Genomic DNA, 72,089 nt, shown 5'->3' on the forward strand with positions numbered 1-72,089 from the left:
TATAAAACAGATCTCTGGAATAGCCCCACCTTTACCTAAAAGCTTTCCTTACTCCTATCTGCTGTCCTGAGCAATGTTCATCCATCATCATATGTCACTGCAGAAATTAACTATTCATCCACAACTGACTTTCTCAATGCCCACCTCAACCTCTTGTGGACACCCCTTTTCCATAATGCAGCTTCTCTCATTTTGCCAGATGCCTTTCCTGCCTGCACCTGAAACAAATAATACATCAGGTGTTCCCTTCCAAGGTATGAAACCAAACTACATTTTTCTAACTTTTACTTGACATCCAATTAAGTTCTGTAGCACTCTATCAACCACCTTCATTAACTGTTTCAAAGACTTGATTCATTGATTTATCTCCCACTCGAATCCTTTGTATACTGGAATAAGCATACTCCTTTGCAAATTTCCAAGAAGTTTCCCTTCACACACAATAATATGGTACATGTCAGAGAACTGTTAATCTTAATTTCAGGACTTTCTTCTGTCTTCAACATTTCTGACACCACTCCATTTGGGCCTGCTGCTTTATGTATCATCATCTTTTTCAGTGCTTTTGCAATGTTCTGTTTTGGAAACTTATAGCAATCCTCCTAGTTTCTCAAAATGCACAACATTTTCCCATTTGTTCTCCTTATTCAAAAACTTCTCTGTCTACTTCTTCCAGGTATCATTAATCCCATTACTATTAATCACAATACTCTCTTTAGCATTTTTCAAGCAATTCATGCCTACTGTCTTTGTTTTGCCATCTGCATTGTGATTCTGAAGACATTATATTTTTAACTCCGTCATTCTGCAGCTCACCTACAAACAAACTCCCATCGCTGATCTTCTTATGTCCTCCTAACGGCTTTTCCAGCAACTTGCTTTGCTTCCTTACGGATCACCCTATTATGCTTTGCCTTTGTTTTCTGTCCCTCCTTATTGAAATTATTATTTTCAAAGACTACCATTTCTACCTCAGCATTCTGCCACCATGTTTCTTTCTATCTCAGTGGTTCGTTTGTCCAACCACAGACATCTTTCATTGTTTCCAACCATACATTATTTATTGCTTACTACTTGCTATTCACATCCGATGACACGGAACCTTCTTTCACTCTTGCTACCAATGTTCCACCACATTTACTCTTCTTTTTCTCCTTCTTCAACTTCCATACTTACAGTTCAGTATATACTTCATCTTACTATTCTTCATGCCTTGGACTAAAAGATCTACAGCTAAGTGATCTTGTGGTCCACAATCTTCTCAATGGATTAAATTCACATTTTCCATTATGTCACAATCAAATTTCCTTATTAATAAATTGTCTATTGTGTTCATTACAACATCAGATTCATACAGTATGTCACCAGCCATTTCTAACACATCACTAAACTCCAGAATTCTCTCACCCTAAACATTCATGGTACACTAACGCTCCCATGGACTCCCTAACAACCATCAATACTGTCTCCAACATGTCTATTTCAAAACCCCACCCATTACAGTCACCCTCTTCTGAAGCACATCAGATGTCACTTTTCTCAACTTGTCCCAAAACTCATCTTTTTCTTCATCGCTTCTGCCAATCATGTCATGATACCTGTTGGACAATAGTATTCACAAATTGATGTTGACTACATTGGTCAGCAACTATGCAGCCTTATACATTATGTATTTATAAAAACATTGCACTGCAAAATTATGTCTAATTAGGCAATTAAACTAAAGAGGAATGTTTGTTCACATCATGTTCTCATAATAACATGGAAAGTCGCATAATTAGTTCAGGGGGAAAGTGCAAGTGTGTTAGTAACAATATCTGTAGAAGAACAAATTTACATCTATGGAGTAGAAATATTTGATATTAACTTCTTCAAAGTAGATGTTGTCGCAGGTGGCTGGGGGAGCGACATGGCTGTGACGCTCTGGAGGACCTGAAGAGGGCTTACACCTTCCCCAGCCCTGGCGGCTATGGGGACCACGGGTACAGAGCTTGGAAGATCAACCCTTAGGGGCTCGTGGTCACCGCCAGTGGGCACTCCAATGCCTTGGGAGCCCTGGACCTCAGCACTTCCGCCACACACGGAAGTGCTGGGGGGAAGAGGATCGGGGACACCTGGAGTGCTTCCGGGTGCAGAGCCAGTACTTCCGGCACACTGGGGAGTGCCGGTGGAAGCTCATTGGAAGACACCTGCATCACATCTGGGTGTGGATAAAAGGGGTTGCCTCCCTCCATTCAGGGGCTTGAGTTGGATGGAAGAAGGACAAGGTCTGGGAGGAGGCTAGGAGGCAGCCTGAAGAAGGAAAGGCATTTGTGTTGTGGCCAGGACTTTTGGGGACTTAGGGGTTTGTGTGCACAATTGTAAATATGGAGTACCTGAATAAACGTGTGTTGGGTGAGTTTAATGTGTCCGCCTGTCTGTGTCCAATGTCTTCCACAATGTCTACAAAACTCGACATACAGGGTAGAAGCCAAGTGATGAGAAAATCAAGGAGCAGAAGGCTAAGCATCAAGAAAAGCAGTGTAGAAATTGTTCAGTTTTATCCACTATAAGGCAGCAAAGACTACAAGATAAAGTGAGTTGTGCGCACTTACAGCACCACCTCATATACCAGCAGTTGCTCTTGTCAAAAAGATACTTTGCTGAAGATGTATTGCATATTGCTAATGAATCGGATTCTGCACTGTTTGAGGAAGATATTTGAGCTGACAAAAAAAAAACAATTGGAGTTCTGCTAAAAACCAGCATAAGAAGTGTAACATGTATTGCAAACAGTTTCACTTAGCAATGCATTCAATTGCTTGTTTTGAATGACATCATAAGCTTCAAAATTGTCCTATACTGAAAGCTGATATACTAATTAGTTGAACTAGATGGAGAACAGAGTGAAGTTGTGAATGATTTCATTTACTTGGATCCACAATCAATGTCCATGGAAGCAGCAGTCAGGAAATCAGAAAAAAATATCCCCATTGCACTGGGATAATCTGCTCTGAACGACCTCTCCAAAAAATTAAAGCTAAAGCTTTTAAAGCTAAGATGTGTCATTAAGGACTAAAATGCATCTGATCCAAGCAATGGTATTTTCGTTTGCCTCGTATGGGTGCAAAAGCTGGATGATGAATAAGGAAGTTTGACAAAGAATTGGCGCTTTAGAGTTATGGTGTTAGTGAAGAATGTTGAACATACCATGGACCGCCAAAAGAACAAACAGATCTGTGCTGGAGGAACTTCAACCCAGAATGCTCATTAGAGGTGAGGTTGGTGAAACTACAGCTCGCATTCTTTTGTTAGGAAGTAGCAATTGCAGGAAAAGGACATCATGTTCAGTAAAGTAGAAAGAAAGCAGAAGAGAGGAAGGCTCTGCACAAGGTGGATTGACACAGCGGTTGGAACAATGGGTTCAAACGTAGAAGAAATGGCAAGGATGGCTCAGGATGGGACAGTGCTTTGCTCTGTTGTACACAGGGTCGCTAGGAGTCAGAACCAGCTCGACAGCACCTAACAACAACATATATATAAAATACTAACACAAGCACAAACAACGACAAAGAGTTAGCAACACCACTCAGTGACCCCATATAATTAATATGAAAAAAACAAAACAATTTTCAGGAACAGTGAAAGAACACATTTTCAGTTGCAAGTCTAGAATAGAACAAATTTAAGATGGCAGTGTCTGTGGTTTTAAATTATCTCGACAGAAAGGGGTGGATCTTGGAGGGAAGACAACAAAAGTGACAGTAGTGGTTGTCTGTTCTGCGGAAGGAGGAAGAGAGATGGCATTAAACAACAGCGCCACACACTGGTTCGGCAGATTCTTACTGTCATCAGAGTGACTCTGCCTACTATGTGCATATATATAATCCAACATCTGTCTGTATGTCTGTCCGCTTTTCACGAGAGAATTACTTAACGGATTTAGATCGGGTTTTTTTCTATAATTTGCTTGAACATTCTGGTTGATTTTGCGACTCCTCTCATCATGCTAAGTATCATAGTTTGCTTGCGGTACTGATTTATTTGTGCGCCAGCCTCCATTCAAGTCAGTCTACCAGTACCTTGCCTCCACTTAGCTAGCGATACCTGTTTGTTCAACAGACATTATCATCTACAGATTGTTAAGGATTAAAGTTTGCCATTGTTGAGAGAGCGATCCGAACTACAATACGTGTGTTTTAGAGGGTAGCTGCTGATTGCCAGAGATATCACAACTACATGCTTGTCTTCCCACGTGGGGGACGCTCTCCCGTCAGAGCTAAACACGATCAGATACAGTACCGATGTTTGACGTTGAAGTGTACCTACCTTCTGCTTGGCCAGAATTACATTTTTTAAATTTTTTTTACTGCTTTTAAAGTTAGTCCTGATTCACTACTACATGGCTGGAGCCGCGGGGGACAGCTAGTATAATATATTCATGTAAGTATTCAGTCGCTTTGCTGTGGTCAGGTGCATTCTGTTTGCTTTAATTATCTTTGAAATGGGTCTAGAACCTGATTGAAGTCCACTTGGCAAATTCAATCTATTGGACACAGTTTAAAAATGCACACAAATGTGTAAGCAAGGTCCCATAATTCACACTACATGTCAGAATAACAACCAAACCATGAAGTCCAAGGAACATTCTATTAAACTCTGTGATAAAATAGTGGTGAGGCATAGATCTGGGCAAGGTCCATTTCTAAAGTTTTGATTGCCCCCGGAACACAGTGGCCACAATAATTATGAAATGGAAGAAGTTTGGAATCACCTAGAGTTGGCCGTCCAGCCAAACTGAGTAATAGGGCAAAAAGGGCCTTGGACAGGGAGGTGAGGTGAGCAGGAATCCAAAAGTCACACAAATAGAGTCCCTTGTGGAGATGGGAGAACCTGTTGGAATGGTGGTCATCTCAGCAGCACTAAATCAATGGGTCATGTAAGGTAGCGTGGCTAGACAGAAGCTATTCTTGAATAAAAGGCCTATGACTGCTGCTTGGTTTTTGCCAAACTACATTTAAAGAACCTTGTGAATAAAAAGATTATTTGGTCTGATGAGACAAAAATTCTCTTGGACTCTTTGGACAGAACTCCAAACAATATGTCTAGCGAAGACCAGACAGTGCTCTTAACCTGCCTAATACCATCCTTATGGTAAAGCGTTGTGGTGGCAGCATTATGAGGTGCTTTTCAATGCCAGGAATGGTAAAACTGAGGGAAGGATGAGTGCAACCAAATACAGATGCGTGCTTGAAGAAAACCATCTTCGGAGAGCCTGCAACCTCAGACTGGAACAATGGTTCACAATGACCCAAAGCATACAGCCAAGTGGCTTTGGGACAAGTCTCTGACTCTCCTTGAATGACCCAGCAAAGGCTTAGACTTACTTCCCATATAGCATTTGTGGAGAGACCAGAAGATGTCAGTTTACAGATTCTTCCCACCAAATATAACGGAGGTAGAGTGGATCTGCCAGGAAGAAATGGATAAACTGACAAAATCTGGGTGTGCAGAGATTGTAGAAATCTACCCTAGAAAACCCAAAGGTGTAATTGTTTCCAGAGGGGCTTCTACAAAGTACTGATTTCAGGGTCTGAATAACAATGACAGATTTCAGTTTTTGATTTCTAATAAACTTGCAAACCTTTCTGAAAACATGTTTTCACTTTGTCATTGTGGGCTATTCAGTGTATATAGATGGGCAAAAATGTCACATTTATCCATACAAATTAAATCTACCTCACAATAAATTGTGCAGAAAGTGAAGTGGTTTGAACACTTTTTGAATCCACTGTATGTAAAACATTTTGGTTGAACTGACAGGAAAACAAAAGGGTTGAGTCTGCGTACCTCTGGAGGCTTGACGTCATACTGGGTGGTGAATGAAATGGTGACATGGAAGCCAGTGCTTTTGGTAATGATGGAGCTGAATGGGTGTTTCGACCTTGGAACAATGAATGTTTAGTATACGAATATATAGAATTTAAATATGCAGCTATAATGATTGTGTGCAACAATCTGTACATAGAAAAGAAAAGGTCAGGCTCTGTATTTCATCTGAAGTTTAATTTTTTAAAAGGAAGGTTGTTGGTTTTGTTATTTGTTTTCAGCAGTTATGGTCCTCTCCAAAAGGCCCTTAATGTCCCACCTAGGTGGTCATCACTCTGAGACATATGACACAGACATACAAGGCTGGAGGGAAGTGTCTAATTCTGTAATACTTAAAGAAAATTAGAAAGTCAGCAGAAAAGAAATGGTAGGCAACCATCTGAAAAGCAGCTATAATATCAAAGTCTATGGCTTGTATTATAAAAAAGGAATAATCTTCAAAAATATTTCAGTGGTGCATTAAATCCCATTTATGTGTCTATGAATAAAAAGAAATCTCTTGACTATTTTTAAGGCAACATATATAATTCATTGCTTTCCTAGGTACAGAGCTGTACCCAGAGGCAGAATCAGATGTGCTGTGAACAAACCGTGTGGCATTCTGCTCTAATTCAACATGTTAAGTCAGTGCAACAAGGCATTAAGCGATATATATATATATATATATATATATATATATATATATATATATATATATATATATATATATATATATATAAATAAAAGTCCCATTCTTTCTTGCTAAAGAAAGGCTAGAGGTGCTCTGTTCTAAATATCTCCATTTTTGTTGGCCAGCAAACCTCAAAGCATGCCTGAAAGGTACTGGAAACTATTTTAAGGTTGCACACAGGGGGCTTTTTATGAATCTATGTTTAGCATATCATGTATCATGTTTAAAATTTTTACTCACATACCTGACAAATTATATTTTTTGCATTTTTCTAACAGACCAAGAGCAAAAACAGTAAGATACTCAAATTAAGTTACATGTAATACGTTTTTAATTCTTCTGCAGTCTGTAGTTCCAATCTAACAGCAAAAACATTATTTTTCCTACAAAATACTACGTGCACGGTTTAATAAGTAACCTTGAATATTCCCAAAAGGTTTGTGGTGGAGACCCAGATATCTGAATCTTAATTCCGCTCTTTTTCTAGACATTTTAACTTAAGAAGAGCTAATGCTGGAGCTGGGCAGGGGAATCTAAGCACTAAGTATACAGTAACTACAGGAGATGATACAAAAAGAAGATAAAATATGAAATCTTAATTACATTTTGTTGGAAGATATAAGGGATTATGGTACAGGAAAGGTAAATGGTAAAAAATGTGCTTGCTGTCTTTGGTAAGATCTGCACTGTCCTAGAACACATTTCTACATAAATATATGGATCTTTCATTTCTTTAAGCCCATTGCATTTACTGCTAAAATAGTTAAGTGTTGAATCTGCTTTTTAAATCAATTAAAATATTGTAGTATATAGAAAGTTTATGACATATTTTGAAGATAACCAGTTACAGAGGCCAGGTTTTGCTCTTGGGTATAGTTTGATTAGTACTTCACTCAAATGTATAGCCTCCTGAAATATGACCAGTGTGACCATGTCACCGAGTCACAAGCCTAGACCTCTGGTAGCAAAAACGAATCAAGGGGCTTGTAAGTGCTTCCAGGGTAATGTTTTGCTTAATAATATCCCAAGGCAAAGTCACTGCATAATTTCTTCTCTTAAAAAGCTGCTAATTAACCTTGTGTGAGGTCTAAACTAATAATAAAACAACAAGTACTGTTTCTACATGCCTTTCAGAAGAAAAGCTACAGACGATTTATCTTTAACTCAGTTAATCTTCTTCAAAACGCACATTTAATTTGACATATCATTTCACTTAAAGCTAAATTGAAAGTTAATTGCCAACTTTTAATTGGCCCAGGAAGATACAGCATATGTGCGTGTGCGTGAGTGTGCTGAGCAATAGTTTGGCACCCATTACAGAGTACACTCTGGACTCTTTTTATAATTATATTTATGCAAAATGGCCGCCAAATTGTTAATATAAAATTGCTCCAGTCACTAACTCAACTAAGCAGCAATTCACAACAATTGAGATATACCTCTTGTTAAATCACTTATTCATCCCTGCTCTCTGCAGCCCTGAGCCGGAAAAATGAGCTGGAAAGCAGATAGATTTTCTAGATACAATTTCAGCCTCCTTCAAATTGCAATTGACAATTGTTAAAGTAATTTGGAAATAAAGATTTCAGACTTTTGAAGCTGTTAAAGCCCAGTGACTAATGAATCTAGTAAAATTCTAGTGTATATAAAAATTATGAACAAGCAAGTTTTCTTTGCTAAACAACAAAACTTTTTGAAATGTCTAACCACTCATCCTCCCATTCCCTACTACTCTTAGTGTGACCTTGGACTCAGTGTGTGTCTCATTGCCAGTTAATATACCAGTCGAAAAACATACATAAATCAAGAATATGTATTTTGTAACTTTACTTAAGTAAAGGTGTCTGAAAAAAAACTAACAATAATCCTTGACTTTTTTGTAATCAATTATTTATTGAAGCTGAATTTAAAATTGAGATACATAACAATATGATGAATACAAAAAACACAGTGAACATTTATATATGAGTAAGAGAAAAGTGAAAAAATAATATTCAAGATGTGAGAAATTAGAGATAATAGAGGGATCATAAATGCCCCAATTCTTTAAAACCCTCCATTGTTTCCCTCCAGACAAGGTCAGAATTCTGGGATATCCACTCACTAGGGAAAATGAAAGCACCAATTAATTCATATAAAAAATAAAAAGACAAAAAAACACACAACTTGCCTTTAATTTCCTTCATAATAGTTTCTCACTTTTTAATGCTTTTATACAATATCACATTTATTCTTGAAGGCTCGTTAGAACATTAGAACAATCTGGACAAGAGCAGGCCCAACAAAGCCTGCCAGTCCTATTCACTTAATTCTTCTAAAAAAACATCAAGTTGAGTTTTTGAAAGTCCCTAAAGTCCTACGGTGTACCACATTACATGTTAGCGTATTCCAAGTGTCTCTGTGTAAAGAAAAACTTCCTAATGTTTGTGCAAAATTTACTCTTCCGTTTCCAATTGTGTCCGCATTTTCTTGATGAACTCATTTTAAAATTTAGTTTTGGTCCACTGTAATAATTCCCTTCATACTTTTAAACAATCATGTCTCCTCCAAATCTTCTTTTGCTTATTCTGAAAAGGCTCAACTCTTTTAATCTTTCTTCATTACTCATCCCCTGCAGCCCTGGAATCAGCCTAGTTGCTCTTCTCTGGACCTTTTCTAGCACTGCTATGTCCTTTTTGAGACCAAAACTGCACACAGTACTCCAGATGAGGCATCACCAGTGCATTATAAAGCTTGAGCATAACATCCTTGGACTTGTACTTCATACATCGTGCTATATAACTTAACATTCTGTTAGCCTCCTTAATGGCTTCTGAATACAGTCTGGCAGATGAAAGTGTTGAGTCCACTACGACTCCTTAAATCCTTCCTGTAAGGTGTACTTTTGATTTTCAGATCTCCCATTGTGAGTTCAAACCTAACAAGTCTCCAAAAGCATTAAATTATAAACTGAAAATATCCAGTGCCAAAAACATAAATTTGGGGTTTTTCCATCAACAAACTAGCAAAAGCTTTAAAGCAAAAGAAGCAACGGAAATAACTTGTTTGTGTAGCTGAGATATCAAACAAATGCAAATTTAAAAATCTAATAAAATCAGTAACTGTGGTGACACTGGTATTTGAATAATAAGAATAGAGGCTAGAGCAATGGCAACAAGATTCCACAATTCCAACCCACTTTGAGTCTCCCAGAAATCAGACAGAAAGGTATGTGGCATCCTAGATGGACACAGATTGCATTCCAGGGAGCTGATTCATTGTTGTGGAATACAAGTATGATGAACAAAGGGTAATTGCATGTATTGATAATTTAGGTTTCTAAAGGAGGCTTTTATACTGTCAAAAATGAAATTCCAACAAATCTCTACATCAGACAAAAAAATCACATTTCCAGACTCTTTGAATAGCTAATGAATTTAATACATGACTTGATATGGTGGTGCTGTAGTAGTGCTGCTGCCTTCCAGTAAGGAGAGCTGAGTTCGCATCTCGTGTCTGTGATGATGCGGGTTTTGCTCCATGCTCCCATCTGTTGTCCAGGAGCCCTTGAACCTGTCACCGTCGGTAATGTTACCGATGAGCTAGACAGTGAGGCAATAACAATGGAGCAAGGGGTAAAGTGCTTTTATTAAAAACAATTAACAAAACAAGTGTTCAAATTAAAGTGCAGTGTCTTCAAAATAGTCTTCATTAAATAAATAATCCATTAAAAGCAAGTGAAAAGTGGAGGTTAAAAACAAATAGAAAAATCTTCTAAAAACAACGAGGTTAAAATATCACAGGAAGCAATCCTTTAAAACAGTTACACAAAAAGCCCAGTGTCTTCTTTTACCATGGCGGCTCCCCTGCTACTCCCATTTGGGCTGCTGAACAAGGGAGTCGCCTACCTGCAGGAACAGCTGCCCTTCACTCTTGTCCGGTAGCCCTCCGATCCTTGGCTATGTCGGGCTCCAAACTGGACTGAGACTTTGGTTATTTCCCCAGTGGCCAAGGCGCTCACACTGGGGCTAAACCAGCCTAAAGCCTCCTCGCCTTCCGCTCCTTTCGATGGTCAAGTCGACGCCTCTACTGGTCACTCCAGCTAATTAATCTCTCAGCTGGAGCGACTGCTTCCTTCAGCCGCACTGAGTGTTGGCCAAACACTCCCCTCGTGGGCTCTCCTCCCAGCTGCCTGCTTTCTCCCACTTGAGCCTGCTCTTGCTCGCTCACTCTCCCACACCGGCGCTCCCTGCTTTCTCCAGCAACCTCCATCTTTCTTTCTCTCTCTTTCTTTTTCATTTCTCTCCCTCTTAGCCGACTCACGCTTCTATATATTGAGAGGGCATAGCAGCTGCGGCAAATTAGCCAGTCCCAGGAACAATCACGGATACGGGCAGTCTCTCACCTGTGCACTTAGGTGAGAAACACCCACATCGCAAATCGCCCTGAGAACTGCTGCAGCCACAACCACCACGACCCCTCGCTAAGCTGCAAGCGCAATTATTTATTCTAAAACGGGCCTATTGAACGGGAGCTGTGGACCCGCTATACCACAGGGTCCTCCCAGGGTGGAGTTTGCAGGATGGGTTTCGTCATGAGAACTCCGGTTTCCTCCCACAGCTCCGCCATGCAGGTTAAGTGCTTTGGTGATACTATATTGGCCCTAGTGTGTGGTGTGTGTGTGTGCATTTTCCCTGCAATGGAATGGCACCCTGTTCAGGGGATTGTCCCTGCCTTGTGCCCTATTCTTGCTGGGACAGGCTCTTCAGATTTAAGTGGATTAGAAAATGACTGACTGACCACATGACATGACATAAAATTCAGAAATCAGTCTTTAGAGAAAGAGCAAACTTAATTGAGGGGTGTGAGGGAAAGAGGACATGACAGACCAGTTCCTATTTTTCAGGTAAAAATAGCAGATTTTACCTGAAGAAAGAAGGAAAAAAGAATTCAGAGTCGAAAATTCTTCATATAACGATTGAAATGATTTTTGACTACTGGAATCAATAATGTCACTTAATGTACCTGCACTGGACCACACAAAAAAAGAGAGGTTGAACCGTAATTGTTAAAAATAGGCAAATATGAGTGCTATTTCAGAGTGAAGTTAAATTTACACTCTACTTGAACCCAAATCTGCAAACCAGATTTTAAGTAAGGGTCTTAGATTTAATGTCAGAAAAGGGAGGGAGTTCATACCTTAACTGTGCAAGTCCATACTTTTTTTAATACACGTTTCACCACATAAGCATGGGAAGCCAAAATTTTTTTAGGGCACCACTGTATTTAAAGTAAGACCAACCTTGGATGGGATGACAGATCATTGCGGGACACAGTTACTTACAGCTGGTTGATGTGAAACTGAAGGAGGAAACTGGAATACACAGAGAATGTGGAAATTCCATACAGAGAGTGAACCAAGTGGGAATCGAACACTCCCTGGAGCAGTTAGGCGCCACGTCTATGCACTGCAGAAGCATATGGCTCTTTCAGTGTAACCAAATACAGCAATATACTGCGACTTCTACAAACATGACAGAGCTAATTTCAGTATCAGCAATGCAAAAAAGAAAAAGCAGAATAAAACATTATTTTAAAAAGAAATACTGAACATATAGTATGAAGTCTTGGAATGCTTTGAACACAGACCTTACTAGAAATAATCATTTTTTAATATACATTTAATGCAGCAGATCAGTTTTCTTGTACAAAGAATGTAACAAATTAAGACTCTGAGAGCAGAAAAGAGATCAGAAACTGACAATCTTTCTTGGACTATTCAACCTGCAGCACATATAATATCATCATTAGAATGCCTGCTTTTGAGAATCTTCAACAATAATCCAAACTTCATGTGCATATCAAGATTCAGGATTACATCTTACCTGAAGAAGGGGACTTAGTTTCCACGAAAGTCTGCATATTGCAATCTTTTAAGTTAGCCAATGAAAGGTGTCATTTCGCTTGACTTCTCATTACATCCATATGGCTAACATGGTACAACACCCTAGTATTAAAAGATGAATATATAAAGAACACAGAATTTACTTGGACATCCCTTTACAGTATCTTAGGTCCAATGCATGTTTGCCAGAACCACGTCATGGGCACATTCAATATTGTCAGTAGTAGTGGAGTATGGAGTATGCTATCTGGTGTTTTATCTCTTTATATTTTCTATTTTCATGGGTGCTGCCATTTTGCTTAAAATTATCAGGCTAGTTACTATGATACAATTGGGGTGCATTGCATTTAATGACACAGCTTTTACACTATTTAAAGATGGTGACACACAGCATTCAGTATCTAAGTTCAGCGATAAAAATAACAAACACATCTCACTTCACGTTTCTTAAAAGGTAGCTCCGGAATTTCTAGTTATTTTAAATGACTTTATGGCCTCTTGTTTTTGGTTCAGGTTATTTTTGCTGTTGTTAATGACCTCTGGTCCATTTTATTTCTATTTTATTCTTATCTAAATTTAATTTATTTTTCTTTGCATACAACTGCTTCATTCACACATATTAAGAACATTCAGCTATACCCTAAGCATCAAAATATGCTATTAAAATAAATGTTGATATTGTTTTAGTGTTTAGAACTTCTGCTTTGGCATATTGACTTAACCTAATTGACTTTAGTTTCCCACTTTGATAATTAATTATATAGCATTTAAGTTTATATCAGAAACGAGTAAACTGCAGTTTAAAAAGAGCTTGTTAACTTTTTACAAGTTCAGCATATCTGCTTGTTAATAACTTATTATGTATTATTATTATGTGCTCCTCTTTTCAAAAGGTGATTATTAGTTTTGACTATAAAATTGATTTAAATATCATCAAATAACATATTGTCAGATTGTTGGACAGGCATGAAATCCTGTTTGGGGCTACCATAGAGTTTTTCTGTCTCCCAGCAAGAATTTAAAGGACACAGCAGATATATAAAAGAGAATATAAAAACAAAATATAACAATATTCCAATGGTTGGGCATTTACTTAATACCGTGTTTCCCCGAAAATAAGACCTACTCCGAAAATAAGCCCTAGCATGATTTTCAGGCTGCTCTGTAATATAAGCCCTACCCCAAAAATAAGCCCTAGTCAAGATCGTCGGCTGAAACGTAAGGAGCCTAAGGCCAGGTTTATACTTCACGTGATGTGATGCGTGTGTCCCCGAAACAGCCATTAAATTCCGAGGACACCTTGCCACAATATCTCTGAAAAGGATGTTTAATGATTACATCCATCAATTTGGGGATGCGCCCTTTCCAACAGTATCGGCGCAAGACAGAAACAAAATCTCTGGATGGGGCATCAGCTCATCGCAAGGTGAACACAAGCACACACATGCACTGGCGTCATTGTAGCTTCACCAAATCCCCAAACCTTCATGTCTTTGGATGGAAAACTGAGCACACTGTGGAAACCCACCAGGAAAACATGCAAACTCCAGGCAGGGATAACAAAGGACGTGACTCCCTGCGAGACAGCAGCGCTACCACTCTGTCACTGTGCCACCCCATATATGTAACTATTAACAGTATTCATTATTTAAACAAAGTTAACGATTTATCTGTAAAATGTAACATACATATTTTTAATGCATTTCATCATGAAAGTGATATCAAGTATAAATCTAATAATTCTAAATGTGCAGAGAGCTGGAATATCATAAATGTAATGTGTTCTGTGTGGCGATGCTGCTTGCCACTGCTGTTAGGTCAGGAGGAAGCCCCAGAGTCCCAAAATGGGTCAGTTTTAAGATGACGTTTATGACGGTCTGCTTTAATGATAAAGTAAACTACGAGGTTAAAGTGGACATTTCAAGGTTAAAGCCAAAATTTCCACTTTAATCCCAAAATAGACATTTTCATTATGTCCTTATTTTTTTTTACTCTCTGGCTCAAATACGCCGCCGTACGTTCTGACGGTATTGTAAAGGTGCAAAAAAAAAAAAAAAGACAGCACAGAAGATGGTATGTGAGACTTTTAAAATGTATCATGCCATTACTTTGGGGAATATGCGATGCTTGAATATCAAAGTACCACAAATGCATTTGTATGTCGGCATTTTGCTTCACCACATCAAACCATTCATCAAACATCGAAGCGCGCACCTCATCCCTGGAGGATCCTAAAAACGGCTGGAGTAGCAAGAAATTCAGGCTGAAATTCAGGGTTTGAATGTGAAGAGTTATGACTATATTCCAGAAGAAGATGACATGACTGTATTTGGATAAATGTATATTGTTGTACATGAATAAATATAAGATAGCCCCTGAAAATAAGCCCTAGTGCATCTTTTGGAGCAAAAATTTATATAAGACCCTGTCTTATTTTTGGGGAAACACGGTAGTTATAAAATGGAAAAAGAACCTACTGCTGTTGCCATGTCTGTCTGTGTGTCTATATGAAACAACTCTGCTTCCAGTGGACCGATTGCAACATGTGCAAACCTCTGTCACAGTAGCTTACTTCTTCTACTCCTTTAAAGAAATTGTATTGGGTAAGTGACATCATGTTTGTGAACATAAAAGTAAAAATGCAAGTCTCCATCAATGTGACCCGATGACACTTGTAAGAAAGGCGCTATATTGGCACCTGACCCGACACAGATGGACACGGAGACACATATAAAAACCAAGAAACATTTATTGTTCTTCACCTGTGGGGTAACATCTTCCCCGTAATCCCCACAGGCACAACACAGTCCTAAGTATACAAACAAGCACTTCAAACACAGCACACTCCTCTCTTCCAGCACCATCACTTCTCCTTCAAGCTTCTTCCTCACCTACCCGACTCTGGCCAATGAGTGGTGGTTACTGGCTCCTTTTATTAGGCACCCGGAAGTGCTCCAGGTGCTTGATTGCCGACATCCAGCTGCACTTCCGGGTGTGGTGAAACTAGTGTCCAAAAGGGGCTAGCAGCTCCTGCTCCAGCACCCCCTGGCGGCGCCTGCAGAACTCAACAGGGCTGCACCAAACTCCAACTCCCATGAAGCCCTGGGAAGTCCGAGACACCGCTGCAACCCAGGGAGGCTGCCATCTGGCATCCAGGGGGAGATATTGTGTTTCCCATGCTTGCTCCCCCGGAACATATGCTGCAGGGGTGTCCCGACCGGGCATGGGCCCCGGCCATACGTCACACACTTCATGCATACAGTGAATAAACATGTACTCAGATGTTACATTACACTAAAAACCACCTAAAGGCTGCAGTGTCTGCTGATTTCAATGATTTAGTATTTCTCTGACACTATAATTTATCATCAAGGTGCCACAATGATCTTTGTAGGAGGCAGTAAAAATTTTAGCTTGAGACTCCAGCAGAGATTTTAAATTTAGATTGGGTACTTCTTTGATTTTGTTTCTGATTAAGAAATCTGAACTACAATTACCCATCAACCCTTCACAACAAACAACTAACAATAGGACATCAATCGATGCAATTGTTTATGACTTGAGCTGGAATCTGCTGTCTTCAAAAGCCATTTCAACCATCACATGAATATTTGGGCTCCATTTTTACCTACATGATATTGCAAAATGGTATTAAAAAGCATATTTTTACCTATCCAACTAATACATGTAAATAGATTCTATTGTCATTGTTATCCACCTTAATAAAAAGATAGGTGTCTGTGTATCTGTGTGTCCATATGGTTGCTGTCAGTCAGTCAGTCAGTCATTTTTCAACCCGCTATATCCTAACACAGGATCACAGGGCTGGAGCCAATCCCAGCCAGCACAGGGCACAAGGCAGGAACAAATCCCAGGCAGGGTGCCAGCCCACCACAGGACACACACACACCAAGCACACAGAGGGACAATTTAGGATCTTCAATGCACCTAACCTGCATGTCTTTGGACTGTGGGGGGAAACCGGACCCAGGGAGACACAGGGAGAACATGCAAACTCCACACAGGGAGGACCCAGGAAGTGAACTCAGGTCTCCTTACTGCGAGGCAGCAGCGCTACCACTCCGCCATTGTGCCACCCATGGTTGCTGTGTATTAGTCATTACAAATAATTGCACATCACAGGCATTTTTAGCAATAAAATGGATTGTATTTGTCATTCCAACAGATGACACATCTCAGACATTAACACTGCTTTTATGAATCCCATACTAAATGGCATATAACAGAGATATATACACAAAAACTTTTTGTAATGCATTTTATTAATGTGTTTGGGATGCACCATCTGTTGGAATGACAGACATGTGCATTTTATTACTACATGCATCACAAAATACATTCTAATACATGACACACTGCAAACGTTTAAGCTGAGGTCTACTTTGATTACTTACATTTCAACCACAGCTACCAACCAACCAAACTGTGAAAACTAACTCTTTGAAGAAGTGACTAGAAAATGTAAAAATGCTCCAGCTTTCAAACAAATTGCTAGATCTGGACTGCTTTTTGTCCAAAAGTCTCTGAATGCTCCTGAATGTTATGTCATGGGTAGATTTTCTTGTTCAAATTTGCTTTTGCATAAGGAGGCCAAATTAATTTCCTTTTTTGGTTCAAGAAAATGGATTGCATTTTTTCTCTGTTCATTGCAAATAAATGCTTGTTTTAGTTTAAATGTTTAGTTTAAATAGTTTTAAATGTTATTTTTACATGCTTTTTTCAGGCTGTTTTATTTTTATGTTTTCACAGAACTGCATGATGTGTGGAAAAATGTTTATTCACATTTCCAACATAAGGGAAACATAAAATGCAGCATGATTTTTTTGTGTTGCTTGTGAAAATTCTCTTTTTGATGGATGTTTCCAGATGTTCTTTTGAACTCAGGCACTCACTCTGCAAAATAAGTTTTTTTTCTTTCACATTATTGAAGCAATCACATTGCATTAGTGAAATATCTTATTGAATTTGTGAGGGAGTAAAATACAGTATTGTCCCTGAGATTCACTAGGTTTAAAATCACAGAACTGCTTAAGTAATCATAAATAGATAAAAGATTCTTTTGATGACCTCTTTTAGGTAATCAAATTAAATTCAATGAACACTGTAAGATCATTTTAATTTCCCTTTCTCCTTATGGCCGTTCACCTGGGAGGCTAATTTACTGTCCATATGAAGATAACGCAATTAGAAACAAGCTGGATGTTCTGGTGATTAAACACCTAATCAGAATTATTATTCAGTCATCAATCTTTATGACCCTTTTTTACTTGATCGGTGTGATAAAGGACTGGTGTTTATGGCAGGATATGGCAGAATTCAACACAAGTTAGAAACTAACTCTGGACTGCTGCTGGACTTTTATCCATCAGAAGGGAAACCTAGCCACATTTATCACCTTACTGTACGTGATCCAGATATACAATTTTTAAATGACAAGTAAAACCAGCAGACATCAAATGAATATTAGGGAAGCATTTGTGAGCAATGGAATATCTCATTTTCTCTAATTATTTGCTCCTTGGATCCTGACTTATCAATTAAAGGGTTGGAGGCAGTGTCTGTCATGTCATAATGGCATCAGGCTCACTACAGGACCTAACCTTGGAAAGGCTGAAAGGCTCATGCATATTCCCACTGCACACAGGACAATTCTGCAACTACTACAACACACAATCAATTTAGAGTGACCAATGAACATACAGATGGGAATGAATGAGGAAACTGGGCTACCTGGTGAAAGTCCACACAGACCCAGCAGAACATGTAGATTCTGTATGGACAGTGACCGGCCAAGGAATCAATCCTTTGCACCATCACATCATGGGTGTTGTTTAATTTTTAAACATGTTTATTCCAATAGCTGCTCAGAGGTGTGGCCTTTAACCACTTAATCACTTACTATTATTTAATAAACGTATACAGTAATGTACATTTTAAACTTAAAAGGCTTTTAGCAAAAATACATATTTTAGTAGTACTTATCGTTAATAGTAAAGCATTTTGTGATGAGAATAAAAATGGTTCCCGACTGGAAAGTCTATTTATATAGATAGATAGATAGATAGATAGATAGATAGATAGATAGATAGATAGATAGATAGATAGATAGATAGATACTTTATTAATCCCAAGAGGAAATTCACATTCTCCAGCAGCAGCATACTGATACAGTAAACAATATTAAATTAAAGATTGATAATAATGCAGGTAAAAAACAGACAATAACTTTGTATAATGTTAAATGTTAACGTTTAAGGGGGGTGGAATTGAAGAGTCGCATAGTTTGGGGGAGGAACGATCTCCTCAATCTGTCAGCGGAGCAGGTCGCTGAAGCTGCTCTTCTGTCTGGAGATACTATTTAGTGGATGCAGTGGATTCTCCATAATATTTAATCTTAAAGTTGTGATGACAAGACCTCTCATGTATTTCTTGGAACAGTCCTATATGTCAGTAGGTGTTTCTCACATACAGCATTTCATTTAATTTAAGTCAGTGATGCAGATGGTACATTGTGTACATTGATGCACATACAGTAGATTCTTGGAAAATCGACACCAATGCTTTATCTTTATATATAATACGCTACCGTGGCTGTTCATTTGTCTGTCCAGGATTTTAAATCACCTGTAGCTCGCAAACCGTTTCACCAATTGACCTGAAATTTGGTACACATATACTATGTGGCGTCTACTATCCGCTTTTGGGGTGATGATTTTTATTACTCTTTTTATTTTTATTTTATTTTATCTTTATATATAATGCACTACCGTGGCTGTTCGTTTGTCTGTCCAGGATTTTAAATCACCTGTAGCTCGCAAACTGTTTCACCAATTGACCTGAAATTTGGTACACGTATACTACGTGATGTCTACTATCTGTTTTCGGGGTGATGATTTTTATTACTCTTTTTATTTTTATTTTATTTTTTTGTATAATCAACTCTTGGCAGCGCAAAGTAAGGGTGGCCGTGCGGCACATGCGTACGTGCATTGTTCTCAATCCCTACCACCTTCACCGTCACTTCCCCTACCTCTTCATATCTTTAATCATTCTTGAGGAAGATTGAATACTTAAGTGCCAGCTTAACTGAAAAATTAAGAAAAACGTATTAAGTAATTGCAACACAAAAACTAACTTAATCAGTTTTAACGCGAAAAAAGCCGAAGAAAGAAGAGAAGCAGCGAGCCGCTAGGGTGGAGAAAAGAAGAGCTGCTCAGGAAGCAGCAAGTGCATCAACCTCTGAGCAAACGAATGCTAAACGTAGAGAGAAAGAGGATGAAAACTAGGAGTGCTCAAGTCAAGTGTATTCACTGCACGTTATCATGCAGTGCACCGTTATTGGTATTTAATAATCAATCACATCACTTGAACTTGAAACAGACACACAATCTGGTATCAGAAATCCAGTCATGTCTACACTTTGCAAAGTGAAAAACGTAATCTCCAGGAAGATAACAACCATGCTCCATGTGTAAAGTATGACCTTCTTCCAGTGAAGAAGAAACATTTTTTTAACTCTGATTTTAAAATTTATATTACAGCTGTCTACAACGCTGTCAATATAATTTCTGCCTGGTTTTAATGTTGAGTTTGTAGTCACTAATTTGTTTATATAAAGCATTTAACTACAAGGCATCAATAAAAAAAAAAACAAAGTACAACCTTGTCCTACTTCTGTAAAATGTGTGAGTGTGGGTGAAAGGTATAGGAGTGCAATCGAAGAGTGACATTACAGTATTTGAAAGTGAGAAAAAAGCACACGATTGCGTCATAATCCAACCAACACATCTCCACGTTCAACATCCAAATGATCCCCCTTTTAGGTTCTAGAAAAATCTGATCACCGTTTTAAAGTAAAACATTATTTCATATTTGTATATGGCACTGTTATTATTATGAGGTCTCTTCCTGAAGCAAAAACAAAAAAATAATACAGTACGTTCAGTTTACACTTTATTCAAGAATCCTGAAATAAAAGATACTGTTTTTATCTGTTTATCCATCCATCCATCCAGTTTCCAACCCGCTGAATCCGAACACAGGGTCACGGGGGTCTGCTGGAGCCAATCCCAGCCAACACAGGGCACAAGGCAGGAAACAATCCCGGGCAGGGTGCCAACCCACCGCAGGACACACACAAACACACCCACACACCAAGCACACACTAGGGCCAATTTAGAATCGCCAATCCACCTAACCTGCATGTCTTTGGACTGTGGGAGGAAACCGGAGCGCCCGGAGGAAACCCACGCAGACACGGGAAGAACATGTAAACTCCACGCAGGGAGGACCCGGGAAGCAAACCCAGGCCCCCAGGTCTCCCAACTGCGAGGCAGCAGCGCTACCCACTGCGCCACCTTTATCTGTTTATTCTGTAATAATTTAAAATAAATTTGTATTTTATTTTTCAACTAGCTGTGTTGCCCGACTTCACCTGGAAGACAACATCAATGCTCCCAACTGCTCCTCCTCTCCTCGCCTCAGTTATAGTTAGAAGGGTTGTTCCGATGTATCAGATATAAATACTATGTAAGTAACTGAGTACTGAGTACATTTTTTTTACCAGGGAGCTAATATTATTAGTTCATTGCTGCTCTGAACTCTTGAACATGCTTAAAACAATTTCCCATGAGTCAAACATTCTTGCTGTAGATCAATTCAATTCCTATTTTTCCTAGGGACTGACTTTGGCTTGTGTTGAAGGTCATTGAAAAACATAATTTTAGGAGAAATTGTATTATTTTTAATTCAAACAGCCAATTGGAAGGAATAATGAAAATTTTGGTTTTAAATATAATTTCAGCCTGTAGTTGATCCTGAAAAAAATGGAAGCTTCAGTCAAATTTGAATGTAATGCTTTGATCTGTGATCTTCTACTTTTACAAAGTTTTGGATGGTTTAGATCGAAAGCAGTATTGAATCATGGTTTCCTTTAACTTATTCCATACAGCTTTGATGTTAATAGGGTGCACATTTATGTGGACCATGTAATGAACTGAATGTGTTAAGAACAGAAAAGAACAGGTTAAATGAAATAATATCATAAGCTATACAATGTCCACCTCCCCTTTGTTCTGTCCATGTAGGATACCTTTACTGAACTTGTGTTGTACACAGGGTTTGAAGTGGACAGGTATACTATACCAGCAATGAATAACAGCATAGAGGTACAATCGCAGTCTGACCTCCAATGGGACACCTTTGGCACCAAGCCGCCTCAGCCTATTAGAGGAAAACAGGCATCCTTGCTGGATTACCCAGATGGGAGGCAGGGCAAGGAAATAAATTTGTACCCAGCCAGTTTGATTTAGTGGATGGACGGTGAAAAGCTGAGGATCGGAAGTGGTTACATCCACCATAGACTAGGTGGCAGTGGTCCTTGTATGGTAACCCAATTGGGACACCCGCAGGGGTGCTTAGGACTTGGAGTCCAGAAGTGCAGCCCTGTCAGGGTCCCTGGGGATCTATAGATGGTGCTGTCAGGGGAGGACCTCTGTACTTTTTCTATGGTCTGGAAGTGGTTCAGAGAGGACACAGCGTGACACCAGAAACATTCATTGGACCAACTTATAAGGTGTCCGCAGTCAGAGTTAGGAGGCACCAGGCAACACTCAGCAGAGGTAGAGAGGAGGAAGAATTGTTTGTTTTTTTGTAAAATTGTCAAATTTATCGTGGATGATTCTGGATAGGAAATTGTGAAGAAGTGCTTTGGGAGAATAAAAATCCTTTATTTTATTCCAGTAATGTGTGGTGTATTACTGTGTGTTGGCTTTGGGGCTCAGAAATGCCCCCTTGTGGTCACAATCTATATTTAGTTTGCTTCTGTGTTTTTTGAGACATGTTTTCAATTAATAAATTAACTTTTACTTTTACATTTACTTTTCCTAAATTATTTATTGCACAATAGGTTAATGTAGCCTCTTTTGAACTATTTTCTTTGTAAGACAATTAGCACTAGCCAGGCACGTAAATAATATTTATTTTATGAAGTTTCTTAACACAAAGTCATTGTGACATTTACTTATACGTAGTGGGTAATTCAGTGAATCTTACACTGCTGAAAACAAAACCCCTTTGAACTAAACTTATTCACTTCCAATGTAACCATTTCATTGCTTCATATTTTTTTTCAACAGTCTTTTTTGTTCTATCTCATTGACTGTATTTTGTTTAGAATTTAAAACACACTGAATGCAGATTTACTATATGTAACTAGCCAAACAAACAATATTTGAAATGTTTGGTTACAGTCTCAACTCTGATTTCGCAGCAGAGAGGGGACATATCTGCATTGCTGAATTTACTGTGTCGGTAAATAAAGTAATAGTAATAAAGCAATAAAGACATTTTTACATGAAACTCTATTGGTTAATCTTCATTTCCATCTTTACCTATGGTTGTGAAAAGTGAGGTAGAGACTAAAAGGATAATATTTTGAACAAAACACTGTACCATCAAGTTTCTCTGTTTAGAACAAAAGGCATTATTCTCTTGGACAAAGTGAGGAGCTTGACAATCTGTATGAACTGTGAATTAAAGTTGGCACCCTTCTGGATCAAAAGGTGGTCTAATCTTCTGTCGCAGTGTTCTTTGGAGCTGTAATGGACACAAAAAACTCAGTTAAAACTTTGGGGAAGACAAAGTTCAGGGAATACATTTCATAAATGGCCTTGGACTGCAGTAAAAACTCTGTTGTGCATAAAAAGTGCACGTTAAAAATTGGTAGCCAGTCCATGACAAGAGAACCTAACTCTTTCATTTCAAGCTTTGTTCTATGATTATTCACACTATAGTTTATCCATCTTTACACAAAAAATAACCCAAATGTAATTAAAATGGATGATAGCTGAGTATCTGGAATCAGCATCGGTATAGAGCTGTTCCCATTTCACTGGTTATTCAGTTATTCTCGGACTTTATTCAAAAGATGCACGAGAGTCACTTTGTTAAAAGTGACAATCCATTCAGCGTGAGGGTGGGGGGGGGGGGAGGTGGACTCTCTGCATGTAGGTTTTCAGAGACATCAAATGACTATTGATCGTATGGCATAACATCTTTGGTTCTGTCTTTTTAGTAAAATTCACCATAAAAAAGGAATTCTGCCTGCCTTGAGTTTCAGCTTTTTCAGGCTTTTGTACAAGTTTAGTTCAAATGTATTTTTCACTCTTAGCAATGACACATTTAAAGAGTTAGACATGTCAGCAAGGTAAGCCATAAGCTGAAGCCAGCAGGGGTTTTGCAGTGCTTCTGCATTGCTGTACTATACACAATTCTCTGAACTTAGATCTCAATTTTTAAAGTCATTGTTGCCTTTCCCCTTTGGCATAAACCTGTGTGGTTTAAAAATGCAACGTGTTTGACTTCTGTATCATCTGTGCTTTATATTTGCAGATTATACTTCTAAACAGATAACGTTTTTTTTAAAGCCGCTGTAAAAAAACTAGCCAGGACTCAAGACCATTAAGTTCTCTTTCTATTGCCCTAGTGTACAAAGCAGGACGTTTGGGCTAGAGGTTGCCCTGTTATATTCTGAAGCAAGTTCTTTTTGCAAACACTTATTATTCTTTTTTTAAAAAAAGAGTGTATTTTACAGCAAACAGCTCAACAATTTTATATAACTCTAAATATTTGAAAGGCAATAAGTTCTTTTGATTGAGAGTCTAATGTGTTGTGATGGACGGCCAGCAGCTTACCCGGCCGGGACGCCCAAAGGATGGAAGGATGGGGGAAGGCAGCTTTTCAAGGACACTGCCTCTGCTAGATTGCAGCTTCCCTGGAGTGTAGCGGTGCCCTGGATTACCACATGGCATCCTGGGACTTGCAGTCTGGTTTCACAGCTCTGTTGGGTGCCATGGGTGCCATCAGGGGGAGTTGTGAAAGGACCTGGGGAGCCATGCTTCACGTGCAGCCCGGCAGTCATGAGGACGGAAGCCCCAAAATACTTCCGGGCTGATTAAAGTATTGGAATTCTCCATCTGTCCCGGAAGTGCTGGCAAGTCACATGGACGAAAGAGTAGGAGCACTTCCGGGTCACTAACTATTTAAAGGACTGTTGGAGACCCAGCAAGTGAGCCGGAGTCAAGAGGAGTGTGACAGAGCTTGCTGGGAATTGTGGAGGAGAGAATTATTATTGTTATTATTATTAAGAATATTGTATTCATTTAATTGCTTGTTTAGTGTGGCTGGGGTGCTTTGAGCATTATTTAAAAGAAGAAATTATTAAAATAGTTCTTAGTGCTTTTATGCTGTGTTCTGTATATCTGTCTGCTGGGTTTAAGGGGCAACAGCGACCCCTAGCGTCGACTCATTTACAGTGTCTGAAGGTTTTTGCATTTTTGTATTTAAACTTTTTCTCACTCTTCTCATTATTCAAATTCAGTTACATCTCCATTCATTCAGAAAAAGTCATGTTTTTTTTTGATGGTGTATACACTTAGAAATAACAGTCCAGTGAGGAAAACATGCAGGTTAATGAGTGAGTGTTGCTGATTTCCAAGAAAGAAACACTGAAATGGATTTAGGATTATCCCAGGGTAAATTGCATTAAGTAAAACTTTTTTTTTTCCTCCTTTAGATTTATGCACAGTGTCTGTGATAGTTGACAGGACAAGGGGTGTCTTATCAAGTTTATACATAGTTTTTATTAGAATAGATCAACTTTATTAATTCCATGAGGAAATTCAGGTGCATACAGCAGCAGAAACATCAACAACAATGATACAGACTCACAGTAAATCTATCAATTGATAAGTAAATAAAAAATAAATAAATGCATACATGTATATTGTGCAGATATTTCAAAATGAAAATATGGCATTCCTGTTTTTGCTCTAGTACATTCCTTGGTTCCATTCCTTTGTTTTCATTATGCTTGCTGCTTGTGCTGATGTATGTTGATGATATTTTGCCGCCGTTGTTACTGTATGTTCTTGCATGAATACCTTGATGGACGACATCATGAAGAGCGTTTTTTTTATAAAAACTGGTGGCAGCTAGACCTACACTTTAGATTAGATTAGATTGGATAAATGTTATTGATCCCATGGAGACATTCAGATGCATTCAGCAGAAGAAATGTAAAAAACAAGGATACAGACTAACAGGACAAATAATACAGCCAAACACTCAATAAATGCATACATACATACATACATACATAAATAAATAACAACTTAAAGAGTACATCAGGTGGAACCTTTGAATTGTCTGATAGCAGGAAATACCCCTTGAGGCACTTCTTACTACACATTGGTGGAATAAGCCTGTGGCTAAAAGTGCTCCAAGAGAGCACTTCCTGGAGGGAATGGAGAGGAATTTTCATGATGGCATTCAACTTTGCCATCATTCTCGTTTCCACAACAACTTCAAGTGTGTGTCCAGGGTACATCCTGTGACGGAGCATGCTTTTTTGTGTTAACGCATTGTGCTTCTTTTGAGTTGCATCCACAGGAGACTACAGCATAGAACACCACACTGTCCTCTATGGATTGGTCATTCTGCCAACCAGGTTTTGAAACTTGACACTCCCACAATCTCCTAGATGATGAACTACCTGACCAACAGACAGCAGTTTTGTGAGGAGTTTGTGAGCAGTTTGTGTGTCAGAAATGGTGGTGCGTAATACTGGAGCATCTCAGGGAACTGTCCTGTCTCCTTTCCTGTTTACTCTCTACATAACAGACTTCCAGAACAATACCAGCACTTGCCATCATCAGAAATTTTCAGATGACTCATCCATCATAGGCTGATATTAATAATGGAGATGAGTCAGAGTACAGGAAGGCTGTGGAGGTTCAGGGACTGCAGCCTGCAGCACAACATCAGCAAGACAAAAGAGCTGGTGGTGGACTTGAGGTATGCCAAGATGCCAATGAGACAAGTATTCAGGTGGAGGACATGGAAGTGGTGCAGTGCTACCTAGGAGCTCACAAAACAAGCTGAACTGGTATGACAACACAGTGGCACTGTCCAAGAAGGGCCAGAACAGACTGCACTTGCTAAGGAGACTCAGCTCTTTTGATGTGTGCAGCTTGGATAAATATTGTATACTAGCCAACCCACAGCATAGCATACGCCACATAATTATGTATTGATGGGTGAACACTTCCTGAAAGACATAGTTGTCCAAATGGGGTGGGTTTGAGGATACGACTGTAAATGAATGAAAGGATGGAACTCTGGAGAGAGCAACATACAATTGTCTGTGACTGAAAACTGGAGGACCGCCGCCGCACCCCCACCTCCCAGAGCGAGGGAAGGGGCTGGACGGCGGTTGGGCGCGGAGGGCGGAACGGGGAAGGACGGCTAGGGAGGACGCCCTTTCCACCTCTCTGGAGAGAGGGCGGGGAAGCGGGCCTGAGAGGTTTCGGGTCCTAACCGTCCAAAGACGGGTCGGCACAACCGATAATGATCCTTCTGCAGGTTCACCTATGGAATTACGACTTTTCCTTCCTCTAGATAGTCAAGTTCGATTGTCTTCTTTGCGCTCCTCCAGAGTCCGTGACCGACTGCGGCAGGGCCGATCCGAGAACCTCACTAAACCATCCAATCGGTAGTAGCGACGGGCGGTGTGTACAAAGGGCAGGGACTTAATCAGTGTGAGCTTATGACCCACACTTACTGGGAATTCCTCGTTCATGGGGAACAATTGCAAGCCCCGGTCCCCATCATGAATGGGGTTCAACGGCTTACCCATGCCTCTCGGCGCCAGGTAGACACACGTTGATCCATTCAGTGTAGCACGCGTGCAGCCCCGGACATCTAAGGGCATCACAGACCTGTTATTGCTCAATCTCACGTGGCTGAAAGCTTAGCAGCTGCGATAGTTTTACACTCCAGTAAATTGCGGTGAATGGTGGTAAGTCAGGCGGGCGGGCGGGTCTGCAGGTGTTCTCGTCCCATGGTCTTAGAGTTGGTGGGTGTGGCTCTGTGAGTTGTCGTCGTATCCCATGGTCTTAGAGTTGGTGGGCGGGGCTCTGTGAGTTGGCAGGCATGGCTATGTCGTGCGTATCCCATGGTTGTCTTGCGTGCCCTGTCGGCTGCTTAGTGAATTATATATATAGATTTTTGGAAAAAAGAACTTATGAACTTCCTGGCAGACCAAGGAAAAATACTATCTTTGTTTCTCTGATGGCAACATTGTGTCATGCACCAGGATTTGTGTTTTATATCATTGACCTTGGCATGTTTCTCAGTCTGAATTTGTTCCTCCTTTTGTTTTGGTTTGGACTTTGGTTGCCATTACAGCTTTAAAAATTCTGTTAATATTTTTGTCTCTCAGTCTATTTTGCTTAACCTTTGGCACAATGGGCAATCTAGCAGCCTTCAAAAAATTACATGATTATTAGATTGTGATAGTAGTCTGTAACCATAGACAGACTATCCTATTATCCTATAAAGATCTATTTATGATCATGCACTTTTTAGCACTCAATTTAATTAATATATTAGGTTCCAATCTTCTTGAAGATACAGGTATGTCATGAACTCTGAGTTCCTAAGCACAGTACGTTCTAAAAATAACTTAAAAATGCTCACTAGAGGGGGAAAACAGTTAAACCCTGGCTAGTCACAAAAAGGACATTTTGATAAAGGTTATATATATAACCACCAAATTTTATGTTAACTATAGACTATATGCCTGGTGATGTTCTTATACTACTTCACCATCAATCATCACTACATTTTTTAATTTCATTGCGTAATCTTCCTAGCTGATGGCATTCTACTAACTTCTTTATCTGTATAATTTCAGACAAATGCATAATGTTTATTAGTTTGTGTTTTTTGTTGTTATACTTTTTACTTCTACTTATCCATTCTCCAGCTAAATATGTAAACCTTTTAGGGTATACTTTTAATTAATATTTTGTGTGACCTATTCATCTTCTTTGGAACATTTCATATAAAATGATAAATTGTTCCATCAACAAATATTAACTTAGAAAAGAAGGTCCACATTTACTTTTCTAGGCATACTTTATATGTCACCATTAATACAGATTTAAATTGACTTTTTATTGTATAAGATACATTATACGGCCAAAAATTAATAGACACTTGGCCATCACTCCTATATTAGCTTGTTGGACATTCCATGCTTAAACAATGGCAATTAATATGAAGTTGACACACCTTTGCAGCCAAAACAGAATCAGCTCCTCTGTGAAGGCTTTCCACAAAATTCTGGAGAGTGTCTTTGAGGATGTATGCCCATTCAGTCAAAACAGCATTTGTGAGTTCAGTTACTGATGTTAGACAAGGCGTCCTGACTTAGTGTTCTAGTTCACACCTATCACAGGTGTTCAGTAGGGTTGAGGTTAGGGCTCTATGCAGGCTACCCAAGTTCCTCCACACCACACTTTTCAAACCACGTCTTTACGAACCTGGTTTTGTTCACAGGGGCACAGTTCTGGTCCAGGAAAGGGCCTTCCCCAAACTGTTGCCACAAAGTTGGAAGAGCACAATTGTCTAAAATGTCTTTGTATGTTGTAGCATTAACAGTATATCACTGGAACCAAGAGACCTAGAACAAACTCTGCAAAACAGCCCTACACCATTAACCTTCCTCCACCAAACTTTACAGTAAGCACTATGCAGCCCAGATGGTACCATTCTCCTGGCATCGACCTTACCCAGATTCGTCCAGCAGACTGCCAGATAGCAAAATGTGATTCACCGCAACAGAGAACACTTTTCTACTGCTTCACAGTCTAATGTCAGCATGCTTTACATCACTAACGCTGACACTTGGCATTGTGTATAGTAATCTTAAGCTTGTTTGCAGTTGCTTGGCCATGGAAACCCATTTCATGAAGCTCCCAATGCACAGTTTTTGTGCTGATGTTGCTTCCAGAGGCATTTTTTTGAACTCTGTTGTGAGCTGTGCAATAGCTGAATTAATAATGTTTACACACTAAGTGCTTAAGCACTCAGTGGCCCTGTGCTATGAGATTGTGTGGTCTACAGCTTTGTTGATGGCCTGTTGTTGATCCAAAAACTTCCACTTCACAATAATAACTCTTGTAGTTGATAACAGATTGACCCCAGCAGAAATTTTATGCAAAGACTTGAGACAAAGGTGGCATCCTATGACAGTCCCATGTTTAAAGTCACTGAGCTTTTCAGTACCGACCATTCTACTGTCAATGTTTGTCAATAGAAATAAGATGGCTATATATTCAATTTTGTGCACCTTTTAACAATGACTCAGTAATTTGGAGGGGTGTCCAGATACCTTTGGCCATTTTGTGTAATTCTAATTTTTGTGTGTGATTTCTTTCCATATATTCATAAAATATAAACAAAACAATAAGAATTAAATTATTAAAAAATAAAATTTATGCTTCATTTGAAAAAAATTAATCCTGATCTGTTTTTTTCTGCATAGATTTCTCGTGGATTTTCCTTGGATACACTCATTACCCACAACATTGCAAAGACATTGATTTAAAGTTAATTGGTATCTCTAAACTGGCCGAGTATGAATGAATGTGAGTGCGTCTTTCAAAGGCATCATGCCCCAGGTCGTCTCCTCACCATTCATTCCCTGTGACTCTGTAATGAAAAAGTGGGATCAACATATGAGTGAATGAAACTCTGCAAATAAGGTTTTGATTAATGCTTTATTATGATAACCTTGTTTTTGATATTCAACAGACACAGTCATCTAAGCAAAGCTATTCATCAACTTCAACATTAAAAATTTTGCCTTTGAACGCATTTTCAAGTATTGCAACATCAGCAAAATCTTCACTATTAGTGTAATTTTCCAAAGCAAAACGACTTGAATAAGTCTTTGTTTGAAGTATAAATCACATTTACATTTTGAAGAAATAGCTAGAAGAAGATTATATTTTACTAAATAATTAGCTTCCTGAGGATGAACAGAAGTAAAATAAAACCTGCATATTTGTACTATAATAAGATTCCCCTATATAAATCATTTTATACCGAAAAAGATAAATGGAACTTTCCTATTAGAGTGAACAGTACACTAAAAACATGTACAAAAAAGAAAGAGAGAAAAAGAGAAATTGAGCTGATCATTCATATAGAATGAATAAATACTTTAGGCACTAAGGAGTCCATAAAATTAAATACTTTCACAAAGAAAAAAAAATAAAATAAATGAGCCTCATAAAAGGCTAACTATATGAACTTATTTTCAAAATTAAATTACCATCCAATACATACATGGTTAAAATATACACAAAATTATGTGTAATTATTAAAAATAAATATAATTTTAGTTTTGTTAATTTTGTTATGCTAAGCTCACCTTTCAGGAGATGTTAGGAGAAATAGAAAGGTGTGGCAGAAGGAAGTTTTGAATAGGGAGACAGAATGCAATAAGCAGGAGTGCTTGCGGTATCCATATTACTAACCGAGAATGCTAAACCGGATGGATGCAGGGACATCCGGCCATGGGCCGTAGCCGCAAAAAGACGTACTGCGCAGGCGCAAAAAGAGTCCGCGAGAGGCGGATGAGGAGCCGCGAGAGGGGGACAAAAGAGGCCACGAGAGGCGGATGAGGGGCCGCGAGAGGCGGACAAGACCACAGAAAAAAGGAGTGAGCACAGAAAAAAGAGAAAAAAGGAGAAATGAGGCGCAACGAGCACCGAAAAAAGGAAAAGGCACATAAAAAAGTAGTCAAACGCAGGCAAAACACGAAACACATTGCACACGAAACTAGACCCAAAAAAAAAAAAAAAAAAAAAAAAGAGGCCCGCGCACAACAGCAAGGCACCCCCCCCCCCCCCCACAGGCACCGGACGGGACACACACCAAGAGGGGGATTCAACAAGCCCATGGAACACAAAAAAAAGAACACAAAACCACCCCACAGACCCTACAAGCAAGGGACGGGACACACACAAAGAGGGGGATTCAACAAGACACAGGAACACAAAAAGAAAGAAGACGCTCGCGCGACAACACTCCTCACCCCCCCCCCCCCCCCCACATCCATAAGAAGTGACACCCAAAGCCACATATTCTAAAGTGAACGTCAACACCTTCACACTAGGCAGCATAGGTGTCAGCATTGGTGGATCTCCTTACAATAAAGCACTATTAACCGTTCAACTGCAGAAAAGGAGACATATTAACAGTGACTGCGATCCTCCTTATTACTTATCCATATTTCGCATGCTGAGAAAGAAACAAGTCATGAATACACGGTCACGGGTACAAAACGAAAAGGAAAGGATAACAGGAACAAACACACGAACACGAAAGAAACAACAAAATAGACGGCTATGCAGCATAGGTGGATCTCATTACAATGAGGCACTATTAACCGTTCAACCACAGAAAAGGCTCCATATTAACAGTGAGTGCAATACTTCTTATTACTTATCCATATTTCTAAAAGAAAAAATGTCTCGACTCCAAAAACGCAAAGCTCAACTAAAGCTTCTAACTAACGATGTACCTAAAAGTAAAAACTTTATGAACTGCATTAGATCCTACAATAGTTCATTTGCTTTTGCATCTACCGGAGTAAATATCAGGCCACCAAAAGGCAATGGCCCATACTGCTTTCCCATATGTGCACAAATACTGCATCGCATTGGAACAGTGCACCCTGAAACAAATCAACAACGCAAATATGCACAAATCTACATCCTAGATCCACATGACGCAATCTATCAATCAAAGTGCTGCATCGCAACAGGCACGGATTCAAAACAAAACACCTCCCGTCTCAGACATACGTTAACGGCAAGGAAGGCTACAACGGGCTTCTCACACAGCACAGGCAAATCGATTACAGCTCCAAAACAACACGTCCCAAATACTACACATGCAACAACGCGCCTCTCAAACGGCACAAGCAAAACATACACCAGGAAAATTCATTCGGATTAATGAATGTCATTTGCAATCATTGTCATTCAGTTCACTTCCCTGAAGAAACAACTGGCAATACAAGTAATACATTTACACGTTGTTGTCAAAAGGGTCAAATTAGACTGCCTTCTTTACATTCATATACTGAATATCTACAGAAGCTTCTAACTAATGATGTACCTGAAAGTGAAATCTTTATCAACTGCATTAGATCCTACAAATCGGTATCCACTATGAACATTAACGGTGGCACTGCACGTGACATCCGTCTTGAAAAAATGTTAATTATTGATGAATGTACAATGGCATGAAGTCACTTACTCAACACCATTCATAAACTTCTACAAACGTTTATGAATAATAATATTCGATTTGGAGGAAAGGTACTTTTATGAGGAGGAGATTTTAGACAGTGATTAGCTATTCTTCCAGATGCCATGCACTCAGCTATTGTTCAGTGCATTTTAAAATACGCAGACAATTGGCATTGCTTTCAAAAGATACAGTTAGTAAAAAAGATACGATGTCCAGAACCAGATCATAACAATTGCTTATTACAACTGAGAGATGGTACACTCACCAATACAGATGGACTTCAGCCACATATTATTACAATTCCTCAAGCCTTTATCTGCGACAACTTAGTTACAGAGAGATTTGGAACAGCAATCTCATTAGACCAAATGCCCCTTTTAACACAACGCACTATATTATGTCCAAAAAATATTAATGTGGAAAACATAAATACCCAAGTCATTCCATTACTTCCTGGAGAGACACAACTCTTTCTAAGCTTTGACAAACTTGACTCTGATCACAACAATAACCATCTTTATTGACCTTACAAGTTCTGAGCTGGAATTACCTTTTACACTTAAACGGCGTGTACAAAGAAATTTTCAAATAAACCTTTACACTGTGCCACACACTTTATTGTTTGCTTTCTATTTGCATCATCTACACCGTCACACTATTCTATATCTCATTCATACATCACGCTCTTTGTCATTCCCAACACCAGGGGTTGGCGAGCGAAGCAAGCAGGGGGCGGAGCCCCCTAGTAGAGAAAAAGATAGAATGTAAGTGGCAGGAGATAAACTGATTGGTAGGGAAAGCTTTCCTTTATTGTTTTGGAGGTGTGCTCCGTAACCCAGATAACAGCGTATAGGACAGGGCACCATTTGTTACAGAACAAAGACTGCAAATAAAATGTAGAAAACTCCAGCACCTCTGAGATGTATTTGCTTATTAAACTGTATGTTACAATATTACATGAACCAATTAATTTTGTTAATATTATATTTTGTTAATAGAGTTTTGTTTTGTTTTTGTTTTATAAATAAATACAACTATTCGCTAAACTTATCTACTGTATATCATTTTTAAAGTAGCTGTTCTTTTATCCATCATGGCCTCAGTCTTACCCCTGATGGATAATCGAGGTTTTACAGACTCAAGGGTAGATTCTATTAAATAGTAATAATTACCACCAAGTCCTTTCGCAAACGTTTTGTGCGGAAAAAAAATATGGTGCCGTTTAAACGCTGATGCGTCTCCTAGCCACTTCTCTTTACACTCCATGACTCTACCGGCCCTTGAGTTCCTGTTTCTTGACCCGCCCATTTCCGCTGAAGATCACGTGAACAACCAATATAGTTTACACGCAGAACCGATATAGTTCATACACAGAGTTGCGATAGGGTGTGCACACATAACCAATATATTTCATTCGCAAAACTGACATAGTACACACATACAACCAATAGAGTTCAAGCACAAAATCGACATGTTACTCACATGAAACCAGTATAAGACGCGCATGAAACCAATATAGTGCATACGCAAATCCATTGTTAGACCGACACAGAACGCAAGCCAATATAATTCATATGCAAACTGATAACATACAACTGTAAACCAATGCAGTTCACTCACAAACCAATAACAAACGTACTGGAACCAGTGATATAGTTCATGCACAAACCGATAATATACGGACACGAACCAATATAGTTCATATGAATGAAACCAGAATTGTATGCAGGCAAACCAATTAAGTATGCACGCAAACCAATAGTAAATATTCATAAACTAATGGTATTAACACGTAAACCAATAGATTACACACAGAAATATATGATTTATGGCCTGTTTGGCCCCTCATAAGTTACTGCCTTTTTGCAGTTTCCACTTTCTCCCTCTGTTTGTCAGAGTATTCTTGTTTTCTATTGCATCCAAAATTCATCTATGTTAGACTGATTAGTGACTGAATTAACATGGCTTCAATGAGTATGAGTAAGAGCCTGTGTGAGCATAGTGATAGACTAGTGTGTCATCCAGCAAATGGCCCATGCCTTGACCCCCAGAGACCGTAACTCCCAAAAGCCTTAATCTCAAGCAAAATGTTTTAAAAATGATTGAACAAATGGTTAAAGAAAAGAAAGATAAGACAAGATCACTAGACCTCATTCATTTGCATTCTTGTTGGTTCAAAGTAATACCAAGTCAATATTTGAAATTCTCCAAGGTACTCTCTGTGTGCAAAATGTTTTCTAGCATTTGTGCAAGACTTTCTTTTAACTGGTTTCCATTCCTTCATTTATTTGTTATTCTGAACATATATTTTCCATTACAACATCACAGGGAGTCTACAGCTATGTAGGCAGCATTGCCAATTAGACAAGAAGCAGCCCTGTACGGGTAACAGTCACAAAAATGCACTTAAACCTCCATTTACACCTGCAAGATAACCTCATCTGTACATTTTTGGATTGTGAGATGAAAATCCATGCAGACACAGGAAAAACATGGAAGAAAAAAAAAAAACACAAAATGCAATCCTAAAAGAGATGAGGCGAACAACACATGCTAGCTAATGCTTTAGCAAAGTACTGAGGCATCTTAAGCCTTTTTGCTCATTATGTAGATAGATAGATAGATAGATAGATAGATAGATAGATAGATAGATAGATAGATAGATAGATAGATAGATAGATAGATAGATAGATAGATAGATAGATAGATAGATAGATAGATACTTTATTAATCCCAAGGGGATGTATATGTACAACATATAGAGGGCAAGGAACATTAAACAAAGAATCTAGTAATATTAACTTTATGCAATAATGCAAAGTAATCAATAAACATGTCCCAGAAAAATTTAATAAAAACAGAAGGAAAGCAAAAAAATATTAAATAACATAAATTACATAAGAATACTCAAAGGACAACAAAATAAATTAATACAATGGAAAGAAAATATAGCCAGGAATGATATCCTTTGTAAAGTACAAGTCAGTAATGAAACCTGAAAACCCTGAAGGTGTTCCCACTCAGCTGCTAATAGAGATGGTCGGATCGATACTAAAATATCGATGCTTCCGATTCTAACCTTTTAATTTAAACAAAGATGTTCACATTAAAAGTATCAATATTACACTTTTTCAATAATAAGCAAGTTTATTAGAAAGTATTTTTAAAAAGCATTTGATGATGAGAATATGATTATTAAATTAAACGTGTCATATTGCGTAAAATGGAAGCTACTTTTCTATCGCTGCTTTTCATCGTCCTGCATTCACACTGGCAGTGCTGTGATCCACCAGCCAAAGCAATGGAGCTGTGTATGTGAGGTAAAGACTGAAAGAAAGCTACACCTTGTTTGGAGTTATTTTACTCCAATGAGTGAATGATAATGAAGCAAAATGTGAAATGTGTCAGAAGACTGTACGTTATTGCAGCAGCACCACAAACCTAGTAAAACACATAAAAGTCAGTCACATGAGAAGTTACAACAGAGGTGATGAGAAGAGAGCACTGACACTCAGGCTAAAACGCCTGACACAGTTGCCAAAGGGCTGTAGTCTAATCTTAAAGAAGCATTCCAGAAAGGCAGGCAGTACCCAGGTAATGTTAGTATTGTAATCTGATGTAAGGTTGTTGTAATTGAATAGAAGATAATTCATTTCTGTTTTTAGTGAGGAGTATATTATATTTATACCTTGATGAATGGACATACTTTGAACAAATTTTCAAACTTTCTATATTTATTATGTCCATTTTGTAAAAAAAAAAAAATATTACTTGATATTAGCTTTACTTTACTTGGGCTGTAAAAACAATACTAAAAGTGGTAGTCCTGAGCATTACCCGGACAACATTATAGCTGCGTCTTCTCTAACCTGTTGACGTGCCTAATAATAATGGCATCTTGTAAAAAACGTTTTTCAGCAGTCCAGGAATTGCAAGCTCTTGACAATGATATGAGCAGTGATGTCGAGGAGCCTCTCATCAGCACGGATGACGAAGTAAGTCTTCAGGCAGTGAAATTGAAATGAACAGTAAAACTGAAAGTGAGTCTGATAAATCCGAAAGTGATGTTTGCTTGGTATTTACATTATCATTGTACCTTTTACACTTCCTACTGTGGACTTTTAGCGTTTTGCATGTTTTACAGTAAAAAATAAAAATGCCTTTTTTGAGCCAAAAAATGCAACACTGTTTACGTGTTTTTTGAAAAAAAATGTAATGGCAATGCTTGTGGTTGTTCCACAGATCATTTGCAAAAACTGAATATATTTAATAATTACTGTTAAAAAGCAAAGAGGTCTGATCTTTGGCAGTGTATGTAATAGTATACTAATGCAAAGTCTTTAAAATGTAACTGTTTGATGTCCACACCTACTGTAAGTTTTTACAGAAGATTAACTGTTCTTGCAAGACAACACTCTGCCTACATCAGTATTGGGATTGGTATCGATATTGGCAATACTGGCCTCAGTATCATCCAATATCAGATCGAAAAGAAAATCAGCAGTATCTCCCATCACTAGCTGCTAAACCCTGTGGGAATATGGTAATCACCCACACAAGGTGCTCTTATCACTAAACAATTAATTTATTATCATGGAAATTCCCGTGTTTGTTATTTTGGTTTGCCTATGCAAACTATTGTTATTGTTATCTATATTGTTTATATGACTGTTAGGTAGCTACTTTATAGCATCCCATGTGTACAGCCTTACCTGCAGGTGGATAGCTGCCTCAAGCAAATAGACTTACTAGTTCTGCAGAAGCAGACCAGACGGTTGTCTTCAGACCTGAGCTACACTTGTGCCAATCACCAAAGCAGACACCCACACACCACACTGCTTTGTTTGAAGATGTCTCTTCTCAGCTGCTAACCCCGTGGGTATACTGCAATCACCCACACCACCCACACACTCTTAACAATATATCTGCACCCAATCAAACAGTACAAAATCAATATTATTTTAAAACAACATTAATAAACAGTGTTTATTAATTTATTCATTATTAATTAATTAATTTATTAAACACACAGTATAACCGATGAGAGCAAAATTAGGGAATATATTTGAAAAAGACTCTTATTAGAGAGAGCTGCAGAGCTACACTGGATGTTCTTCAGTTTGCAGAAGTCTTACCAATTTCTTTGAGTTTTTCTTTCTTTTGTTGTTCCCTTCTTTGTTCTCGTTGCTTTGCTCTTCCCTTGATCTGTTCAGCATGCATCCCAAATTTAACGTCCTCACTTTGGACAGAAAAATTATACTCATATTGCGGGGCATGTTGAATGGAATTTTTCGTTAGCCATGACCTCCAAAAAGAAACCTGGTGAGTTCAAACTGATACAGCTTTCAACACTGATATCACTGGATTCTCAATAATTTTTGAAGTACATCAGATTTGCTTATGCAAACAGGCAAAGTATATCATAATTCATAACTCTAAGAATTTAATGATGAGCTTCATGCAGCTCTGAAGTAGTACATAAAGTATATACAGTTTTAGATTTGCCATCCTTTATATTTATCTCTACTGATTTTAGTTTCTTATTAGTTCTGTTTAAATCTTAAATGTGGACGCAAGTGGGCTTAAAACAAACCTCCCTAGATGCATTCCACTGAGTAGCTAAACAGAAATTTTAGCTTTTTTACAGGGAAGAGCTGTGAGACTTAATGTGACCCCATTCCGATTCATATCTATATTCAGGAAGCAGATGTCACACCAGCTGCAACAAATGGACCAACCTTTCATTGCATTCTGATAAGGTAACTACACAATTAATTAAATTTATGCAAAAACATTTAAAATATATGATGTTCTGTGTAAATTATAGCTCTTTTTTCTCACATACTGTATATACAGACACAAAACTTCAGGTTAAAACACCTTTTCAGAGATCAGAAAACATTGACATATGAATTTAGCTTGACTTCAATGGCTTTATAGACCAAGCTGTAATAAACCGAGCAAAGTATTCCATGTCAAAAAAAAAAAAAAACTTTATTAATATTTATATTATTTTATTTTTAATTATTTTTTTAAATTCAAGGTAGAGCAAATAAAGATTCATTGTGCAGCTATTCCTAGAAGTAGATTATATTATTATTATAGAAGTAGATAAATACAGTATGTGAATTTCCCCTTCGGATTAATAAAGTATCTATCTATCTATCTATCTATCTATCTATCTATCTATCTATCTATCTATCTATCTATCTATCTATCTATCTATCTATCTATCTATCTAGATGATAATCAAGCAACATAATAAAAGCTATTAGATGATATGGCTAGGAGGAAAGCTTAAGTAGTCACAAGATGGCTTGTGTCCTGTACAGAAATTAACAATACTGTGGCAAAGTGCCATGCCAGCACTGAGAAACCACATGAGGAATTATTTTCTCTAGGTTTTTAGCTTGCTGTCCTAAAGAAGGTTGCTCACTCAGTCACTATGGATAACTAATTGTGCCTCTGGGGTGACAGTCTGGTTTTTATAGCTTTCCGTAGGTGGGCACTAGAAGCAGGCATCAAACTATATAATGGTCTGCCTGCTGGGATGAACTTGCTGCTGTGGCTGCTCTTACTGTTGTTGTCACTGATGGTTCCATTACAGTATTATAAGACGTATTTTAGTACTCATTTTATTAGAAAAATTGGTCTTAAATGCATAAATTGCTTGGGATCTTGCAAAAGCATTCATTTCCTTGACCAATTATTTAATTTTACTGAATAATAAATGCTACAATAAAAATTTCTCTGTGATATTTTTATATTAAAACACTACAACTCAAAATTATTTTGTGACATTTTATGTTTGAAAAAAATCTTAAGAAGAAGAAAAGGAAAAAATGCTGTTTGTGTAATTATTTTGTGGAAGCTTTACACTTACACAGGTGAGAGATAACTGCATAAAAATATTGCAAATATTTAGCAACATATATATATATTGTGAACCACTAGGGGGTGTACCAGCCACCCTACCCAACACAGACAGGCAGACACAAGTTCAAGTCAAGTCCACACGTTTTATTCACGTGGGGAAGTGCTTTTACTTCACTCCCCACAGCACTGCACAACCAAGCATCAAATCAATACCACAGTCCTTTTCCTTTCCTTTCCTTTCCTCTTCTCTTCTCTTGCGCCTCCACTCCTCTCCCAGCAAGGTTTGTTCACCTCCTCCCGACTCTGGCTCTCAAATTGGAGGAAGGTGGCCCCTTTAATGTTGCTCCTGGGAGTGCTCCAGGTGGTTCATTAGTGTTACCTGGAATCACTCCCAGGTGTGATGGAATTTCAAAAAAAGGCTCTGCAGCTCCCCCTGATCGCCCCACGGAACCCAACAGGGCTGCACCAAATTCCAACTGCCAGCGTGCCCTTTGGCAATCTGTTGTGCCACAGCTGCCCAGGAGGACTGCCCTCTAGTGTCCCAGGCGAGGTAGTGCCTCACAAATGCTGTCTCCCCCATTCCTTCCATCAAGAGGGGCATCCCGCCTGGGCAAGGGCCCGGCCGTCCACCACAATATACATATTAATGGTTCAACAGGATCATGGTGCAGACTTGCTTGATGTTGTCACTAATAGTGGACAGGAACAGGGATCCAGTTTCTTCTTTGTGCTTAACACTTGTCCAACCATTTTTTCACTTCTCAATCCATTTATAAACCCTTTGCTGTGTTAAGACACTGTCTCTATATAACATATGGTTCTCAAACTCCTGTCCTGGAGGGCCTCAGTGGCTACAGGTTTTCATTCTAACCCTTTTCTTAATCAGTGACCTGTTTTTGTGGCTAATTAACTTCTTTTGAATTAATTTTAATTGACTTGTTTTTTAAGATTTGTTTCCCTGAATTTCTTCATTTCTTTCCTTAAATGGCACCCAAATAGAAATGAAATGAGAAGTGAGTGAGTGAACAGAAGACTAACTAAGTCAGGGCCTCAAACTCCAACCAATTTCACTCCAAGCAGTTTCTTAATTAGGTGTCAATTCTTGTTGTTAATTAAACCTGTTCTTTAATTCCATGGCTTGTTTCTACTCTCATTGTGCAATAGCAGACATTTCTGAAATTATTGGCTTTCTCTTTTCTAAGAGCACTGTTAAAATGTTTTGTGAACCTGAGCAGATCAGCATTCCTGAGACCTTCATCTTTCTTTATTTTCAGATATTCTATGATGGACACAGTTTGCTGGTCATGTTTTGGCTCATTTTGTATCTCACTATTGTTTGGCAGCTAATTAAGGAAAAACAAACAATTAAGAGATCTGAGTCTTCAACAGAAAGTCAATTACAATTAATTCAAAAGAAGTTAATTAGCAGCAAAAACTGGTCACTAATTAAGAACATGGTTAGAATAAAAACCTGCAGCCACTGCGGCCCTCCAGGACTGGAGTTTGAGAACCCTGATATAACCCCTGATATACTTTCAGGCCATGAAAAGCGGGTTACTGCTCGCTGTGCAAAGTGGAAAGTGGAGCAGCCATGTTTATTCATAGAAAAGAACAAGAAAAACTGACTGATAAAGGTTGAAACTTTACTACTGTGACCAGAGACACACCATGTTTCCACATATGCAGAGGGAAAGCTGTACAGCTAACCAAAGCAAGATTATCACAAAAGGGGTGATAATTATTGACTTACTTTGTGTACAGTACAGTAAAATAAGACAAATTCGGAAAAAGATCTGGGGCACTAGCCAGTGATCCCCATATATTGCAGGTTAGAAAGCTTTGCTAGAAAAAGATTTTAGAAAAACAGAATCTTTTCAGACAGAAGTCCATTCGTGACTGACTTCATGATGGCCGGTGATGAGTTTTATATCCTTTGGAGAGGAGATGAAGAGGCGGGGATAGGATGTGGGACTGGAAGTGACATCACATGTCCTCAACATTCAGAGCTTGTGGTCTGTACATGACCAAGGACAGATTGTGAATAACAGCTCTCCTCTCAACTCAAGGTGGAACTATCAACATTACAGAAGCTCTTAGAATGCCTCCTACTTCCACATGACTGGCTATATGCTACAGACTCAGGGACCATAAAAGATGGAGGTGTGGAGAGAGGTAGGACAGGATTATTAGTCTTCCTTTAGGTCAGTGACTTCAAGGCTGTAACAGTAGTAACTACTTTTACATTACTTTAATTTACGCCCCCAAGACAGGGTGGAATGCTCACATTCTGCACAAATATTTACACCCACATGACTGAATAGATATACAGTATATATTCTTCTAATGTACTTGCAACTTATTCCAGTGCATACCGTACTATATGTATAATTGAATGTGACAAATAAAATTTGATTTGACTTGACCAGAAAATTGTATATAGACATGTAAAGGATATGCATATGTACTGTATCTAGACTGGTTATAAGAACAGATATATGATATATAATTCAGATTGAGATATAATAAGATTCCTCAATTGTTTTTGCTCTCTTGCCAGCTACTGCCTGAAATATTTCCCTGCTCAAACAAAATGACCCCTATTTTAGTTGGTGACTCTGTTCTTGCCATGTAATTTATATGCTCATGACATTCTCTTTTTAAACAATGCTCCCTGCCTTATTCCAAATGTTGTAAATGTGTTAAATCACTTTCAAAGCATGTCTGAATATAAAATCAATTGGACTAAATCAGCACTGCATGAAATTTAAAATGTTTGCCCACAACATTCCTGTTGTGAACAGTTTAGATATCTGGATACTAATATCTTTATTATATTACATTTAATTGAAGTGATATGGTGACTAACATTGCTGCCGCAAATTTCCAAGGATCAAGATTTGCCTTGTGCGTCTGTCACTGTCGCTGTCTGTTTTAAATGCAGATGTTCTCCATTTCCATCTTGCATCTCATTTTCTTCTACATCCTATATCTGATTAATAGGCCTCTTTAAATGTTTCTAGTATGGCAACTTTATATTTACCCATTATTATGTGATTTTGTCTGTGATTAAAAACTTGATATAGTATAATGAACTGTAACATGGCCATTGTAACATACTGTAAGTATCAGCCTTTACTACTTCAGGCTATGTAGACATTAACAAACATTCTCCAAAAGGTCAAGGTGGTGGACTAACTCTAGATTATGCCCTCATCTCAAAGCGAAGACTATTCTGGCATTAAACGTAACATTTTTTTAACATTTAGTTGTTCAGATCTGATTGAACATTTGCTGCCATTTTTATAAAGTTATTAAAGTGTTTTAATCTCACCCAGAATGTAGATATTTCCACGTACAAAAAGTATACTTACTTGACCTGGTATGCTGAGCTGGTACTAAACACAGAACTCTAGCGTTGATCTTGGATAACAGACCATAATGCTACTTTAGCTTAATGTATCACTTACACTACCCAAGCCTCCTAAAAGGGACACCATTACCAAAAGAAACCTATTTTATCCATAATAAGACTGCACACTGTGTGATGCTGCTGTGTGGCAACAAGCCATCATCACATAGGTGTTACTTGTAATGGAATGAGAGCTTTGTTCATAGTGTCATGCATTTGAACATTAACTTATGTATAGTGAGATTAAAAGAAACTCCAGATCAGGTAATCAACCTCAATCTAAGCATGTTTGGGCCCCCTAGTACTTGCTGCTGGAAGAGGTGTTGGTGTGGACATCAGGGGGTGCTTACTTGTGGTATGTGTGTGGATTCTAATGTCCCAGTTCAGTGAATGGGAAACAGCTGTACAAATTGAGGCTGTCCTTCGGATGACACATAAAATTCCCACTCTCTGTGGGCATTTTTCAGAAAGAATAAGGCATTTCCTGATGCCCTAACTAAATTGCCCACCATGGCCTGGTCATTCTGGCCCCTTAATAACCCCCTGTCCTTTACTGGCTAACAAATCTATCTAATCCTTTCACCATCTAACAGCTACTGTATTGACAGTGAACACGTGGAAAAATGGCTGCCGCCACATTATCCAGATGAATTGTACGCATTGGTAGTGGTTGAAATGGTTCACCACTGTCTCTGCAAATCACTTTGAATAAGTTAGAAAAATACTATATACTTGTAATTAATTATTATTACTGGTGAAGGTACAAATGTACACTTTTAGGTAGCAAGCGAACATAGCATATTGACAGATGCTTGATAAATCAGCAACTGAAACGCTTCCAAAGTAGTGTTGTACTCACTGGGCACTGGTTGTCACTGCACAAACACGCTCTGGTGCATTGTGTTCTGCTCTAGTTTGACCGGAGCTGGCAAACCATAGAAAAATGGAACCATACACACCTTCTTCACTTTGGAATAGTACACCATGAAAGACACCCGGCAAGTAATTACTACTGTACATCTTTCTTTAATGATGGATACCTTGATATGTGCAGAAACATATAAAATCACATTAGTCCTCATAGAAATGCTCTTTCTGTAAACCAACATACAGTAATACAAATTAGAAAAATTAAAGTTTTAATTTCTCTCTTAAATATACTCATTCACCCTACAGATTTCTCACTGATCATACCCTCTTCTGAAATGTTTGATACATTTAGCAATTACTTCTGTAGTAAAGTTAATTTTGGACAGTCGTAAATTAAAACAACATTTCTAATTTCATGAAGATCAGATATTATAGCAACTCTGGTCTGTGAATATGCCAGTTTTCATTTATGTGTCACAGGGAAATCAAAGGCTCTGATTTGACTCCACTACATACTGCCATGTTTATTCTTCTCTTATGTTCTGTCATAGTAGACATTATCAATGTGCCCCCTAGGGTCTGGCATCATACTACTTGGCTTTAAAATAACTATTTGAAGCATATCTGCTAAACTCACTCCATTAATGCTAGCTACAGTATGTTAAAAGAAGCAAAATATGTCGATATTTTACCCCACACCCTGCACTAGGCTTTGATCACTGTCTTTCCAAACAAAAATATAAACAATTTGAAATGTACATCTCACAAAACCTGCGGTAGGCTGGCGCCCTACCCAGGGTTTGTTTCCTGCCTTGCGCCCTGTGTTGGCTGGGATTGGCTCCAGCGGACCCCCGTGACCGTGTAGTTAGGATATAGCGGGTTGGACAATGGATGGATCTCACAAAACCAATCACATTACTGAATAATGATGTCAAGGTATCAGGCAAAGTTCTAGCTAAAAAGAACTGAGTAATTTCTCCCTATAACAATATTATCACAAAACCAAGCTGATTCATCAATGGCAGGCAGCTACAGTATTGTCAAAGCTTTGCCTCTTATTGGATGTTCTTTAAGCTCCCTCAGATTAAAATGGGGAAATCTCCTTACTGTGTTGCACAAATATGGGTATTGTTGCCTGGAAAATGTTAATTACTTAAGACCAGAAGCTTCTGTGTAGGTAAATGCTACAACAAACTAAAGTTGAACTATTTCAAATTAGGACGTGGAACCCGACAATGTTGTCCACTACCTCCAATGCTATATTCACAAGTAGAACATTAGAACAATCAAAACGAGAACAGGCAATCAACCCCACAAAACTTGCCATTCCTATGCATTTAATTCTTCTAAAAGAAATCAAGTTGAGTTTTGAAAGTTCCTAAAGTCCTACTATCTACCACACTACTTAGTAAGTTCTGTTAACTGCTGGCCATTTGTCTTTTTAGAAATAAAAGGAAATACAAGGAAGGAATGGTACATATAACACAGCATCTCTCTATGTTGATGATAAGTTCTGTTCATCACTAACCCAAATATATCATTGCTGATCTTAATAAATGAATTTAAAAGTTTGTTGAAATTAAAGTTAGAAAAAAGATGTGCTTTTTCCACATTCTGTTAAAAATCTTTAGCATTTCAAATTGTTGCCCTTGCCCATTTTTATTGTGTGTGGAAGAAAGAAAGAAAGAAAGAAAGAAAGAAAGAAAGAAAGAAAGAAAGAAAGAAAGAAAGAAAGAAAGATTTGTCCTTAAAAAGAAAAAAAAATGTTGATGTATTAGGACAAAACAGGGATAGGCAAAAAGAGTAGACCGAAAATACAAGACAAACGTCTAAACCAAAATGTCATAAAAGCAAATGGCTAAACCAAAATTATTATTATTATTTTTTTTAATAGACACTTATTTCAAATTTAATGTATAGCACTCCAAAAATGTTAGGACAGTTCAGTGTTTACCACTGTGTAAAATCACCATTTCTTTTAATAACACAAATGAGGCATTCGGGCAGTGAAGACACCAGTTATTTAAGTTCAATAAGTGTAATTTCTGCAATTCATCCATTTTGCAGGCCTTCAACTGCACAATTCTTCATTGCCAAATTTTGTGCTTCTTAATGTACCACATATCCACAGCCTGGGACAGGTCAGGACCGCTGACAGGCTAATCTTGTAAACCATACTCTCTGCTTACACAGCAAAGCAGTTGTAATCGGTCAAAATGTAGTTTGGTATTGCAGCGCTGGAAAAGACAGCACCTGGATTCTCTAAAATTTGTACATATCTTTGTGTATTAACAGTGCCTCCACAAGTGTGCAATTACCCATTCTATGGGCACTGACACCACACCATACCCATGACAGATGCTGGCTTTTGGACCTGACATTGAAAACATCTTGTATGGGTTATTTCTTCTATGAACCGGTGAGCACAACAGCTATTTTTGCCAAGAACGATGTCAAATTTTGACTTGTAAATATTAACTTACTTAACTATTAATATCTGTCCCTTATGAAAGTTTACACACATTTTATGTCACAAAATAAAATCAAACAATGGGATGTTGGTTTCTGGTCTGTCTCAGTTCGCATCAGGTCATTGCAATATCCTCTAACACCAGCATTATCTGACAAAATATCACCCAATAGATTTAAATGTTGAGAGAAATGAGAGCCTCACAACCACCTGCTGCTCAGGAAGATCTGTTGGCTATGAACTGCCTAAAGCAGGGGTGTCCAGCTCCGGTCCCGTTGGGCCGCCGTGGCTGCAGGTTTTCATTCTAACCATCTTCTTAATTAGTGAACCGTTTTTGCGGCTGATTAACTTGTTTTGCCTTAGTTTTAATTGATGTGACTCAGACCCCTTAGTTGTTTCTTTTTCCTTAATGAGCAGCCAAACAATAATGAGACACAAAACAAAGTGCCACATGACCAGTGTCGCAATAACGAGACATCACACAGATAAAGGTTTGGGGCAGCCACCCGTATAATGAGGTATCCTGGCTGCAAAGTTGTATATGCAAAATATAGAGTACTGATGTGCTTAGAACAGAGTCCACAACAAGACTGACACATAGGGGAAACGGTTAGACTTTTAAAGGGGAAGACAGGAAGTGAGGTCATATGGGTCTGGCTCAGGATCATCTGCCATAGGTTCAAGCCCGGAGGTGACATCACAGGGGCCGGAGCTGATAAGGTCTTCTTCCATTGGCTCGGTTCCGGAAGTGACGTAATGAGAACCAAGTGAGATCTATCGGGAATGGTCTACAGGCAAGGGAAAAAAAGAATCAGTGTACTCTGCCACATCCTGGCATGCCTCAGAACTGCCTTCCCTCGAGCCCTTTAGCAGCCTCCCATGCGCACGTGTGTGATACCAGCTAACCTGAAAATAAAGAAAGATGAAGGTCTTGGTCGTGTCTGCTTTGACAGAATGTGAGCGGCAACAAGACAGGTAAATAAAGAAACCTAAACCTAAACCTAAGACATGATATTCAGTAATGGCTTTAATTAACAGCAAAAATTAGCTTCTCATAAAGAAACTGGTTGGAGTGAAATTGGCTGGAGTTTGACGTTCCAGTTTAGCTGGTCATCTGTTGGCTTTTTTCATGACTCATTTCTGTTTGGCTGGCATTTAATGAAGAAACAAATCAATTCAGGGGACTGAATCCTTAAAAACAGGGCTATTAAAATGAAGAGAAAAGGAGTTAATTAGCAGTGAAAACTGCTCACTGATTAGGAAAAGGGTTAGAATGAAAACCTGCAGCCACTGCGGCCAACCAGGACCAGAGCTGGACACCTCTGGCCTAAAGTGAAAGAGCTCCACTTCAGGTTTTGATTTGAACAGTCTTGATGTAAAAAAGGAGAAGCCACAAGAACATGGAAAGTATGTAGACCACGTGTACTGCACGGATTGAACTGCACACAGCATGTCCAGTTGTAGTGCTATCTACTGTGAGGCCATGTGTTTGCTGATCAAAAAAAGCAAACAATTAAAAACAAATTATCTGCATATATACCTGTTCTTTCTGCACCAGGATGTGGTGATTTTTTTCAAATAAAACCATCTTATGGCTTCTTTTAATAATGTGGAAGGAATGCACATAGGTTTCCATGGTGGCTTTCAAGTTTTTATGCATTCCTCCTCAGTGGTGGGTGAAAATTAGGATGCAACATGATGTCTTGTTTATTCGTGATATTGATCTCTTTCTTTTGGTTTTTGCTTTCAGATTACCAAGACTGCTTTTAAAGGAGCAAATGTTACTTGAGAGAGGGGCAGTGCCCTACTGGCTTTTACTGCAGAAACACCACTAAATCAGCAAGCTTTTTAGAATGTTTCCTTTGTACTAGGTGCAGCAGTTGCCATGTCTTTTCTGATCATGCTTGAAACTATGGCATGAATCTATCATACTGTCAGTGAAAATCAGAACATTTTAACCCATGCTTCTTGTCATACATCCAATATTAATTATTTGGGTATGGTATGACTCGTTCAGACAGTCAAGCAGATTCCCATACATTATCACTTTCAGAGATATACAGTATGTCCAAAAAATGATCATTCAGTCTTAAGAGAATAAGAAGATCAAAAATGTGTAGAATTTACATTATACAGGGCATTGTAAATAAGTGTGGCACACTATGAGAATAAGGACAAGTAGCAGGTGTCATATTTTAAGGTATAACCCATGTTAATTCTGAAATTTAATAAGAATCTGAAAATCAAGTTTACATAAATTATGGTTTTAATCTTGATGCACTTTTTGCTCTTTCTGTAGATTTCTCTTCATCTGATTGTTTCAACATTGTCACTGCAAAACTCAGTGAGCCTGACCTCTCTGTTTGTCCCTTTACTTGGTCATATTTGCACTATTCTTAAATTTACTTAACCCCCATCTTACCCTCCTGTAGCCACCATGATCACTCTACTTACAATCAAATACCCAATACAATTTTCTGCAGACCTAAATAGATTTCCAATTTTTAACAACTTTAAACAACAGAGATGTCGGCCATTTTCACACTAGGATTGGCCATTTTTGCATCTGTTTAATAATTGCTAAAGTGAAAGGCTTTCTTACCATTACCATGCTAATGGACTGGTATGGTGAATGCATTTCTTAAGATGCCTTGGTCAGGCATATTCTCACCTGCAGATATGAAAGCAACTATCTTTGCTTCACAGCAGGTATGTCTTCACTCCTTTCCAGCACGGTAATATTTAACAAATGTTTGCTAGGGAATTTTAACTTCAGACATCTGTTTGCTTTTTTGAAATGGCATGAAATTTCCCTGTTTTTCCTTTTAATATAATTTATAAACAGACTTCAATATTTTCTTGACTCTGAAGCCATACAAATTTTAAAGTTGTAAAAAATATGGAATGTCCAAAATTAATTTTCAGTGTAATTCTTCATTCATGACACATCTCCACTTGCTGTTTCCATTTCTATTATTCATATTTTTTTATATGTAACCTGTTGCAAATATTGCCTCAGGTTCATATTAAAGTATATGCAGACTACATGCTGTCAAAATTCCCAGTCTAAAATAACAGAAATATGCTTTGCATTACAAAACACTAATGAAACCTGTGCAGTGTATGAATGATAATCAGAAGCAACTGACAGTAAAATAAGAACATGTCATGTTGACTTATTTTAATTTTTAACCATTTTACAAATCATTTGATGACAGACATGCAAGGAAGACTACTTTTTAATACATTAACAGAACAATAAATTATGTAGTTAACATTCTTCACATTATCACATTGCATGACAGAATGCTGAGGGACCAGCAAATGCAAAACTATAAGTATACTATATCAGGTCAAAAGACAAAAGTATAAATATTTCTCTATCCAAATATTTTTGTAATCTTCTAATCCAGTTCAGGGTTGTGGGAACCTAGAGCCTATTCTGCCAGCATTGGGTATGTAGCAGTAGCCAAACAAGGATTGGAAATGACTCCATAACAGGACATGCACATGCACACATGTATAATCGTGCACTCAGGGCCAATTTAGGGCAGCCAATTAACTTTATTTGCACTTCGCCAAGATGTCAGGGAAATACTGGAGCGCTGTACATAAAGAAAATCCCATGCAGATATGGGAATTACAGGAAACTACAAGAAAGCCTCCAAAACTGTGGCAGTGGCATGTGCTGACAGAGCCGGCACAAAACTGGATTTAAATTAGATTAGATCAGATCATCTTTATTAATCCCAAGGGGAAATTTAGGTGCATACAATAGCAGAAACATTAAAAAAAACATACTGTACTCACAGGAAAAATAATACAGCCAATCAATCAATCGATCAATTAATAAATGTATATGGTGCAGAAATTTCAAAATGAACTTTTATTCCTCACGTACAGTTTTAAGTATTGAATTGTCTGACAGCAGTGGTCAAAAAAGACCACCAGAGGCGCTTCTTAGCACACTGTTCTGGGATTAGCCAATGGCTAAAAGTACTCCATGGAGGAGATACTGGTGATTTTTCATGACGGCACCCAATTTTGCGATCATCCTCTTTCCCACAGCATGTTCCAGGGTGTCCGGAGTTCACCCTGTGATGGAGTAGGCTTTCCTGATAAGTTTGTTCAAACATTGTGCATCTTTTGAACTCAAGTTGTTTCTCCAGGAGACTGCAGCCTAGAACAACACATTGAAATATTTCCAGCAGCTTGCTGCATAAATCAAAAGACCTGAGTCTCCTTAGAAGTACAGTTTGCTCTGGCCCTTCTTGTATGATGCCATTGTGTTGTCATACTGTAATAGGCTGTGATAATGGTATTTTATTGCATGGAATGCAATTTATAGTTCAACATTTAAGACAGATCAGTTCACTAAAGACTTGCAAGAGATCCAGAAGTGAAAGAAAAAATGCAATCAGGAAATAACCAGTAGCCATGAGGGTCTTTTTGTTAATGGTAGTGGTAGCCTTTTCTAAATATGATATTTTGAATAATTATCAAACATTTTTCGTTTTAATAAAAATTTCTCGAGGATGTAATAAAGTACACATTATTTAGACATCATATTACTTAAAATATGCTTTTCTCCACTATTTCAGCGAAGTGTGGATTAAGTTGATTAAACTGAAGGTAAAGCATTTGCCTTTGTTTAACCAACTTTTTTCTAACAGAAACGGATTATGTTAAATCTAGCTGTGTTACCCGTCATCACACGGAAATTTTCCTAAGTACTATGTAACTAACAGAGTATTTTTCTGTATACAATATTTGTAGTTTTTTTTTTTTTTTTAACCAGTGGATAATATTATTATTTCAATGGAGCTCCTTACACTTGAGCATACTACAAACAATTGCCCAGGAGTAAGACATTCCTACCATAGGTCAGTTCTTGCTTTTCCTTTTGGACTGATGATGGGTTCTGTTAATGGTCCTTGCAAAACACGGTTTATTCTTTTGAATTGAAAAAGGTAATTACATAATGTGAGTTTTGGGTATAAATACTGTATACTTCCTCCTGTAGGACATCCTGTAAAATGAGTAGCTTCAAACAGATTTCATCCATCCATCCATTATCCAACCTGCCATATCCTAACACAGGGTCACAGGGGTCTGCTGGAGCCAATCCCAGCCAGCACAGGGCACAATGGAGGAACAAATCCCTGGACAGGGTTCCAGCCCACCGCAGGGGACACACACACACACCACGCACAATTTAGGATTGCCAATGCACCTAACCTGCATGTCTTTGGACTGTGGGAGGAAACTGAAGCACCCGGAGGAAACCCACGCAAACATGGGGAGAACAAGCAAATTCCACGCAGGGAGGACCCGGGAAGTGAACCCAGGTCTCCTAACTCCAAAGCAGCAGCGCTACCACTGTGTCACTGTGCTGACTTCAAGCAGATTTGAATGTAACAACTTGACCTGTACTATTAAAGTTTTGGAGAGTTTAGATCAATCGCAATATACAAATTGAAACTGGCCTAGTGTATGGAAACAGCAGTGTAGCTCAAAGAAAGTAGAAAACTAATAACTGGAAATAATAAAAACTGAAATAAGCCCAAAATAACTTTCAAAATTTAAAAAAAGTATACAGTCAAATGAAAAGTACAGTAAACCACAAATCTAACTTTACAATTTGCAATATATACGTAATACACAATGGTGGCAAGCAAAACTGAACTTAAACTGAGCTTCAGATGTGGGTTTTTACTTCATTCACACAAACATTTGTTTTTGAGTGTATCGCCAGTCGTGTGTCATCTGGGGTGTGAGAGGAAGTAGTACTATATTAGTATTATTATTATCATTATTATTAGATGTTTACAGTGAGAAAGCAGAAAAAACATTATTAACTGTAATGTTTATAAGCATCCATCTATCCATCCATTATCCAACCTGCTATATCCTAACTGCAGGGTTGCGGGGGTCTGCTGGAGCCAATCCCAGCCAACACAGGGCGCAAGGCAGAGCGTCAGCCCACCCGCAGATGATTATAAGTATTTTAACTCACAAAATACCAATGACTGTATTTTGTATTAATCATGCTGCAGAGAACTATATGATTTTATACTTCTATATGATTTGATCTGCATTTAGGTAAGAAAGGAATTATGTTTATGCACAGAATATGAGAACTGATTTAATTCTTCTATGTGAAAGTGCTAACCTCTTGATATTAACAGAATACTCTGTGATATTATAAATCAATGTGATCGTTTTTCTTCACTCTTGCTTAAAAATATAAGACAAAAATGTCATTTATGAATTAATAAATAAGGATTATTAATCTAATCAAACAAATATAATCTAATGAAGATATTAAAGTTATAAGAATGTAATCTCTTTATAACTAATGCAATGAACTTTAAGAAAACTGCTTAAAATGGGTTTTGTGTGTGTGTACTGAGAAGGGCACAGTCTTTAGAAAAATGAAAGTGCCTGGTACTGCTTTATTTTCTATACTCCTGTATGTCATAAATGAAGATGTAACCCCTAATCTATGTATGACCTCAAAATGAACTGTTATGTTTTTTTTTGTTCTCTCTTTGGCTAATGAACAAGGTAGGTGGTAAAAGAGGAGAACAGTTTTTCTTTTTCTCCATCTGCCCGAACTCAAATCAGTTGGCTGAGCTGGGAGTAGGGGGTTTGGTTCAGTCTCACAGTCTAACTCACCAAGAATAAATATTAAAGAAATTGCTTTTAATTTTAAATTGGTGTTGAATAAGATACGTGCAAAAGCTGAAGAGGTTTCATTAAGACATTAAATTAAGAAGAGGTTTAATTAAGGTCAACGGTGCCACTGCTTCGTAGAAGTGTAATAAAAAATAGTGTGCATGTCATAACTCCAATAAAATTGAGAGTTTTACTATAATTCTTTGGTGCTTTGCATTGATAACTAATTTCTATAAATCACAGTAGCAGTACATGTTACAGTGGAACCTCGGTTCACGAACATCTCGGTACACGTACAAAATCAAGTTTACGACCAAAAAGTTCGCCAAACTTTTGCCTCGGTTCACGACCACACACTCAGTATACGAACAAGCCAGTTTCCCCTTTCGGTTTGTACATGTTCAGTCTCTCCCTGTGCACTTCCTGTGCAGCTAGCAAGAGAGAGCGAGAGAGCGCAACGCACACACACACACACACACACACAGGCAGTGAGAGACAGACGCACACACACAGGCAGCGCGAGAGAGAAACGCACACACACACAGGCAGCGTGACAGAGAGAGCTGGACGCATAAGGTAGGAAGGCAGTTAAAGAATGCACTGGGCTTGATTTTGTTTTCACTTCTGTTTACAGCGATCGGTTCGTAGCGTGCATTGTTGCAATGTTACTTTTCTTGGTGGTTTACTAAATTATGGATTTATTCAAATGTTCATTTTTTTCCCTGTGCTTAAAATTCATTAAAAAAAAGTGTTTTTAGCCAGTGGTTGGTAGCGCTATAGTGCGAACTATTGCAGTGTTAGTTTTCTCTGTTGTTCAAGGTTTTCTCAGTGTTATTCAATGTTTTTACATTTAGTTTACTATTATGCTGTGCATTCTATGGTTTAGTTAACTATATTTGTGCTTAAAAACTTAAAAAAATATATATATTTACATACAGTTCGTATGGTCTGGAACGGATTAATTGTATTTACATACAATCCTATGGGGGAAATTGCTTCGGTTCACGACCAAATCGGTTTACGACCAGAGTTTTGGAAAGAATTATGGTCGTGAACCGAGGTTCCACTGTAATCATGCCGAGGACAGCCGACTCAGTATCAAGTCAGAATAGCAGGACAGTTTGCTATATATGTTACATGGATTGTATATTTAGTCAGTGTTATGATCAGGTCAATTTTCTGTCAGTTACTATTCATTTTAAATCTTTCTTAGATGATGATTTACAATGGCCAACTGACGAGTGTTATTCATGGGTAGGGTGGCCACTACACATGGCAGCGACTGGCTAGATCCAAAATGAAAACAATAACCATATAATAATGCTGTGATCAATTTAAAGCAAAATCTGACTATAAATTGAGAGACAAATTAAGTGCTTCCCTCATCCAAAAATCACATGTACATTTTAAATCTCCAGGAGTTTCTAATTGGTCAAAAAACTCTCTACACTCTTCTCAGAAGTTCATAAGTATCGAGAGGTCTGCCTTGATACTGTTTATCCCTACATCTCATCAGCAAAGTTTGCAGAATGCATTGTGTTCATCTTTCCTTCTTTTTAAAAAAATATGTGGTTTCTGAACCACTGGAATTATAAGGGGTGTTTTGTTTCACAATCAGCTAAAACAGTGAAATACAAAATATTTTATTTCACAGAGGCAACAGCCAATGACATGCACATTAATAATGTTGAAAAGAACACATAGGCCTCTATATAGAGTTTGCTCTGGACAGATGACAGTGAGCTGAAAATTCTCACTTGTCTGACCTACTTCTAAACTTCTAGTCATCCTAACTGTTACACTTATTAGTTAAGACACATTTTAAGTATTTGTCATTTATCTGCTTTTAGATATCAGAAAATATATACATTCTCCTTTCACTGAAGTATAAACTAAATGACCATGTGATACATCCACCTTAATAAAAGGATGTGCCTGTCCAGTTGCTATGTCTCTGGCATTCCAACAGATGGTGCAACACAAACATTTGTAGTAATAAAATGCATTGCATTTATCAACTAACTTTACCTTAATGTTTGTCCAAACTTTGTCACTGGAAATACAGATGTATTACAGTACTGACTCTGCATGCCAAAACGACAGAAAGCAAGGGGGAAGATTTAATAAGCAGTTGCTGCCAGCCAATACAACCCACTTGCTAAGATTTTACTGATAGAAATGGCACACCTTACGCATACATTGTACAGTGGTCAGACATTTACATAAGGAACTGCATATCCCACTCAGTATTACAAAACTACTGTTTTGCTTCCATACTCCACACATCCATGACTGGTAAAGGGACAGAGGTAGCCGATATAATGAAGCAACAGCTATATTTTTTTGTTTTCTGTTTTCTCTTCCTTGACAACATGACCTGAAAATTTTGCTGAGGTTTTGCATTGAAAGCAATTTTAATTAGCACAGGCAGTCAACATGCTGTTGGTGTTCTTGCTGGTCTATTTAGATGCATCACTCTGACAAATTTGTCTTTATTAATTTTGTGCATGCAGAGAACTTTCAGGGTAGATATCTGTACACACTCGTATCAATGTTGAATTGCTTGCAAAATGAAATCTGAGCAGCCAAAAAAAAAAAAAGCAGCTCTGTGTCACTTTTCAGTGGGTGTGACTGAGTATGCCTGTATACACGATGAACTGGAGACAAGGTTGATTCTTTCTTTGCCCAGTGCTTCTGTTGTATAGTTGGAACATGTACAACAGATGAATCAGCTCCCTGTGACTGTGTACTGCATTAGTGGATTCAAAAACAGATGGACAGATTTTTTTTTGTCTTGGACATTATTTTCTGATAACTAAACTGAAACCTATACTGCTAGCTATACTATGTTAATGCTTTTCAAAAAAGCTGAAACACAATTAAGGATTTTTTTATGTGGAAATGTAGACTTGTTTCTGAAGAATTAACTAAGTAGTATCCAGGATGCATACTTTTTATTTAAGCAACAGCATTTGTATTTGAGCATATTTTTTTCACCTGGAAATTGGTTCAGATAATTTGAATAAGTTCTAAGAACAGAAACTTTTTAGAAAATGGGGACAAGAAGTACTAAAGAAATAAAGATGTGTTAATTAAATCACAAATTGGCAAAGTAAACACTCTCCTTTTTACATTTTTTTTTGGAATCAGATCTAATGAACATATTGTGAATTTTGTCTTGGATGTGAATACTGAAATGCTCTATGCAGTGATTAATTAAAATGATTAAATCAGATCAAATTTTACAAAGTATAGCATTTGACAAATTTGATTTCATATTAATCAAGTTAACTATTGCCTTGAAACAATCATTTTTTATCATTATTTTATAACTGTGGTATAAAACGTTGAGCATGGCATGTATGCATGGAATTCAATTACACATACAGTGGTGTGAAAAACTATTTGCCCCCTTCCTGATTTCTTATTCTTTTGCATGTTTGTCACACAAAATGTTTCTGATCATCAAACACATTTAACCATTAGTCAAATATAACACAAGTAAACACAAAATGCAGTTTTTAAATGATGGTTTTTATTATTTAGGGAGAAAAAAAAATCCAAACCTACATGGCCCCTGTGTGAAAAAGTAATTGCCCCCCTGAACCTAATAACTGGTTGGGCCACCCTTTAGCAGCAATAACTGCAATCAAACGTTTGCGATAACTTGCAATGAGTCTATTACAGCGCTCTGGAGGAATTTTGGCCCACTCATCTTTGCAAAATTGTTGTAATTCAGCTTTATTTGAGGGTTTTCTAGCATGAACCGCCTTTTTAAGGTCATGCCATAGCATCTCAATTGGATTCAGGTCAGGACTTTGACTAGGCCACTCCAAAGTCTTCATTTTGTTTTTCTTCAGCCATTCAGAGGTGGATTTGCTGGTGTGTTTTGGGTCATTGTCCTGCTGCAGCACCCAAGATCGCTTCAGCTTGAGTGACGAACAGATGGCCGGACATTCTCCTTCAGGATTTTTTGGTAGAGAGTAGAATTCATGGTTCCATCTATCACAGCAAGCCTTCCAGGTCCTGAAGCAGCAAAACAACCCCAGACCATCACACTACCACCACCATATTTTACTGTTGGTATGATGTTCTTTTTCTGAAATGCTGTGTTCCTTTTACGCAGATGTAACGGGACATTTGCCTTCCAAAAGTTGAACTTTTGTCTCATCAGTCCACAAGGTATTTTTCCCAAAAGTCTTGGCAATCATTGAGATGTTTTCTTAGCAAAATTGAGACGAGCCCTAATGTTCTTTTTGCTTAACAGTGGTTTGCGTCTTGGAAATCTGCCATGCAGGCCGTTTTTTGCCCAGTCTCTTTTCTTATGGTGGAGTCGTGAACACTGACCTTAATTGAGGCAAGTGAGGCCTGCAGTTCTTTAGACGTTGTCCTGGGGTCTTTTGTGACCTCTCGGATGAGTCGTCTCTGCGCTCTTGGGGTAATGTGGGTCGGCCGGCCACTCCTGGGAAGGTTCACCACTGTTCCATGTTTTTGCCATTTGTGGATAATGGCTCTCACTGTGGTTCGCTGGAGTCCCCAAAGCTTTAGAAATGGCTTTTATAACCTTTACCAGACTGATAGATCTCAATTATTTCTGTTTCTCATTTGTTCCTGAATTTCTTTGGATCTTGGCATGATGTCTAGCTTTTGAGGTGCTTTTGGTCTACTTCTCTGTGTCAGGCAAGCTCCTATTTAAGTGATTTCTTGATTTGAAACAGGTGTGGCAGTAATCAGGCCTGGGGGTGGCTACGGAAATTGAACTCAGGTGTGATACACCACAGTTAGGTTATTTTTTAACAAGGGGGCAATTACTTTTTCACACAGGGGCCATGTAGGTTTGGATTTTTTTTTCTCCCTAAATAATAAAAACCATCATTTAAAAACTGCATTTTGTGTTTACTTGTGTTATATTTGACTAATGGTTAAATGTGTTTGATGATCAGAAACATTTTGTGTGACAAACATGCAAAAGAATAAGAAATCAGGAAGGGGGCAAATAGTTTTTCACACCACTGTAGCTTAATACTCTTTTCAATTCGAGTTAAGTATGGCATTAATAAATCTTTAAAATGGTCATATATTTTGTGAATGCCCCAAACATATATCAATTTGGTTGAAAATGTTCAGTTAATAATCAACTGTGATCTCCTAGGATACATTGCTTGAGCGTTGATTTATTTTGGTCAACTGGAAAATTCCTAACCCACTTTCAATAACTGAATGGGAAAATGATGTTTTGTACAGTGTCATAAAAAGACACCAGACAGTCACAAAGGTTTGGGGCAGCTACCCGTATATTATGATCCTGCCTGCAAAAGGTTGAAAAATGACTGAGTAGTTTACAAGAATGAGTCCAAAACAGAACTGAATACGTGGAGGTAAGATGGTGGTTTTAAGGGCTGTTGGAGGAAATTATGTCATCTATGCCAGAACCGGAAGTGACATCATCAGAGGTCCTGTAACCGGAAGTGATGTCATCAGAGTCGCAGAGACCTGGCGCGATTTGCTGGGAATGGTCTGCAAGGAAGAGAGAGAGAGAGAGAGACAGTCAGCACACTCTGCCACCCTCTGGTCTGATGTAGTATTACACTTACTGAAGCCCTTTAGCTGCCTCCTAATTGCATGTGTGTGACAACAGTATTATAAAATTTAGAAAATAAAATCCTTATGGGAAATGGTGCCAAGCTTTGTCTGAACTTGGCAAGAGTTTCTGAATGCTGGTATAAAACAGTCTGTTGTGTATCTGGTTATGTTTTGTTATCATTTGATGTCTTATTATACACATGGAACTATCTCATAACAGTGCTTGGTAATCTAAACTGAGTAGAGCTGGGGTGTTGCATGTTTAAATATGGTTTACATTTGCTAACTTTCTGGAATTTTGTGTCATGTACTTTTTGATTAGATTTTGTGTTTTGTCATTCTAGTGTGGTCCTAAGCTTAATAAAATTTAAATAAAAAAAGAAAACAGTAAACAACAGAAAAATCTTTTCTATAATGTAACTGTCAAACTTACACTTTTGGTTATTTTGTATTATGCTATTTTTTTTCTCAACATTCCTAATTTGAGAGAATGTGTGGCACTGTAACATGCATGAGATCTTGCCTGAATATGTACTATTAAGTTCAAAAGCAGGTCTAACATAATTAAACAAGAATCTGAAATGATCTAATTAACTGCACAGATGATCACAAATTGAACATTAACATCATGGTTAATAATTAGATCTAGTGCATCATTATACAAACCCCACAGACATGTCACAATTTTTTTCTACAGTATCGGGTCTCCAAAAAACTTTAAAGAAGACTAACATCATACCCTTGGTTTATTACTATTTCTACTATTGCATTAGAATCTACTATGTTTATCCTAGACCACTTTTTAAAATCATTCCCAGGGTTCATTATTTTATTATCTTAATATCCTGTTTTGTTTTGGACGTGCTCTGTCTCTTGGTATGTCAGAGGAGTGGGACATTGCGAAATGGGATCTAGCCTCATGTGGGGAGGCAAAATGGGGGGGGGGGGTGGGGGGGAAAAAAGGGGGTAGAGAAGGAGAGCAGGCTATATCTGATTTATTCTTCTAATCCTTATAACTATAAATATCAATGTAACAATAGGCTATATGGCAATAACTCATGGGGAAATTTGAAATTAAGATTAAAACTGCCTCACTACCAGTTAAGACTATAAAATAACATTAAAAACTCAAGAATCAAGGTCTTCATGATGGGACAGTTAACTTTGTGAGCGGGAATGTTAAAGGCCTGAGTCACGAATTAAAGAGAAAGAAAGTATGCTCTCACCTAACAGGCTTAAACGCTAAAATAGTATTTTTACAGGACACCCACTTACTAAGCAAGGATCAGTCCAGACTACAAAAAGACTGGACTGGCCAAATGTTCCATTCTAGCTTTACAAAGAAAACTAAGTAAGCCCAGCAAGGAAGGGAGTAATGTGAAGATAGTCTTTCAGCGTTTTTTGAGGAGCGGCCGTATCCTCTAGGGGTGCGAACAGCCACCGTGCTCACAGTGTATTTGAGGAGTTTTATTTAATACGTAATACGCGCTCTGGTTGGGTAGCTTCTCAGCCGTCTGCCAATAGCATCCCTTGTATGAAATTAACTGGGCAAACCAACTGAGGAAGCATGTACCAGAAATTAAAAGACCCATTGTCCACTGAAACCCACGAACCAGCAAAAAAATCTGCGATACTTATTTAAATATGCTTACATATAAAATTCGCGATAGAGTGAAGCCGCGAAAGTCGAAGCGCGATATAGCGAGGGATTACTGTAATGCACACATTTAGAGATTATTATAAATCCTTATATTCTACTGAGTTCAAAGAAGACAACACACAATCTAACACATTTCTGGATACATTACAGACACCACAAATAGATGCTTAAGTGCTGAGGAACTGGATAAACCTCTGATCCTATCAGAATTACTAGATGCTATAAAGTCACTTCAAAGCGGGAAATCAGCAGGCCTTGATGGTTACCCCATAGAATTTTATAAGAAATGCTCCACTCAGCTAGCTTCCCTCTTATTGGCAACATTTACAGAAGCTAGAGACAATCAAATTCTACCTCAAACTTTTCGTCACGCATTAATCACTGTCTTTCCTAAATAAAATAAGGACTTGTTACAATGTGCATCATACAGACCAATTCACTCCTGAATAATGATGTTAAGATACTCTCAAAATTATAGCTAGAAGGATGGAGAAAGTGCTGCCCTCGGTAATATCACAGGATCAAACTGGATTTATTAAAGGCCCGACACTTATCTTCCAATCTCCGACGCTGCTGTTTAATGTAATATATTCACCAGCAAAGTCAAACATCCCCGAGATATTATTATCATTAGACACAGAAAAAGCATTTGATATGATTGATGGAACTACCTTTTCACTGCATTGGAGAAATTTGGGTTTGCACGAATATTTGTGCATGGATCAAACTACTGTATACCAATCCAGAAGCTTCAGTTTGTATTAATAACATTTGCTCAGACTACTTTAAGCTAGAACGTGGCACCAGACAAGGATGCCCCTTGTCACCACTGCTGTTTGCAATTGCCATTGAACCACTGGCGGTTCACTGTCGAAATTCTTATCAGATAAAGGGGATTATCAGAGAAGGACTGGAACAGAAAATTTCTCTATATGCAGATGATATGGTTTTATATATATCAGACCCAGAAAACACTGTCCCTGCAGTTTTAACAGCACTTACAGACTTTCAAAAGATATCTGGTCTCAGAATTAACCTGAATAAAAGTATACTCTTTTCAGTGAATTCTCAAGCATATAATATTAGATTGGACACCCTACCTTTTACCATAGCAGATCAGTTTAAATACCTAGGGTTAAATTTCACAAGTAAACATAAAGCTCTTTATCAACAAAATTTTGCCGTTTGTAAGGAAAAAATGAAGCAAGACTTGCATAGATGGTCAACCATTCATCTCACTCTAGCCGGAAGAATTAACGTTGTTAAGATGAATATCCTTCCTAAACTTCTTCTTTTTATTTCAAAACATTCCAATATATATCAATAAATCGTTTTTTAAGCAATTAGATTCAACTATAATCTCATTTATTTGGAACTCAAAACACTCATGTATCTGAAGAGCAACCCTACAGAGACCTCAGGCAGAAGGTGGCATGGCTTTACCTAATTTTCAGTTTTATTACTGGGCAGCAAACATATAAGCCATAAAAACCTGGACACAAACAAATGAACAAACACAGGCTTGGCCCGCAATAGAAGTAAAATCCTGTAGTACTTCTTTATACTCCCTGCTCTGCACTCCAATAAATGCAAGTTATCGCAAATATACTTATAACCCAATTGTACTTTACTCACTCAGAATATGGAACCAATTTAGAAAGCAATTTAAGATGGAAAATCTTTTATCTGTGGCACCTCTGCAGGAGAACCACCTCTTTCAACCCTCACAAACATATCCAGTTTTTAATACCTGGAAAAGATTTGGGATTAAATTGCTCAGAGATCTTTATATAGACAATATCTTTGCACCCTTTGAACAATTATGTTCCAAATTCAACCTCCCAGCTACACATTTCTTTCACTATCTTCAAATTAGAAACTTTGTTAAACAGAAACTGCCCAATTTTCCTCATCTCGTACCCTCCACCATGCTGGAAAAAATACTGCTCAGTTTTGAGGAATTAGACACCATTTCCGCATTATATAAAATTTTATTAGAGTCCCTTCCTTTCAAAGATCCAAGAGGACAATGGGAAAAAGATCTCTTAATTAATATATCAGAAAAGGAGTGGAAGGTAGCATTGTAGAGAATTCACTTGAGCTCCATATGTGCAAAGCATAGAATTATTCAACTAAAAATTATATATCGAGCTCATCTGTCTCGCTTAAAACTGTCCAAAATATTTCCTGGGCAAGATCCAACCTGCAAACGCTGCAATCAAGCTCCGGCCTCACTGGGTCACATGTTTTGGGCCTACACCAAATTAACATAATTTTGGACCAAAATTTTTAAGTGCCTTTCAGACAGCCTTGGTAACACAATCCCCCCTAATCCACTAACAGCTGTGTTCGGTATTCTTCCAGAGGGACTTAAAGTGGACAAGGACAAGCAAACGGTGATTGCATTCACTACGCTTTTGGCACGCAGACTTATTTTATTAAATTGGAAGAATCCTAACTCTCCTCTGATAAGTCAGTGGGAAACCGATGTTTTATATTATTTGAAATAGGAAAAAATCTAATTCTCAGTTAGACGATCTGTACAGAATTTTTTCAAAACCTAATCAGGATCTAATCAATAATATTTTAGAATAATTAGAAATAATTATTTCCGCATTTCTTTCCCTTCTCCATTTTTTATTTACATATTATATTTTTTCCTTTCTTTTGTTTATTTTTGCCCTATTAAAAAGCCCTAAGCAATTCTCCTTTGGCTATGCTCTCCTTCTCAAGGGTGGGGTTTGATTTGTCTTCAAGTCTTTTTTGTATAAACTGATCTATTTGTATGGAATGATTACAATAAAAGTAATATATAAATTAAAAAAAAAAAACTTTAAAGAAGAGTGGTCAATGTCATGTATCTGTACATCCCTTAAAAGTAATTTATCATAATAAAAAGAAAAATCAAAAAGGAAGTTGTTAACAAAGAAGTTGGAAGTCACTGGTGCAATATGGTTGCTGTTGCTGCGCATTCTGTTTTTTCATGTCTACTTATTACATTTTCCTCTTCCTAGTTGATCTTACAATGTGTGATTTATTTATTTTGCTCTGCCCAAGCCATATTTTTGGATTTTGTCTAACTTTGTAGGATTACCTTGCTCCTGATGCAGCTGGTCTTATTATACTGGACTTCTCAGTTCTGTCTGCTTTATGGATATATTAGTGGGGTAGATTTGGTTATTAAAAACAGTCAGATATACCACTTGTATAGGAATGGCTACTTTTCATTTGTGATTTGCAGAATAAAATTGGTTCCTTTTAGGGTCCCTGTTGTTTTCTACTCTCATTCACTGTGGCATCCAAGATCTGAAACTCCTCTTTCTAGAACTACATATAGCAGGTGCTGCATACAGTAAGTGATACTGAAAAATCCCATAATGCCTCACAGATTCATCTTAGGGTCAACCTGCTGGTTTTATTCAAATAGTAATGACTTCTTGCAAATCAGGTATGAATCAAAGCTGTGGTGCTCCAGTGCTGCTCATGTCTGTATCAGAAACCCAGTCCTTGAGTCTCACAAACTGTGGTCTGCCTGACTGTTAGTATTTATCCAGGACACAGGCTGCAATTGTGTGTTTTAAATTAATTTTCTAGATACTCTTATTAACATGGGGATTTTAATTTGCCTTCTTTGCTTGGCAAAGTTATTTCTGATTTTAATGAATTACTGTATTCTCTTAAACTTGTTCCAGTTGTATACTCATGATAAAGGAAATATTCTGAATTATTGCAAAAATATTAATATATCAGATGTAATCATTTCAGATGAATACCTATCAGATCATTTCTAGCACAAAGTGTAATTTATATACAGTTTCACAAATCCCTAGATAGATTTATTTCTTTACGGCCAAGGAAGAAAGGAAGTTTTACCAGTTAAATTTTGATGCAATTACAAAACCTAATTTTCTTAAGCATTCATGTAAGTCAATGAACCCAGTCACTGGGTCACACACAGAGGGACCAAGCTGGGAAAAATGAGCAGCAGGTTAGGGTGATAAAGGATAATGATGGAAATGTACTCACAAGTGAGGAGAGTGTGTTGAGGAGATGGAAGAAGTAATCTGAGAGGTTGATGGATGAAGCGAATGAAAAAACGAAGGTTGGATGATTTTGAGATAGTGAACCAGAAAGTGCAATGGATTAGCAAGGAGGAAGAAAGGACAGCTATGAAGAGGGAGAAGAATGGAAAGCCTGTTGGTCTAGATGATACACCTGTGGAAGCAAGGAGGTGTTTAGGAGAGATGGCAGTGGAGTTTTCAACTAGATTATTTAATGCAATCTTGGAAAGTGAGAGGATGTCTGAGGAGTGGAGAAGAAATGTACCGGTACAGATTTTTAAGAATAAAGGGCTATATGCAGAGTTATAGTAACTACAGAGGGATACAACTGATTAGCCACAGTATGAAGTTATGGAGTACTGGAGTATAAAGAGTACTGGAAGTTAGGTAAGAAGAGAGGTGATGATTAGTGAGCACCAGTATGGTTTCATGCCAGGAAAGAGCAACCCAGATGCAGTGTTTGCTTTGAGGGTGTTGATGGAGAAGTATAGAGAAGGCCAGAAGGAGTTGCATTGTGTCTTTGCGGACTTTGAGAAAGCATATGACAGGGGGCCTAGAGAGGAGATGTGGTATTGTATGAGGGATTGGCAGAGAATTATGTAAGAGTGGTACAGGATATTTACGAGGGAAGTGTGACAGTGGTGAGGTCTGTGGTAGGAGTGACGGATGCATTCAAGGTGGAGGTGAGATTAGATTAGGGAACAGCTCAGCGCCCTTTCTTATTTGTAATGGTGATGGACAGGTTGACAGAAGAGAATAGCCAGGCGTTCCTGTAGACTATGATGTTTGCAGATGACATTGTGATCTGTAGCAAGAGTAGGGAGCAGGTTGAGGAGACTCTGGACAGGTGGAGATATGCTCTAGAGTGGAGAGGAATGAAGGTCAGTAGGACCAAGATAGAATCCATGTGCATAAATAAGAGGGAGGTCAGGGGAATGATGAGGGTGGATAGTAGTTGGTGAAGGTGGATGATTTTAAACACAACGGTGCAGAGTAATGGGGAGTGTGGAAGAGAGGTGAAGAAGAGAGTGCAGGCAGGGTGCAGTGGGTAGAGAAGAGTGTCGGGAGTGATCTGTGACAGACAGCATGAGCGAAAGGGAAGGTCTACAAGATACTAGTGAGACCAACTATATTATACTAGCTATGTGTGGTCTTCGGGACAAAAAACAACCCGAAGACTCCATAGCAGTTTTACTATACTGGTGAACTTGCAGATGCATCAGCTAAGTGGAACGGGAGAGGTTGTATCTTGTCAGAGACTGACGTGTAGTCGAGTGCTGCTCCAGTGGGACAGGCAGACTGCTCCATACACGCACACACACATTTTTTGTAGTGAGAACTGAGGTGCATGCAAGCACTGAAAACATTTTACAAGTGCATGCATGCATAGTGGCTATGGCTAAGCGAGAGCAGAGTGGACTACTCCATACACACACACACACAGACACACACACACACACACACACACAAAGGTCTTTCGTTTATATATGTCTAATAATTTGGAGATGGGGGCACTGATGAAAAAACAGCAGACAGACCTGGAGGTGGCAGATTTAGAGATGTTAAGACTTGCATGGGGTGTGATAAGGATGAACAGGATTAGGAATGAGTACATTAGAGGGTCAGCTCAGGTTTGGTGACAATGCCAGAGAGGTGTGATTGCATCTGTTTAGACATGTGCAGAGGAGAGATGCAGGATATATTGGGAGAAGGATACTAAGGATGGAGCTGCTAGGCAAGAGGAAAAAAGGAAGGCCTAAGAGGAGGTATATGGATGTGGTGAGAGGGGACATGCAGGTGATGGGTGTAACAGAACAAGATGCAGAGGACATCTGAAAGATATGGAAGAAGATGATCCGCTGTACCCAGACCCCAGAGAAAAGAAGAAGATTCCTGTAAATCAATGCCTTGATTTTTATAACAAATCTTTACATACTATAATCGGACAAAATAGTGCATATTAAATCTATTATTAAAAATTCTAAGTACTCGTAAATGAATGACATCAAAAACACATAGCTAAAAAGATATGGAGTTTGACCCATTTGGAAAGTCAGAGGCAGATGTGGATAAATAAACCAAACATTTATAGGAAGAATGGAAGGCTTATTTCACTGTCATCTATACTAATAAAAGGCAAAGCACTCACTGACTCACTCATCACTAATTCTCCAACTTCCTGTGTAGGTAGAAGGCTGAAATTTGGCAGGCTCATTCCTTACAGCTTATTTACAAAAGTTAAGCAGGTTTCATTTCGAAATTCTATGTGTAACGGTCATAACGGTCGACAACATCCGTCATGTTAAACTTTCTTATTTATGGCCCCATCTTCATGAAATTTGGTAGGCGGCTTCCCTGTGCTAACCGAAACCGATGTACTTACTTATTTTGGTGGTATGACACCACTGTCGGCCACCATACTGAACTTTCCAATGGTCTTTGTTACTTATGGGCCCATCTTCAAGAAATTTGGTACGTGGGTTCCCAACGCTAAATGAATCCTACCTACGTACATATATAGGTCCATAGCCTGCAGCTCGGTTGCCGTGTGAGGCGGCATTGGGTCCCCCATCCCCACGCCTCCCACGTACTTAGCTGCCTGCCTATATAAGGCTGTCCATCACTCCGGTCTCTTCATTCCCTTCCTTGCTTCGCCACGGTATTCACATCTCCCTGCTGATAACTGCAGCCTTTTTATTTAATCCACGGCTTCTCCGCTGTTTTATTGTTTGTTTATTACGATTATTAGTCATTATGTAGGTATTTTAGACTTAGTTTACATTGTTCAGGTACCCATTTCCTTTATCGTTCCAACCGTACCCCCATTAAGTTTGTGGGTTCTCTTCCCAGTTCCTCCCGGTGTGGATAGCGCTTTGCGTACTGAGAAAAGCGCTATATAAATGTAATGAATTATTATTATTATTATTATTATTATTAACATGTCTATCGAGGTGATCACCATCGATCAAAGTACTGTCACTTACCGAGTGGTTTCCATGCCCAGAGATGGCGACTGCCTTTTCCATTCTCTGTGTTACATATTGCACGGCCATATCAGGCTCACTCTTGATATCCGGAGGAACATTGTGTCTTATGTATTGAATGACTGGGACAGGTTCAAGGTGTGGACTGTTTATCGTACAGGAGATAATTATACTACACAGGAGCACTATAAGAGTGAAATGCTTAAGCCCTTCACCTATGGTTCTGCATGTGAGTTGATGGCTACCGCTGAATTGTTCGGTTGTTGTCGCTTTCAAGTGTACCGAAATGGCCAAATATTTTACACATTTGGACAACCGCCAATGCCTCTTAAACATCTTAGATTCACAGGTGACGATTTGAGTAGTGGACACTTTGATGTTTATGAATGTTTAAACTCTCAAAAGCTGGATGCAAAGTTATCAATGAAACCCATTTCAATTCAAACACCTCCAATTTCCAGTAAGGCTCTGCTTCGCAATGACAATAAGTCTCAGGGACAGACCCTACAAAAGGTTGGCATTGATTTGAGGCAAGATTGCTTTTCATATGGCCAACTATACATTGCATGCTCAAGAGTAAGCTCAGCGCACAGCTTGGTCATATTACAACCGGAGGGCCGAACTGACAACGTGGTATACAAAGAGATCCTTAACAAATAATTATTGGTATATTTTCCCTTAGTTTAAAAAGGTTTACTTTTCTTCTTAATAAAAATTGTAAAGCAGTACTTCGCCGCTGCGAAGTGCGGGTATTTTGCTAGTTACAAATAAAGTAAATTCTAGCATTTTACATTGTTTCTTCTGGTGAAATTTGTCAGAAATTAAAAGACTGCAAAGTAAATAAGATTACCCTTTACAAGCCACAGGTACTTATTTACAATAATCTTTAAATGATTTAATTGTTCTTCCATTCCATCTTTCTCTAATTTCTCAATTATTGTTGCTGATGATCTAGTGAAAGTTTTTATTTCTCTAAGAAACTACTTACGTCTCTCTAGATCACATTCACACATCTTTTCTGATTCCTAAATTGCTGCTTCTTAACCCTATTACTGTGCATTTGATCAGTCTCTAAATTACCGCCAGGTTACATATATTTTTGGAGGTTTGTGCCGGTTATATAAGGATTTGGGTTATCTAAATATCTCTAAACACAATGCTTGTTCTGATAATGATGTATACAAGACTCCATTTTATGCTGTATGGGTCCACAATCTGTTTTTCACAACTCTGAAATCCAAAGAGCTTTAAAAATGAAAGTTGTGGGGTTTTTGTTGATTTTCTCTAGGCTCCACGTGCCTTTTCATTAGTTAATGATCAGCAAATGTTTTCAATACTTATTTTTGTTGGTAGCTTTCAAATGAATAGACTGGCTGCAGCCTGCTCTAAAACCTGTTGAGTGTCTTCCAATATGCTCATAAATAATTACAATCGAAAACAGGTAACTGGTGACAAATCATGTAATTGAATGAAAATGAAATGGTTTCTTGAATAAAACACAAAAGCCATCAAAACATTAATTCTGTTGGACTATTTTGCTACTCCCAATTTGTGGTGATCCCCAAAAATATATTACGAAAATGAAAAAAAGTGGGTTTAAATATATAAGAGACTTTTTTTCCTAAGACTAAATCAAGTGGGTTTAGGATGCAGAATATTGGGTATTCTCTCATCATCAAAAAATAAAGAGCAAAGTATCCCATAACCCAAAACATTTTTATATTTTTTCCTTGTACACATCAGCAAAATTCCATTTACAAAACCTTATTCCAACAAAGCTTTTGAATAAAAATTACATTATGAAAGGCAATCTGTCTTTCCACAGGCTACAGAACATTATGATGTTGTAAAAATATTACAGGTACTACATATATAATACACATGGCATGATTTTTTTAATTAGTTTCCTTATCAGTATTTTCATATTTTTTGATCTCGGTACATCTCCAAAGCATGTAGTTCTTATTTTTTCTGTGACACAAGTGGGAGGAAAACATAGCTAATACAACTCTTGAAAATATAGTGCCTTTCAAAAAAATGGTTCACTGCAAGAACAAAGTGATGCATAAGAAGGCAGATAAATTCACTGGTGAATGATAAAGCACATTTAATGAAGAAAGAAAGAAGCCACCTAAGCATACTTCGTGATGCAATTAATTGTTTTTACTCACATATTGCTTTGTTATTATTTATTGTCACATTTCACAATGCATCTACGTTTTCTATATTTATTTAATTTTGTCTAAAATATTCCTCCACAGAAAATCATCCTGTTCACTACTCCTCTTGATTTTATATAAATTAATGCACCACAAATCTCTACTCACAGTAGCTCACAAGTGAAAGAATTAAATCAGTCAGTCAGTCATTTTCCAACCCGCTATATCCTAACACAGGGTCACGGGGTTCTGCTGGAGCCAATCCCAGCCAACACAGGGCGCAAAGCAGGAACAAATCCCAGGCAGGGTGGCCAGCCCACCTCAGGACAAACACACACACACACACCAAGTACACACTAGGGACAATTTATGATCGGCAATGCACCTAACCTACATGTCTTTGGACTGTGCTATATAAATTAATATTGTTGTTACTGTCTAGGTTGTTATTCTAAGTTTCTCTAATAAAAATCATGTAGATTCATTTTGGAATTTTTATTGTAAATACAGCAGTACTTAGTAATTGCTGCATGTTTTGAAAACAAAGCAATATGTCGCAAGGAGTTTTAGTTGATGGGTATGGAGGACATTTTCTCCAATCTAAATATGCATAGAACCTTCTATTACATATAGTGCCTGTCTATATTGAGGGTGAAATTTATATACTCGCAATTGCTTATGCTCAAGTAATTAAGGCTGCTGCCCTGACCAAGTCAAGAGTATTTGGGTGTTACTGTGTATTATTATAGATATTTTTATATACTCTATATACTGTACATATATATATATATATATATATATAGTGAACATACGTTTTTACTCTTTTTAACCATCAACACGCCTGTTTCCTGTTGTGAGGTGGGGCGATAACCAAGCAACAAACTGTCATCACCTTATAAGGAATCAGTTACTTTTTTGTTTACATGCCAGTATGTAAGAAGATTAAAGGTGAGTGTGGCTTATTGGCATGCTTGCTTCTTCTTCATAAAGCTGTTGGTTTTGTTTATTTTTTGAAGGTATGGATTACCATATTAAAGAATAAAGTTTATATTATCTGAACCACTGTGAAACCCCAAGTCAGTATTTTTCTTTGACATGAATGACCAGAAGGAGAAAAGAGGACAATATTTTCTATAGGTGTGATTAATAAATATAACCCTTTAGCTGTAAAACTTTTGTTGTTTATCTGTAACTTGCATAACAACGTCTCTGTAGGCCCATTTTACTTTTGGGATGGCGCCAGATCAGAAAAGACTGATGACCTGTATCTCTTCATGTGGAATTTTGTTGTTCTTCACATCACATCTGAAGTTATATGAACTGGCATTTAATCAATATTTCAGAAAGGGGAGGTTTTTAAATATAATGAATGCACTCTAGTATAGTAATAAGTGTATAATGTGTGTATATGGTATTGTATGCAAATCAGTTTTGTAAATATTTTGATAGATTTTAAATTAAAGGTTTGAAACCTAAATGATACATCTATAAGAACTAAGAATAAATGTCACAGTCATGAGCCTTACCTTGCAAAGATCAGAGTTCTGCAATTGAAGTTTATTTAATACTCATAAAACAAGCCAATAGGTTTGTAGAAAACCCTTCTAACAAGGTGCAAGCGTATACTTTTTAAATGTGAGGATTTATGTTTCAAAAAGGCTATTTTTATTTTGTTATACTTACATGTCACATGTATGCAAAGATAAATAGTTAATGCTATGTCTTCCAGTAAAAGCTTTCATATCTTTGGTAATCTCCAGAAAATAACGTACTGCATTAAGACTAACAATTTGCAATTCAAATTCAAAATTAAAAAATATCTTTTCTGGCACGACAATAAATGTCTTACTGCCAAAGAATTAAAACTGTAGTAAGCAAAAGTAATTATAGATAAACAAGAATATGTATGTGAAAGAACAACAATAATATATACTGCACTAACAATCTCATTCTTGTCTTTCTGAGATAATGTGCTCTCTTTGGAGTGTTGTGTAGTTCCTCAGGCTTACATACTTGGATATTGAATGTTAGGCTCTAGCACATTCATTTTGAGTGTATTTGTCAGTGTATTATACATATATATATATATATATATATATATATATATATATATACATACAGTATATATATACATACAGTATATATATATATATATATATATATATATATATATATATATATATATATATATATATATATATATATACACATACATATATTTGTCATCAATTTATTGTTTTTTGAACAGAAGGAAAAAGCGCTATTCTGTCTATTGTTATGATGTCCGTCATGAAAGAAATAGTGAAAGTCAAGAAGGTTTGGGGTTCCACAGTGAACCCTGTTTAATGCTGGAACATTAAAGTAATGATGCTGTGCAGGTTAGGACCTATTGTGACCTTTTAGTCAGCTGCCATTTATTTGTCATGTAGACTCAAGATGGAAGGAGCAGAGGCAGAGCTTGGTTAATATCATGAGTCTCATGACTAGTTAGCATCTTCTTGATTAAGGGCAGAAGTAGAGAAGAGGTCAACTACCATGTTACTCTCAAGTCCTTTCTCCATGTACATTTCAAAACAGAATGTGGTAAGAGACAAACCGAGTTTGTGCTTGAGACAATGTATATTTTCTTTATCCTGTTGGATTGCTAATTAGGTTTATGACTGATAAAGATGAGGACTTTATATCCATCAATCAAATCTGTAATCTGGTTGAATTGGCAAAGAACCA

This window comes from Erpetoichthys calabaricus, chromosome 1 (genome assembly GCF_900747795.2).
Source record: "Erpetoichthys calabaricus chromosome 1, fErpCal1.3, whole genome shotgun sequence".
NCBI lineage: Eukaryota > Metazoa > Chordata > Cladistia > Polypteriformes > Polypteridae > Erpetoichthys > Erpetoichthys calabaricus.